We start from the raw sequence: 65,473 nt of genomic DNA on the forward strand, positions 1-65,473 counted from the left end.
GTCATAGGTTGCATGTGAAGAGGAAAATGAAGGAAAATAATGGAAAATGAAGAAAATGGAGGAATATTTGATAAAACGACTTCTAAGGACCAGTATGTAACCTTATGTCCATTTAGGTGGGAATCTCTCTCATTATTCTTTCTCTCTCTCTCTAACTCTTGAAAACATAGAGTTTTCTTGGAGCATTTTGGCATTGGATAAAAAAAGGTAAAGAAGGCAAGAGGAAGGAAGGAGCAAGCAAGGAAGAGCAGGATCAAGCAACTACAACAATATTTTTTGTAGGTATCGATTTGCATGTTTATTTTCCTTGCTATATTTGGCATGCATGGTATTGCATGTGGTTATTTTTTTGTTAGGACATGAGCTTTTCCAAGTGTGACAGTGTTTCCATCCTAGCCTTACCATTTCAGGATAGTCATGGTGTGTTGGGGTTCTCATGTTTTGGTTGAGTTGGATTTCCAGATGGATTCAAAGCTAAGTGAGGTGGATCTATGAATGATATAAAACATGGCATAGTGGTCCTTGAACTGGATTTTGGATCACTATAAAGCCACTAGCCTAGTAAACCCAGAGCTAGACTATGGGTTACAGTAAAGCTAGGATTGTGCTACCTCGGTGGGACTAGGAATCGTTACCGATGAATGGAGAGATATACAGTAAAGCCAAGAGGTGGATTTCTCTCTGTTGGGCCTAGTAATCCCAAATTGGAATATATGGTAAATCCTAGAGAGTGGGTCTCGGTTTAGGACGTAATGATCCAATGTGGATTGTCATAAAGCCTGAGAGACTAGGATATAGGAAAATTCCTCACGGTGTAGGTGGATATATCCTGTGGCATCCATTCCTGTTTGGCCTAGTGATAGGGTGGAGATGATGATAAAGTCTGTTATTACATGTTTATTATGTTGGTGTAGTGATCTGGGTTGGATTACGGTAAAGTTTGGTTTCTATTGATGAGGATCAAGTGGTTTAGCCTCGAGATACCCTGATTGGTTCTTTTGGTTTGAGTGCCACATTCATGCTTGGAATATGGCACAGCGGTGAATGGATGAAGAGAGATTTTGCTCAGCCATTCTATAGTCGGGTGCAATGTGGTAGTCACATCCCGGGTTTGGATTTTTCATCATCAATATGAGGTTATTTATCCTTGTAATTCTATGAGTATTATACTGGTTTCTATGTGGATAATATGATTGTGATTTCCTTGGTATTTATGTTACTATTATGTTGGTTGTGTATATGTTTTATGACACTGGCTATGTATGGCTCTCATCATGTTTTTACTTGTAAATGAATGAACAATGTATCTATGACCTAATAGATGATAATTCAACAAATGATATAAGGGTACAATGCTCCTTAGTGATTCTCAAATAAATATGAGATCCCTATGCTTAAATCTGTTGTTTACACCTATAGATTACATATTCGTGATATCTTTGATGAAATGTATATCATGGCTAGTAGGGGTCTGATTAGGGGCTTGTTCAAGTATTTACATTTGCATCACTATTTCCTTGTTATCTTTCTATTATGAATGTGTCATTCAATTCTTGGAAGTGACCTAGGCTATTTCCCTAAAAAAGTGGCTAAAATTATGGGGACGCTGGCACACCATTGAGAAAAATAGTCCCTCAATGCTAGCATACTTTGTCATGAGAGCATCCAAAACCTCCTAGATTCTGTCAGGCCCATAACATGGGAGCGTCCAAAGGTAAAGTGGTCTAAAACCTCAGTGGGACCTACGGGTTAGCTACCTAAGTGGTTGGATGGTTCATGGGAGTCTTGTAGTTGATGTGGAAGGTTTTTATGTTGTGTTTCTGTCAATTCAACTTCCTGAAGGTCATATAGGAGGTTGAATCCAATCATAGTAGCCCCTCGGTACATGTTTACCCCGGTTGACCTGTTTCTCAAGTAGATGTGGGAGGAGGGTGTTACAGAATTACATACAATCTCAGCATATCCTCAATCACTTGATTCACCCGTTCAGCCTACCCATCAGTTTGAGGGTGGTATGCAGCATCAAATTGTACTTGAGTACCTAGCCCCTCAAATAAGGCCTTCCAAAATGTAGAAGTAAATATATTATCTCTATCAGAAATTACCACCCTTGGTATCACATGCAACCTTAAAATTTCTTTCAAAAATATATTAGTAATCAGAATTGTCTTAAAGGTAGATTTCACCATAATGAAATGAGAAGACTTACTTAGTTTGTCTACTACCACCATCATGGAGTCATTTTTTCTCATGGTATTAGGTAGGCTAGTAATAAAATCCAACGTAATGATCTCCCACTTCTATTTTGGAATGGGTAGTGGGTGGAGCAGTCTTACTGGATGCTAGTGTTCAGTCTTTACTTGTTGACATTCAAAGCACTTGGCTAGATACTTAACCACCTCTTTTTTCATACCCGGTACAAAGTATTCCTTCCTTGAGGTAGTAATCATTTTTTGGTAGCCAGGACAAGCTGCATAAGAACTTCTATGACACTAGTTTAGAATCAGATGCTTAACGTTTACCTGGTTAGGAACATAGATTCTCTTTCGATAAACCAACATGTTATCATTATTTACCTCATACCCTAGTTGTCTTTCGCTACTATCTGGATTTTGGGCTTGTTGCCACAAAAATCGATATTTAGGATCTCTTTGAGCATGCTCTTTAATTTGTTCCTTGAAAGAAATTTCTATTTGAGTGAAGGAGATCTCATAAAAGAAAATTAGCTTTCTATTTAAAGCGTATGCTACTTGATTCTCCTTTCCCTTCGAATTTTTAATTTCAAATTCAAACTCGCTTATGAAGTCAGTCCAACATGCTTGTTGAGCATTTAAAGTTGGTTGTTTGAAATATTGAGTTAAACTGTTGTGATTTGCCATTAGTACGAATCATTTCCCAAGTCAATAATGTCACCACATTCATAAAGCATGGATCACTATCGTTAACTCCAAGTTGTAAGTTGAATACTTCTTTTCATTTTCTTTCAACTTACAAGATTAGTAAGCTACCACCCTTCCTTCCTGTAATAGGACTCCCCCTACACATTCCTTACAAACGTCGGTGTAAACTATAAATTCCTTATCCAGGTCAGTAATTGTTAAAATAGGAGCAATGATAAGTAAATGATTGAGTTGATCAAAACTATTTTGGCACTCCCCTGTCCATTTGAAAGTTCTTCCTTTCTTTTGGAAAGTGGTAATGGGATAAGATACTTCTTCCCTTACTCTTTCTCGACCAAAGCTTTGAACTCAAAAAACTTTGAGAAGGTTTGGTCCTTCCTCTGCATGAAATAGATCCAGCATTTACGAGAAAAATCATCAATGAAAATCACATAATACCTTTGCTTCACCATGTATGCAGTCGAGGATGGTCCACACACATCAGTGTGAACTCGCGCTAAGATAGCCTTTGCTCGACTGTCTCGATAATGAAAGGAAGACTTGGTGTACTTTCCCAAGCTACAACCTTTGCATGTGTCAACTTGCTCAATTTTACCTTTGGGAAGTCTTGTAGATATTTGTTGCATTATCTTCAAAGCCCCATGATGAAAATGGCCCAACCTCCTGTGCCACAACTCGCCACTGTCTTGGATTTGCACCAATTCTGCTTTTGTATTTAATGCTGCACAATAATCTACCACTAGTTTATAAAGATTCTTCACTCGAATCCCTATCCTTTTGGTCTGACCCATGGCTATGTGTCTTAGGAACACCTTTTCTTTACTGAAGACAACATCATAGCCTTTGTCTTCCAACATCGCAACCAATACCAAGTTCTTCTTCAGTCCAGGCACATACTTCACAACTATCAAGGTGATAGGAACTCCATGCTCCCTCTCAAAAGCAACCATGCCCACTCCTGAAACATTATGCTTTCCATCATCACCCATCTCTATGTGTATCTTGAGATCTTTCTCCTCCAGGGTACTGATTAAACTTTTATCACTGGTCATGTGGAATGAGGCTCCACTATCAATATACCAGACACAACCCATCATCAATGACACCATGCATGTGATGAGGGTAAATTCCATTTCGAACTAAGAGGCTAATGCCTCACCTTCCGAGCCTTCCGAGGATCCCTTCTTGGACTTCTTCGATGTGAAATTAGTTGCATAATGTCCCATCTTGATTTTAAGTATGATATGAATTCGATTTGCACCTGCAACCCCAAACTTAAAACTTCAAATTCTCTTCTCCATATACTATTCACAGCTCCGATAAACTAGGCTCTGATACCATGTAAAAATTCTGCAAATTCTCTACAAATCTCGCTCTAATACTATGTAGAAAATATGACTGTGGATTAACCCGATACTGCAATATACCAAAGAAAAATACTATAATCTACTTCTACTATCAAACTTGTTGAAGCTTAAATATTGATCAAGATCGAGTTGAACACATATAACTAGAAGAAGAAGAATCAATGCACAATACACATGAAAATACTCAGGGGAAAGCCTCAGCTAAAAACCTCACTATCTGTATTATCATACAAGGTGGAAATACATCAGAATTATACAAAGCCTTAGCTCTCACAGCTAGCCAACTCTCAGTACAATCCTCCTCGATGCTCATAGGCAATCAAAGCTTCCCACAAGCCTTATCCTCTGCCCTCCAAGCTCCTATTTCCTTGCGTAGTTCCTTTGGGATGATCTCCTTCACCCAGTGGAACACTGCTCTCACACACTGTAAAACTGCGCAATCCTCAAGGAACCTTGCCTTGACTACATGCATGAGTTTCCTTTATAGGAAAACACATGAAACTGATAGTACACTATCCTTAACATTTAGCTCAACTGGGTCTTTCTCATAATAGACATGCATGAGTTTCTAATAAGGGAATATTTAGTTATCTGGAGTACACTGGTTGAGTGCATGCATGCATCAACTGACTGATAACTCACAATTAGTTCCTCAAATAGTTTGGAACTAATTTAACTAGACTTAACTCAGTAAACTGAGCTAACTAATTACAACTCAAATATAACTCAATCTTATCTCCTTAATTAAGGGATAATCTCCTTAATTTAAGGGATAGCTGTTGCATGAATTCAGAAAGACTTCTAAATTTAATTTTTCCAACTAATTAATCCATTATGAATTAATTAATTATTTCCAAGAAGCTGGTGAGATTAAATTCTATTTTAATTCACAATTTTAATTCAAGGACAAATTAAAATTGGAATATTCTTGTTGCCACATTTCAACAGAGGTGAGATCCTTCATGGGATTGGTAGGCTATTATAGGAGGTTCATCTAGAACTTCTCACATATTGTTTATTCTATTACATCATTGCAGAGGAAAGGTAAAAGTTTGAATGGACAGAGGAGTGTGAGGCAAGTTTTGAGCAACTTAAGTAGTTGTTGACACATGCACCATTGTTACAAATTGAAGATCTAGACAAGGAGTTTGTAGTATGTACATATGCTTGTAAAAGAGGACTTGATGGAGTCCTTATGTGGGATGGACAGGTGGTATGTTATGATTCACGAAAACTAAATGAGCATGAATAGAACTGCCCAACAAATGATCTTGAGTTAGTAGCGATAATACATGCATTGAAGATGTGGAGGCACTATCTTCTTGGCAAGAGGTTTGTGCTGGTGAGTAATCACATTGGGCTAAGGTACTTGTTTGGCCAACCAAATCTGAACACCTAGCAAGCTAGATGGTTGGCCATGATCAGTGAGTTTGACTTCGAGATAAGGTACATCAAAGGAAAGGAGAATAGGTGGCAGATGATCTTAGTAGGTTGGTACAAGTAAATCACTTAGCAACTATCATCTCCTATGGGACAGACTTACATGATAGGATCTTGCAAGTAGGTCAATACAATCTCATGTGTATGGAGGTCGTGCATAATTTGCAACAGAGCGTGTGTATGGGTAGTAGTATAGGTAGAGGTAGAGGTGCAGGTGCAGGTGCATAGGATGTGGACTATTGTCCTACAACAAATGGATTGGCTAGATTTAGGTACGTGATATATGTTCAAAAAAATAGTGATATCAAGAACGTTATCTTAAGGGAGTTTCACGTGAAGCCATATTCAGGTCACCTAAGAGAAGACATTGACTACAGTGAAGAAATTCTATTATTGGCTGAATCTGAAGAAGGATGTAGCAAATTTTGTGGCTAGGTGTTTCAAACTTCAACGTTGTAAGGTACAGTGTAAGCATCTAGGTGGACTACTATAGTTGATTGTGATTCCACAATGGAAATAGAAGGTCATTTCCATGGATTTTATCATAAGTTTTCCGAGGACAGTGCGACAGCATGATTCCATCATGATTTTGGTGGACAGGTTGACAAAGGTTCTACACTTCATTCCAGTGAAGTATACATTCTTAGCTATCAATGTAGAACAGGTATTCATCAGATATGTGACCAGATTGCATGGAATTCCAAATAAGATTGTGTGAGACATGGATGAAAATTTCATTTCCAAGTTTTAGAAGCATTTTTTTGTAGGTTTGGGCACTGAGTTGGCCTTCAATATACCTTATCATGTGTAAACAACTAGATAGACTGAGAAGGTCAACAGGATATTGGAGGAAATCTTGCGGATATGCGTGATGCATCGCCAACAAAAGTGGGAAGAGTATCTTCCATTAGAAGAGTTTGCTTACAACAATGGTTATCATGAATCTTTGAGGATGAGTCTGTTTGAGGCATTATATGGGAGGAGTTGCAATACTCCCATCAGTTGGATCTATCGAGTTTATTGGGTGTTGATTGGACTAGACATGTTGGTGCACAAGGAACAAGAAATGAAAGTTATAAGGAAGAATCTAAAGGCAACACAAGATAGGTAGAAGATACATGTAGATTGGAACAAGTTTTTCAAGGAGTTCCATATTGGGAAACATGTGTACTCTTGCATCAAACCAAAGAAGATCTCCTTAGGGATTGGATCATGTAACAAGCTGGCACCATGATTTTGCGTACCCTTTAGTATTATTTAGAGGAATAGGTTAGTAGCTTATCGACTTGCACTGCCTCGGAAAATGAAATCCCATGATGTTTTCCATGTGTTAATACTTAAGAAGTATTTTAAAGATGTTGATCATGTGATTGAATGCCCTGTATTGTAGGTGGAACCAAATGGAGAATTCCATCTGAAGCCTCAGTGTATATTGCAGAAAAAGGTGCTCATGCTCTAGAACGAAGGAATTGAGTAGGTTAAAGTGCAGTGGAAGCACTTTTGGCCCTATGAAGTTATATGGGAGATGGTGTATTAGATGCAGGCTATGTATCCTTTGTTGATTTCCGATTGAAGCAAAGCGGTTTTGGTATGATGTTTGGTATATGCTTTGGCAAATGTTTTGGGGTGACTTTTTTATATATGTACATATGTATATGGATGTAAATACAACCATGAGATATTTTATAAAGCTCCAATAAGCGGTATGGGTGTCATGTTATTTATAGTTCTCATATTTTTATGTTATCATGTTGGTTTGCTTGTCAATAGGGTGATCATTGTAAATACAACATAGAGCTACGTTATAAAGCTCCATGGGCAGTATGTTTATTTTTCAGCAATTTTGCTGAGGTATAAGTGTTGTTGAACACTGAGGACAGTGTCCCCAAAGGGGGAGGGTTCTATAACAGCATTCATGAAAATTCCAAGTAATAAAAATTAAAAAATAATAACCACGGTTAAAGGGACACTTATTCCAAGTTGAATGGTGGGAACTACATCCTAGTGGGTGTTCATTTGGTTTATTATGGCTAAGGAAAATGGCAAAGGCAAAGGATAAGGCTTTGGAAAGGAAAATGGCATTGTTGACACATTTATTTATGAAAGTAATGGAGATTACAATAAAAGGAAGGTGAAAGGTCATAGGTTGCATGTGAGGAGGAAAATGATGGAAAATAATGGAAAATGAAGAAAATGGAGGACTATTTGATAAAACGGCTTCTAAAGATCAGTATGTAACCTTTTATCAATTTAGTTTGAGATCTATCTCATTATTCTTTCTCTCTCTCTCTCACTCTTGGAAACTTAAGTTTTCTTGGCTCATTTTGGCATTGGATAAAGAAAGGTAAAAAAAGCAAGAGGAAGGAAGGAGAAAGCAATGAAGAGAAGGATCAAGCAACTACAACAATATTCTTTACGGGTATTGATTTGCATGTTTATTTTCCTTTCTATATTTGGCATGCATGGTATTGCATGTGGTTCTTTTTCTGTTAGGCTAGGATTTTTTCCAGGTGTGACAATGTTTCCATCCTAGCCTTACCATTTCCTGATAGCCATGGTGTGATGGGGTTCTCCTGTTTTGGTTGAGCTAGATTTCCAGATGGATTTGAAGCTAAGTGAGGTGGATATATGAATGATATAACACATGGCATAATGGTCCCTGAACTGGATTGTGGATCATGGTAAAGCCACTGGCCTAGTAACCCCTGAGCCAGATTATGGGTTATAGTAAAGCCAAGATTGTCTTGCCTCGGTGGGACTAGGAATTGTTGCGGATGAATGGAGAGATATATGGTAAAGCCAAGAGGTGGATTTATCTCTATTGGGCCTAGTAATCCCATATTGGGATATACGGTAAATCCTATAGAGTGAGTCTCGATTTAGGACGTAATGATCGGTGTGGATTGGTAAAGCCTGAGAGACTAGGAGATAGGAAAATTCCTCACAGTGTAGGTGGATAAATCCTGTGGTGTCCATGCTTGTTTGGCCTAGTGATAGGGTGGAGATGATGTTAAAGCCTGTTAGTACATGTTTATTATGTTGGCGTAGTGACCCGAGATGGATTATGGTAAAGCCCGGTTTCTATTAATGAGGGTGAGGTGGTTTAGCCTCGAGATACCCTGGTTGGTTCTTTTGGTTTAGTGGCACATTCATGCTTGGAATTCTATGAGTATTATATTGGTTTATATGTGGATAATATGGTTGCAATTACCTTGGTATTTATGTTACTATTATGTTGGTTGTGTATATGTTTTATGAGACTGGCTATTTACAGCTCTCATCATGTTTTTACTCGTAAATGAATGAACAATGTGTCTATGACGTAATAGATGATAATGCAACAAATGATATAAGGGTACAATGATCCTTAGTGATTCTCACATAAGTATGAGATCCCTATGCTTAAATCTGTTGTTTACACCTATAGATTACATATTTGTGATATCTTTGATGAAATGTCTGTCATGGCTAGTAGGGGTCTGATTAGGGGCTTGTTCAAGTATTTACATTTGCATCATTTTTTCCTTGTTATCTTTCTGTTATGAATGTGTCATTCAATTCTAGGCAATGACCTAGGCTATCGCCCTAAAAAAGTGGCTGAAATTATGGGGACGCTCTCACACCACTGAGAAAAATAGTCCCTCAACACTGGCATGCCTTTTCATGAGAATGTGGTCTAAAACCTTAGTGGGACCCATGGGCTAGCTACCTGAGTGGTTGGGATGGTTCATGGCAGTCTTGTAGTTGATGTGGAAGGTCTGCATGTTGTGTTTCTGTCAATTCCACTTCCTAAAGGTCACATAGGATGTTGAATCCAATCATAGTAACCTCTCATAACATGTTTACCCTAGTTGGCCTGTTTCTCAGGTAGATGTGGGAGGAGGATGTTATAGAATTACATATATTCTCAGCATATCCTCAATCACTTGATTCACCTGTCCAGCTTGCCCACCAGTTTGAGGGTGGTATGCAGCATCAAACTGTAATTGAGTACCTAGCCCCTCAAACAAGGCCTTCCAAAATGTAGAAGTAAATATAACATTTCTATCAAAAATTACCACCTTTGGTATCCCACGCAACCTTAAAATTTCTTTCATAAATATATTAGCAATCTAAATTGTCTTAAAGGTAGATTTCACCATAATGAAATGAGCAGACTTACTTAATTTGTCCACTACCACCATTATGAAGTCATTTTTTTTCATGGTATTAGGTAGGCCAGTAATAAAATCCAACATAATGATCTCCCATTTCTATTCTGGAACGGGTAGTGGGTGGATCAGTCCGACTAGGTGATGGTATTCGGTCTCTACTTATTGACATTCAAAGCACTTGGCTAGATACTCAACCACCTCTTTTTTCATACCTGGTACGAAGTATTCCTTCCTCGAGGTAGTAATCATTTTTTGGTAGCCAGGATGAGCTACATAAGTACTTCTATGACACTGGTTTAGAATCATATGCTTAATGTTTATTTGGTTAGGAACATAGATTCTCTTTCAATAAACCAACATGTTCTCATTATTTACCTCATATCCCAATTGTCTTTCGCTGCTATCCGGCTTTTGGGCTTGTTGCCACAAAAATCGGTATTTACGATCTCTTCGAGCATCCTCTTCAATTTGTTCCTTGAAAGAAATTTCTATTTGACTAAAGGAGATCTCATAAAAAAAATAGCTTTCTATTTAAATCGTCTGCTACTCGATTTTCCTTTCCCTTCAAATGTTTAATTTTAAATTCAAACTCTCTTATGAAGTCGGTCCAACATGCTTGTCGAACATTTAAAGTTGGTTGTTTGAAATATGGAGTTAAACTGTTGTGATCTGCCATTAGTATGAATCGTTTCCCAAGTCAATAATGTCACCACATTTATAAAGCGTGGATCACTGTCGTTAACTCAAAATCGTAAGTTGAATACTTCTTTTCATGTTCTTTCAACTTACAAGATTAGTAAGCTACAACCCTTCCTTCCTGCAGTAAGACTCCCCCTACACCTTCCTTACAGACGTCGGTGTAAAATATAAATTCCTTATCAGGTCAGCAATTGTTAAAATAGGAGAAATGGTAAGTAAATGATTGAGTCGATCAAAACTATTTTGGCACTCCACCGTCCATTTGAAATTTCCTCCTTTTTTTGCAAAGTGGTAATGGGATAAGATACTTTTAAGAAATATTCAATAAATCACCTATAATACCCTACAAGTTCCATAAAAGATCTTATATCAGCGACACTCTTAGGGACATGCCATTCTATTATGGTTTTTATCTTCTCAGGGTCCACAACAATGTCATATTTAGTAATAACATGTCCTAAATATTGAATTTTCTCTTTGTAAAACTCACACTTGCTGTACTTTGCATATAGATGATGCTGCCTTAGGGTCTGAAAAACAATTTACAGATGCCTCTTATGTTCCTCCATGTTTCGCGAATAAATAAGTATGTCATCTATAAATATCAATACAAATTTATCCAAGTATTTATGAAATACATTATTCATGAGACACATAAATGTTGCAGGGGCATTACTTAATCAATAGTGAAAAACTACAAATTCATAATGCCCATAGTGAGTTTTTAACGTTCTTTTATATACATCTTCTTTCTTAATTCTTATCTAATGATATCGAGAATGCAGGTCAATTTTAGAAAATAATGTATCCCCCTTCACTTGGTCAAATAAATAGTCAATACGAGGTAAAGGGTATTTATTTTTTGACTGTTATTTTATTTAATTTCCTGTAGTTGATACACAATCGCAGGATACCATATTTTTTCCTTACAAACAGTGTTGGAGCTCTGCAAGGTAACATGCTTGGGCAGACGTACTTTTTGTCAAGTAACCCTTGTAACTGCATTTTAAGTTCAATCAGCTTAGGAATACTCATATAGTAGTGTGATTTGGATACAGGAGAAGCTTCAAGAACAAGTTCAGTAGTAAAGTCTATGTCCTTTCTAGGAGGCAATCGAGAATATTTTCTAGGAAAACATGAGCAAACTCTAGCACTATAGGCAAGTTCCCTAAGGTGGTAGTCTTTTCCTTAGAGTTTGTATATCCCACTTGTACTGCATAAATTTGACACCCCTTCCTAATGTAATTCGCCAACTAAGAGGTTGTGACCAGTCACAATTTCAGAGGTATTTTCACTCCTTGAACTTCTTGCCTCATTCCCTCATTGTTCAAGTAACTAATTGTTTTGTATTTATAGTTTATTGGGAACCAATGCTTTTCCACCCAGTGCATTTCAATCAACGTACCATATGATCCCGCAGGTAAAACATTCAAGTTTTCTATTATTGGTTGCCCTGCCAATTCCACAGGACAACTATCAACTTTAACCAACACCCTTTTTTAGCCCCTATAGCTAGTTGTACTAGCCACGGATTTTTAAATTTGGTGGTTTTCAAGTGGAAATTTTGTACTATCTTAGGAATTATATAACTTAAGCTATCCCCTGGATCAATTAAAATGGACACATTTTGGCTGAAAATTTTACCTTCAAACTCTACAATGGTCAGTTGGTACTCAGCTTAGTGATCCTCCAGTGCAACATTGATTCTAGGCACGCTCCTTCCAACATCCCCTACTGTGGATTTTCCTTGAACCTGTGTTGTCCGTTTTCGGTAAGGGACATTCTTGCCTTAAATCTATGCTCCACATCCCCAACATTGCAAGGGAGGTCTTGCTACATGTTCCAACTCAGATTTATTAGTTTGGTCGGTGGACTTTAATTCAGTTTGCCACCTAGACTTTTGTTGAATCTTTCCTGTATGTTTTTTCTGTTGATTATTTTTTGGCAGCTAACAATCTCATAGTAAGCAGTAAACATCCAAATTTAGTTCACGTCATTAAAACATGGAGAGGAGAATTTCTTTTAAAGGAAAGGAGATATGAATTTAGCTGGAGTGTGATTTGCTTATTTTTACTATATACACTTCATGATATATGAGAAACGTAGACAAATTTAACATAACACCGTGGGAAATCCAAATTTTTTCTTTACAAAAAAACACCACAAAAGTTTAAAATCTAATATCTAGTTCATTTTCAGTATTAAAAACTACATTTTGTTAGGTAGGAAAGTCAGTGTAATTTCTTGTTATGTAATAAAGCGATTGTATACATTTGTTCAAAAAAGTTTATGTAGTGAAATTGTTACGAAAACATTATTGTTTTCCAGCCAATAAAAAATATTATACATCAATTTGATTTACAACTAAGTTTTAATATTAAAATTAAAGTTTTATTATATTTATGTCATAAGGCGTTTTTCTTTGAAATAAACTCTCCATTGTGCCACCGTGTACTATTTTGGACTTTTGATTTAATATGTTAAACGATTAAAAATATTTCCGCCCTCAAATCACTCAGATCATCGTAAGTGGTTATAATAATAAACGTTGTGCTAGAAGTTACAGTAGTTCGTTATCTTAACGACCCACACCGCGTTCATATCTGTTCATGATCCTTCCTTTCCTTAGGCAAACGTTATTGATCAGTGCTCTGGTCATGAGGCGAATGATAGCAGTCATTTCTTCTGGCGGTAATGTCTAACCCTCCTTCATACCCTCCAATGACTCCAGCTTTATGGTCTTCTGCAACTTCAATTGAGACATACAGTTGTGCTTAGTACACTTTCCTTGAAGCAATTGGAAGATGGAAACGTCATCTGCTCAGTGGTGGCCGAAACTGGTATAAGCTTTTCTCTGTTTGATGGATTCATATTATTACAAGAATATTCATAGTTTCCGAGATTTTTGTTTCAATTCATACAAATATTTCTCCTCCTTATAATTCTCCATTTTCTATTCTTATTATGATTCGTTCCGCTTTCTTTAATTCGTTGTTCTATGGTCTTTTGATTTGTTCCACTCATTTGTTATGATTTGTTCCCCTTGCTTTAATTCGATGTTGTATGGTCTTTTGATTTGTTCCACTCATTTCAATTGTTAGAAAGTGTATATTCATTAGTTTGTTTGGTTCTGATCGCGAGACACATGATGTTGTTTTCATCGCTTGACAAGCCAATAGAGTTGTTTTTATAAAAGATATGACACATTGTCTGGCATATATTTATAACCTTGATGAAAAAACCACCTTTTTCCAACAAATGATTTCCAATGAAGACACAACTAGCAAGAAAGTAGACGTCGGGCCCAAAGAACGTTATACACTTAAGTGGAGCACGAGGGGTGTATTTTCAACCTGGCACAAAGAGGTTCGGATCTCGGCCTCAGATCAGAGAGACGTATGCAACTCTCAAAATTTTGGAGTAGATGTTGCACCAATATCACTTGGGTCCTCGACTTCATAGACTGAATTACAGAACACCTTCCGCTACATAGGGATGATGGCTTTGAATGTCGACAGAATAATCAAGCCCAACAACCCCAATTATTGACTTGAGTACTCTGAAAAATCTAGTTCAGCACTTTCAGCAAATCTTTGCCACCTACGCTGACCAACAAGAGAGATAACGATCTCACTTTGAATGGATTTTCATAACTCAGCCCTCAATGGCTGCACCAAGATCAACGTTTTCTCTGCGCCGGCCAGGTTTGTCAGCCCCCTCTGTTCGATGGATCCAGCGTGTTGTGTCAAATTCTTGAGAAGAAGAGAATGAACTGTGTACTTTCTTGTCGTTCATCTGATCCCATATCAAAAAATTGATTAATCTCTAGATTCTTCTAATCGCTTTCTAGTGATTGAACTAGTTACTTTTCAATAAATGTACACGAATATGGAAACATGAGTAGATTGTTGTTTGTTGTTCGGTTCGGAAAATGCCCTTGATTAATTCCATTCCCCATCCACTCGGATTTGGTTTCTATTTTATGTGATCTCCTCTGTGGAAGCGTACATTGTTGCATCTTCTAAGAAATAAATACAATTTTGAATTGTTCTTCCATTTCATCTTGGGTATTGGTACCAATTTAAGTAATTTTGAATTGTTTTTCTATTTCATCTCAAATATTGGTCTCAATTTAAGTACTCGAGATTTAAGGCATTATTTCCATTTAAGTATAAAATCTAATTTTCAATAACAATAAATCTTAATTTTATTGAAAATTACATAACCAAATTCAAGTAAGAAAAACGAAAATTAAAATGACCCTTCAAATAATTTTTAAATATAATCACCTTCTATATACATATATATATGTAAATATAATCACCTTTTATAATCATTTTAATATATATAAACACATTCTAAAATTTATAAATATAATCACCTTTTATAATCATTTTAATATATATAAACACACTCTAAAATTTATGTTGGAATTAAAATATGTTTTGAATTTGAAATATGATTATTTTCCCTATGCTTCAATTGTAATTCAACTGATAAAAAAAAATAATTTTATCATAATTAATTACATAGACAAAATGAAAGAAGAAACTCTAGATTTAAAAGGAAAAAAATAAAATTCCCATTTAAAAACCACGAAGCTCACACACAATGGGGACGTTTCTGAGATGTTAACCTCATAAATCGGAAAACTTAAAACGCGTGAACCCCATTCCAAACCTAATAATTAGGGACTCTATATATGCATGGTGATCATTCCACTCCAAATATATTGGAGAAACTCCAAATATATTGGAGAAATTATGTCACTTGTGAGATGTATCAAAGCTTTATTATATGTAAACATAATTGATGCGCCTAATCAGATCCACTGGAGAAATTATATCACTTGTGAGATGTATCAAAGTTTTATTATATATAAACATAAGGAGTTGTCTATAATGTGATTTTTTGGAGATTTTGGTGATGGGATTGGGTGGAAGAAATTGAGGTTAAATCTTGATTTGTTGCAGTTAAAATGGTTTTTTAACTGCATATTTGGATTCAGCACCCTGAAAAACCCTGGGACGGTTTGATTGTGCAAAAATTAGCTATCAAACTTGCGATTCCAATAAATTGCTACCGGATTTTGACCAGAAAAACCCACCAGAAAAATTTCTAAAAAATGACATTATAGACAACTGCTTGACCTAATTGATTACGGGAAAAAACATAATTGATGCGCCTAATCAGATCCATATGGGCTTCTGTCTATAGCTAAACTCGGTAGTCCAAAAATAAATAAAAAGAAGCTAAATTCAGTAATCCAAAAATAAATAAAAGGAAGTTGTCTCATAAGTCTTCAAACACCACATCTTCGATCACTGTAACAACTATGTATGATTCAGAACATAAAAAGGTGACGAAGGGTACCATGATAGTTAGGCATGGTTTGATTAACACAGAGTTTGAATCACCACTAATCTACTTGCCAATAGCCGCTAATGCAACTCTATAAGAGGGGCATCCCGTATGAACATAACATATATTAATTTCTTAAATTTAATGATTACTTTTATTTTTTAATAATTGAATTTAATGATTACTTTTCTCTTCCATTAATTAATTTTAATAATTACTTCTAAAGTATCCAGCTAAAAATTAAAAAAACTAAAAGACTCACCTTATTCATATATTCATATAAGATAATATTTCCATGTGTACCAAATGAGTAACATGTAATCTCAAAATAATGTTGTAAGTTATATGGTATAATTATCAGATAATGAATTTAGAATTAAAAAATTTAAATGATACCAGATATAAAATATTTTTACGCTTATAATTTTAAATTATTAAATAAAAATCACAAATTTAAAATTTTACAACGAAACCTTAAAATTTTAGTATCAAATAATATATTTAAACACTAACCATGTATCTATAACTTTGTGTCCTTGAAATAGTGTTTTAGTAATTTAATAAAGGACCACACCAAGTGTTACACAAAGAAGTTTAATAATGTGACTCGAAGAAGTTTAACAATGACAACATTCCCTCTCTCTATGTGAAAATATAGTTATTCACACTGATAATCAAAACTGAAAATATAGTTATTCATAATCAAACCTTTACCGTTTCTGCAATGAAAGAAAGATGTGACTTAATTGCTCTAATATCTTTATGACATAAGCAAGGAAGAGCTGATAGTGGTCCCATAGACTATTGGAATATTTTCTGACATCATAACAAACAATGACGGACAGTGATCCAGCTTAGTATAAAAAAGCAATCATTTTTTACGGTGAAAATTTTCACATTTTTTACTAACTCTTTTTATTACCTCTCTAAAACTCCTTGTTGCCTTTTTTTTCTGTCCCTTTCTTTTTCAGGGAAGAACTCTGCGCTACCTTTCTTTCTCAGATCCATTGTTAGACTATTAAACAATTATCTACTGGTCAGATTTAATAAAGCATTAGTTAAAAAAAATTAAAAAACCATAAAAGACCATTACTTAATTAAAAATTAGTTAATTAAATTTTAGTTAATAAAAAAAACCTACCTTAGGAAGCCCTCCTTGTTCGAATATCCACGTTTACTGTAGGAGGTGGGGTAGGCGCACAAATAGCCTTGTTTGCTGCAGGAGGGTGAGGAGGAGGACTAATGAGTTGCCATCTTTTCCCTCCATCCGAACCTGGCAATGGCGCGCAAATAGCCTTGTTTGCTGCAGGAGGGCGAGGAGGAGGACTAATGAGTTGCATCTTTTCCCTCCATCCAAACTTGGTGGTCTCTGCATCAGAACCAGTTAACCAGTCTCCGAGATTGGCAACCTTCAGGTTTTCTGTGAGGTTTAGATATAGCCTTCCGCCTCTCAAGTTGTCAGGCTCGTTACTCTTCAAGCTAGTGTGGTAGTTTAATGTTGGTTTTCTTTTCTCATTTAGAAAATGTAACCAATGGCAATAAACTCTTGTAATGAAAGTACCGGTTAATGAAAGTTGTGGTTTTGGTCTATCTCTCTGTGACATATTCATGCTGCTATTCCTTTCTAGAAGAACTACGTGACATATAACATATTCATGCTGCTATTCCTTTCTACAAGAACTACGTGACATGCTCATTACAGTGACTTATAATCCATGGCAAAGACAACTCCACCATATTGGGAGTCTAGGGATGTAGTTGTTACGGTTGAGAAAAGTTGTTTCTACACCCAGTGAGTGAGTAATCCATGGAACAAAATAAATATCCTTACTTAATATAGATAGCTCTTCAATGACTGAATATAGCTCCTCGATGGGAAGCATTCTATTAGCACCAGTAGTGCTGAACGAACCTTGAACCCACACCCGTTTGCATTTAAATCTTGGATAATTCTGCGGATCCTAGGATTACAGGGTACCCACTCCACACCTTGTTCGACATTCAATGCCCCCTTCACTAATCTCTAGTTCAAGAAAGGTGCAAGGATTTCCTTTCCATCAAGAGAGAAATGGTAAGGAACACTTCTCCTCATATCAAAAGGAGTTGCCATACCACTCGCATTCTGAATCCAGTCCAACAAATCGTTCCTAGCGTTGTAGGCCTCAAACCACTCATTTTTATGCATGAATTACATATTGTGTACAATATGTATGTTGTGTGAGAAGATACCCTCAATCGAACGCTTGTGAGATGCATTTTTTCCACAGTATTTGACGAGGCTCAGGAGCAGCCATTAAGTCCATCTATCTGTGAACTGTGAATGCACAACCTGAGATGCACCTACTGCAGCGGTCCTACTTTTGAAAATTATAAAGGTTTCTACAACATGTTTCTCTATTATTGCAATCTTTTGTTTTGTTTCCAACTTGGCTAACAAAGTTCATGTCTTGTGTAATGGTCGCATCCCCTCTGGATTCTTCACTTCCTTAGACTTTTCAAATATGACTTCAGTACAAGCTAGACACATTTTCTAGCCTTCTAGTTCCTTCCATGCTTTGTGAACCTGTTCATGAACATTACAAAAGTTCAATATAAGACAAAACCCTAACATTCTATCAGTCTTTGAGTGTTTGATTCAACAATGAACACACAAGACTTCCATTTAAACCACTAATAAGGCAAGTCAATAGAAAAAAAGAAGTTCAAATGGAAGATGGATTGGTGATGAGGCATGCTTTTGAGCAACTCATCAACCAAGGTTTTTGTCACATGGAATACAATACTCCTTATATTTGAATGATTGGCCATATCCATTGACTATGATGAGATGAAAATGGGAGAATGCTAAAACCAAACAATATTGAAAAATGAGTCATTGAGTTATGGTCAGGGATGAAACACACAACTTAAATGCATAATGTGGTTCAAACTTTACCAATAAATGTAGAGCTTACTTGAGCTAGGTTGCTAAGAAATTTTGTGCATATTTTATCGCACCGACATAAGCTAAGTGATCTAGCCTTGTAGGCCTCACACCATTCTTGTTTATGCATGAATTACATATTTTTTACAATATGTATGTGCTTGAATTGAAGCCACCCTCAATCGAACGATTGTGGGATGCATTTATCGAGGAGTGCAAGAAGAGCATGGTTATGTGGACTTGTTCAATTTGTATCCTTCTGTGGAATCTTTGTTTCTAACACCATCACTACTTCAATCAATGTTAGGTCAATTTCCATCACAAGAGATTTGACTATAATAATGTCTGAATTAAACGGAGCACTGACACTATTTTTGCTTTCATTGCTCAATCCATGTTGTGCATAAAATTTCCTATATTGTGGTTCTGTACACTCATTTTGAGGGCTTATGCTACTTTTTAAATTTGGACGTTCTCATCACTTGTCTTGGAATGTTTTAGAGCTATTGGTGCTTATAGTGCTTAGATTGTCTTGGAAGGTTTTAGAGCTATTGGTGCTTATAGTGCTTAGATTTGGACCTGATCAAAGTTATTAGGATAGTTGTCTCTAATTTTGTCCTTTAGTGAATCATTTTTCTTTTATCTTCTATGTTGCCTTGGCTGATGTCTTTTATATTGTCTATTGTCTCTTTGAGATCCCTGGTGCCTTGCAGTAGGTTGCTGAGGTCTTGGTCATATCTGAAATTGTTGTTGAAGCTATGCTTTTCGCTGTGGATATATTTTTTGTAACAATTGTGGTGCAAGTTGTGACTGCTAAGAGGGATGAGAATCAATCCCCATCCCCAGTTTCTTTCTTAAATTTGTCTTGCTTTCTACCCTGTCAGTCTGGATCTTGAGTTGCTCTTTTAAATTGTCGATCATTGTCCTTGGCCATGAGATCAACATGCATATTTTTCAACTTCACATCAGATAACTGTATGATATTGATTCCCACTACTCTAAGTGCTAAAGGATGTGCATCATCAGCATTGAAAATGTATTCTTCAGTCACTTGTATTTAAGACTTCATCTTTGCACCTATTGTTATTTACAAAATATCTATATTCGGAATACTCACAAGTAACTCAAGGATATAGCTGCAATTGTAACTCATTATCCTCCACCCTTACTTTCAACAATCCTCATTCACATGTCTATTCTTCCTCACTTTATGCCTTATGGAGTTTCCTTTGCAACATCTAGTGCAAATGCTAGTTATAAATATTTTAAATAGATATACCAAATTCCATGGCTTTATGAAACATTTTTATATTTTTTATTGTTCCCGTGAGAGGATGGAGTATCTCATAAAGTAAATATTGATGTTGATATCATGAGTTGATAATAAATAAATATTCTCATGGCTGGGTTTTTATTTTACTGTAAACATTCGGGTGCAGGTCCATGCAACCTGGGCTCGGTGTTCTTGCTGTCTGCTGTGCCTTCACATTTCAGGCTAGCTTTTCTTGGTTTTATTCACTGCAAATCCAACCGTTTGTCCATGTATAGCGAGTCTTCCCTCCAAAAGGACCAAAAATTCCCTCCTTCCCTTTATCAAACGTACATTATATTTGTATAAGGAGCAAAAATTCCCTCCCTCCCTCTATCAAACGTTAACATTACATTTATTATTTCTATTGTTCACCACACAGCATCAAACATTTCTACTGTTCTGTTCGCCACACAGAATCTTGGCACATCAAATTACATTTCGCATCTTGGCACATCAGCATTCGTTGGTGGGTACAATTAATAATTGCGTAAAGCATCCCACAAATTGGTGCGCTGTGGACACGTGGCATAGATTCGGAAAAAAGCCCTCTATAACGATGACCTTGGATTCCACTCCTCCACATCACCTCCAGCGCCATCTCGTCTTCGTTTATGTGTAGTATTTGCTTGCCTGCACCTTGTTTGAGAAAAAATCATTTAAAATAACTACACACTAATCTGTTTTCCAAAAAAATCATTTAAAATAGTTACACACTCATCTATCTTCTTACTTACTTACTTAAGTTGTTGTTTGACCAAAAAAAAACATTTAAAACTTTATATTTTTTTGTGTTACTCAAGCCAACATGATTAGTTGATGGGGAATCACCCTAAAACAATGAAAACAAGCAAGTTGACCTTAGCTAGTATGATTATATATTTGTAGAGTTGATGGGGAATCACCCTAAAACAATGAAAACAAGCAAGTTGACCTTAGCTAGTATGATTATATATTTGTAGATTTTTAAAGAAGTAGTACTTTATTAAACTCTCTTGTTTTATCACCAATTTAGCTAAAATCATGTTAAACGGTAAGTCATGCATTATTTTCTTCTAAAATTTAATTAGTGTATAATTAAAAGTGAATATATCAAAAAAAAAATTACATATCTTCATTTTCATTTAGTTTTACTATATTTTTATCGTATATATATATATATATATATATATATATATATATATATATATCTAAACAAACCAACAAGTTTCATTTATCCTTGGAAATAAAATCAGCAACATAAATGTTGTTGGTTGATTATCTTTACCTGAGCCAAAACTAAGACAACATTTGTATTGCTGGTTTCATCTTCTACAATTTAACAATGGATAATTTTTAATTTGCCTTGGATTGGAAAAAAAAATATGGCATCTTTGCGTACAAATACATGGTTGGAAAAAAGCCATTACAACGAATTTGGTTTATTGATAAAATTTTAACAAAAATATTTAAAATTTGATTGCATTAATTTTGCAATTTATTTTAAAAATACTAATATCTTGCATTTATGTGTAGGGCTCATCCAAGTCAATAAATGAGTGCCTAAGTCAAGAGCTAGATTAAGCATCTATTGAATCTAATACAAACCCTTGTTACAAAACTCATATTGTCACTTGATCAAAGACTTAAATACTTGATTAAGCACATGAAAATTACCTTCACCAAGGGTTTGTGCAAATCTTTTTCACCCACCTCCCTTATAAAAAATTGCATCATGGATTGACGGATTCACCAATCTAAATTCATCTACTATAATAAGTATTGCTATTTTTTCCATCCCTATATAGTAACATTTAAGACTAAATTTTCTTGATTCAAATAAGAGATATATGCCCAAAAATCAAGTACTAGATCGAAATAAGAGAGGTGATGGGAGTGATGCAACCGACATGAAGTTTTGGACAAAGGAAATACCATCTATTATTACCCATATCCATATCCACTAAACTAGGCTAATATAGGTTTATCACTCTACATGATTAGAAGATGATTGGATTGAAGGTGAATCATGGTTGAATCCAATCCAATAGATGCTCTGCCATCCATATCTTTGGGCAATTAATTGGAAAGAAAAATAAATTAATCTTCAATAAATATGAAATTTCATCCATGAATATATAGAAAAGGGTTAAAAATGTTGGCCCAATAACATAGATTATCAATACCACATGACCAAAAAACAATAATTCACTTCATATGACACGTGTTCCTATGCCATTTCTTTTAATTATTCAATTTAATTAAAAGAGAAAAAATTTGCATAATTTCCTTCGAGATAAATTCTAACCTTTGATTTTTATATATTAATATCAATGTTCTATACTATTCTAGGTAGGTTAAATCTCCACCATCCTCCTAATAATTATTGATAATTAAAATAAAATCCTAAAAGCCCTATTCCAAAATAGACAAGTCTATCCATGTAATTATTGCATATAAAACAAAATGGGTCCCCATTAACCATTTATGTGTAAGGAAGGAAGTGTCAGTTTTATTGAGTTTACAAAGAGATCACTTACCACAAGATTTTAATGTGATCATTCATGAAAACTCAAAATAAAGTTTCTTTTCAAAATAACATAAAATAAATACAACCTTAAATGGCATATGGTTTTTAATTCCGCCAATGAAATGTAAGACAAGTAATACTTCAAACTATCATACTATGAGATCTTCAAACTATGTTAAAAAAAAAACAAAAAAATTATACTCAAGTCACTCTCACATTTTAACAAATTCTTGCTTGTGAGAGGATCACTCTATAACCTAATGCTAGAAAACCCATCTAAAAATACAATCATTAAAAATCTTGAAGCATTAACTATTCAAATTCCTACTTCACACAATATAAAATCTAGTTGCATATCTATTGCATAATAACATTGCTTCAGTATGGTCTTCCTTATTGGAAGCAACAAAAGGGTAAGCAATACAATTACCTATGGGAACCCAATGATATTAGGAAGGATATAACTATAATGCTCTAATAGTATTCCATAACATTATTGCTTTTGTATGGTATTCCTTATTGAAAGCAACACAAGAGTGAAGTATACAATTTAGTATGGGAAGCCAATGATATCAGGGATGATATAACTACAATGCCTAAATACTTTCCTAAAATATTGCTACAATCCCATGCCCATTTCCCCATTAAATCAATGTAGTTTTGCATAAATTAGATCAAAGCTTCCACCTTTACAACTAGATGGAGTTCTTAAAACATAATTTTCTTTTCTGTTATTTGAACCTGCATTAACTTATGGAGAAATCACCCTAAAGCTATGTAAACAAGAAGATGACCTTAGTTTGTAGGATTATATATGTGTAGATCTTTTAAATAAGTAGTAGTGTATTTAACTCTCTTATGTTATCATCAATTTAGAGAAAATCATAAAAGGCTCTTAAAAGATAAATGATGCATTATTTTCTTTGAACTAAATGAAAACAATCCAAATTCTCATAAGACAAGGGAATTCAATAATTCCTTCCTTTAAATATATATAAAACAAGAGACCTAACTAATTAATAAGTCACTTCCATACATTATCTCTTATTTCACATAAAATATCCTTTCAATTTAAGAAAAGCAATAAAATTACCTATAAGTACGACCAATTTCTTTACGAATTTTAACTTCAAAGTCTTTATAACAACTTCAAAGTCTAGGGGAATCATACCCCTTGAATTTTATTCCATTTCTTTCCATTTCCCCATTTGGATTCGAACACATTGGAGGCCTCGTTTCACTCATTTGGCCTCTTTAAATAAATAAGTTATTCCAAGTATTTTGACTTCTTTCATTCAAATATCAAACTTGAAAAAATTAGATAAGATTCTCCTACTAATTTCAAGGGAGTTTATAGATGATTATGACAAAAGATATGGAATGGTCATGTGTGGAAAACTAGAATTTTCTGACACTGAAGGTTGATATTAGGTTTTTTATCCTTGAAACCATTAAAGACCATTCACCTCACTCTATTGCACTTCGACACACATTGTCTTGAGTTGTTTTCCTCCACTTACTCAATATGAACTATATGAATAATATTCATTAGGTGAAGTTTGGTTAGTGAGGCAAGCCTACGAAAAAATCCCTCATGTTTGATCTCACATTGGATTGAGCTTGTCCCAAACATATCCAATTTAGCTTCGTCGCTGCAATAATTAATTATTAATAGGTATAGTCAACTCCTAGATCCACATAGGACTAGCATGTTGGGAATCTTCGAGGCAGACTAGGCTCATGGGGGCTTGTAAACCTATAACTAATGAAATCCACTTGTTTTTATGCATAAAACGGAAATTTCATTAGTATCAATCATAGAAATATTTTTTAGTCAACCATCGGAGGGGCACATGTTTGTTAGTTTTATGGTAGGGTTTCATTGTTCACCATGGGAGGAGTATGAGAAGGATATGAATGATCCATATTATATATTTATATTATTTTCCATCCATCTTGATGACTTTAGAGTGAACTGTTTTTAGGAAGTAGCTTATAATGCAATTTTTACCATTGTGTCCCAATATGGAGAATTGTGGTCTAAAACCTTCTAATTTAAGATATTAGACAAAGTTTTATGGGATCCAAAAAATATTAATTATTCTGAACCCCTTGGAGCTAGTATAAACTCAAATTCCTTTCCAAAAATTTAAAAAATACTTGAAATTGATTCTATATACATATATTATGACACTAATAAAGTGACTTTCCACCTAATTTGAGATGACACCACTTCAACCTCATTACTAATGGAAAATGGACTAGCCATATGGCGAATATACATAAGACTCCCAAAGGTTCAAATTGGTAGATCTAATTAAGAGTTGGAGTCAAACATAACCCCTAGTTTGTTATGAATTATGTTATAACTAGGCCAATAGGAGAAGAAGGGATTTCGTTCTACTTAAGTACATTTTGTTCTATAATAGAGAAAAGTAACTAGGATTCGATAGAAAGAGAGAAGAAGAGAGGAGGGTTTGTATTATGTAGCATGTCATGGGACATATGTCTCATGTAACTCCATATAGAGTTCCTTCTCCTTTTTATTTTCATTATTTCCATTCTAAACAAAAGAGAGCATAGCAACCCCACCTTCCAGCTAGCTCTTCTCCTAGAAGGGTTTCCCAAAGAACGTATTGGTGTTCAGTTTGATTGGTAGGTGCTTATATTTCACTATTATCTATTTTACGTGTTTTATCTATTACATGCATAAACAACAAAATCATTAATAGAAAATTTATCATCTTAATGAATTAACCCTTCATAGTATAGGGTTTCCTTTATTTTAATAGATTTCTTATGACAAATTGTCTAGTGAAATATCCATGGTAGTTTACATATCATACTGGTATCATATCATGTTTCTTTGGGTATTTATGGCAAGTTGCAGGGGATACAAGAAATGATTGTGCAAGAACCCGTAAAACACCAAACATGGCCAATGAATATGTTTATAATAACCCTATGTTATGCAACCAGCTCACACAAGATAGAAAAGATAGATCAACGACTTCAAAATCAGCCTCTTCGAGGAGGCAACCTCCTTTACATTACACAAACGAACAATTCTTCAATGATACAAATGCCAATACCTCCTTTCTATATATAGGAGTCTTAGTGGTCCCAATATAATCAGAGCCTACATAACAATAATATTGTAGGGGCACAACAATAACAATAGTGGGCTTCTATGGGTTACAATAATAACAACATGGGGACTACATTGGCACAAAAATACCATAAGGGGGTTGCACTAATAACAATAAGGGGATACACTAGTAGTATAGGGACCTAACATGCCCCTCTCCTTCAAAAAGTGTTGTCCTCAACGCTTGAGTAGTTCTGGATGCTTTTGTATAAAATTCTCGTCCTCCCATGTTGAATCTTCAGCGGGTAAGTTCTTCCACTTGATGAGATACTCTGAAATTGATCGATTTGGTAGCTGTCAGTTTCTTGTTTCCGTGACTGCTTCAGGTTTAAATATGATTTTTCCTTCCTCGTCAAGTCCTGACAATATTGTTTGAACTAGGACCTTAACACCTATAACCTTCTTTAAGCATGAAACATGGAAAATTGGGGGCACTCGGGAAGATGCAGGAAGCTCCAATTTGTATGCCATAGTAACAATATTTTGCAAGACTTTATAAGGACCATGGTACTTTGGTGATAATTTGTTATCCTTCTTAGCTTGCTTGAGGGACATTTGTTTGTATGGTTGTAGTCGTAAAAATAACTAGTCGCCTATGTCAAAACTTCTTTTGCTGCGATGTTGATCGTCGTGTTGTTTGATTCGATTCTGCGCGAAAGTGAGGTTATCCTTTTTCTTCTTGATATGTCCTTCTATTTTGACAGTTTGAGGAGTGGTAATTCCTCACAATGAATTACAAGATATCGTCGGATATGCCTTCGACTAACCGTGATGCCAAGCGACCACTAGCATGGCGGTTAGACCAACCCACTAGTCCAGCTGTCATGCCAGTGGTCACTTGGTGACACGGTTGGGTGAGGGCATCAACCTTGTGCACACAAAGCTATCTTTGTGGGCGGGATCATTGCACTTGCATGGTCCCAAGGCCAATGGGCCATGCCACTGCTCCAATCACCATGCAAGTGACCACTTGGCGCCATTGGTAAGCAGGGGCATCAACACCTAGTGTGTGGGCGGAGTCGATGCCACGACTTAGCTACAATGTTAAGGGGCCACCGACATGGTGGCTCGAGCAACCCACCACTCGAGCCATTATGCTAGTGACCCCTTAGCATCATGGCTAGGTCGGGGGTCAATTTTGGAATCGACTCCCACCTCCATTGTGTGGGCGGGCTTGATTTATGAAATCAACCCCCTACCCCAATTTTTATTTTTAGGATTTTTTTCTTTTCAAGTTTTTTTTCTTAAATCTTTTTTTTTAATGTTTTTTAATTTTAATATTAACTTTTTTATTTAATTTTTATTATTATTATTATTTTTAATTTATATTTTAATGTATTTTATAATTATTTTTCTTATTTTAATTTTTAAATATATATTTTGTTTATTTTGTACATGTAATGAATTAAATTTTCTCTCATAAGAAAAGATTGATGGGTTTTCCCCATTTGGGGTTTTGCCCTCGTCATTTGCCAAAAACTTTGGTGTCCCATGTCTAGTTGTTTTATTGCGTTCTCTATTGCTCTATTGAATAAGTTAATGGTTGAAAATTTTCATTTATAAATACTTAATGATTGGAATGCTTTAAATTGTGTCAATAGAAGTAGTTATGAGTTTGAAAAATTGAACTAGTCTTGATTGCACTAGAAAATCAACACTATTGAGTGTGACAACCTTATGAAGGTAGCCTTTAATAGAGGTATAGGATCCATTAAACCATGTTTCTTGGTTGAAGGTACAAAGGGTGGTATGAGGTATTGATGCTTTGAAATGATGCTTTTGAAAATAGTGCATCCTTTGCATTATCTTGATTTTTTAGGGTCATCCATAAAATAATTTATAAAAATTATTGAGATAAATCTCGTGGAATTGTGAGTAAAATATGCATAAAGAAGGTGGGGAACCACTTGTCTTCCTCTTGAAAGTAGGTTTTCATATCCTTGTAAATACCATTATTAACAAACTCTATCAATTGACAAATATACCTCATATCAAAATAAATGAAATCATCCACTGCAAAAATAAATACTTCTGGAACATAAGGAATATCTCCAGATGTGCAATGGAAAAAATGAATTAGAACTAAGACCTGGTGAAAAACCCAAGGAAATATTTATCTAAATAAACGTTTTGAACTCTACAAAATAGATGGCCTAAAACTTTGGCTTCATGGTCACAAAAAGTGTGTGGTTGCACTAGCGAATATTCATAGGTATGTTGATAAATGTAGAGAAAAATTCGGTTTTGTGATGCCACTAGCAAATATTCTTTAAGTATGTTGACAATTCTAGAGAAAATGTCAGGAAAGAAAATGATGAGCCAAAAAATATAGTTGCCAATAAATTCTCTATATGGAATGCTTGAAGTGGGATCTCCAATCGAACCCTAAAAAATGTGAAGAATGTGAAACCCTAGATTTGCAACGATTAGGGAAGTGTATCTAGTCAATAATCCTTAGATCCTTTGTAAATAAAGGAGATAAAAGCCATGGATCCACAATTACAACAATGATGCCATTAACCAAAAGTCTCGTATTTGTTGTTCAGAAAATCACAAAATAATTCAACGGGAAAATAAAATGTAGGGCACTTCAGTATCATATAGAAGAACCCTTTTTTTATTTGTTCTATCATGGCATATTGATTTCTAGTTTCTTTTAATGGACACAAATAATTGTTGAATGTGTGATAGGTAAGAACATTTAAACAAGGAAAAGAGAAAATTGCATTTCTACAACAAACCCTAGGGCAAAATTACCTTAGGTTGGTACTAAAATTACCCTATTACACTACATTATATGAGTAGAGGAATATATTTTTAGGAGGGCTATAATAAATAGATAATATGGAGGCTAATGCACCACCAAAGCATATCACACCATCAAGTAGATGGAGCAATCACTCAGAAAAGTATTCAAACAAAATATTGTTAATTTTAGGCGTTGTTAGTGGTTCGCTTGTCATGGTTTTCTTATGTTTGTTTGCAACTACGATAAGATTGAAATCTTCCATATTTAGAAGGTGATACGGAGGTGTTCAAGAAAAGGAATGTAGACTTACCATTGCATTGGCTTGCGAGCACATTTTGGACCCTGTTATTTCAAACCCTTAAACCCGCATTCCAGTTTCCTTAGGGAGCCATCTACACTCACATAAGAGAATTTGAATCTTTAATAAGAGAATACCTCTAGCTTCACTTCTAGTTATCCCTTTGTTTTCATTTCCCTCGTACGAAGATTCATGTTGAACCCTTACTAATGGATTTGGGTGTAACTTGTGTCACTCCCACTCCTCGACTTTGGGTTTCTCATGGGATTTGGAATGTTATATCAGCTTTGGGGTTCTTGGCTCTGGAATGCTATATCGTCTTTGGGTTGCTCACGAGCTTTGCAATGCTATATCATATTTGGGTTTCTATGCTCTAGAATGTTATACCAGTTCTAGGTTGCTTGCGTGCTCTAGAATGTTATATTGACTTTGGAATTATATATCGGCTCTAGACTTCTCGCATGATCTGGAATGCTATATTGGATTTGGGTTGCTTAACTCTCGAATGTTATATCGGATCTGGGCTGCTCAGCTCTGGAATGTTATATCAGTCCTGGGTTCTTTCATATATATATATATATATATATATATATATATATATATATATATATATATATATATATATATATATATATATATATATATATATATATATATATGGGACCTGTTGATGGTGTTAGAACTCTGCTAACATAAGGGGGTCTCTGTAATGATGTCTCAATTATACCTGACACCATGTCTGATAGGAGCCCCATCCGAGAGATAGGCCTGACTACCATTGTAATGATCTTAAAGAATTTCCTTGGTCGAAATAAATCAACATAAGAGAACATACACATAACTTTCAAGAGAAGCAAGTAAGTTAGCTTTGTGAAACATACAATTGCAATGTGTATGAAGTAATTTCATATACGGGAAGAGAAAGAGTGAGCCTTTAGAATAAAAGTAATAGTACCATCCCAATAAATACACACATACATATAGAAAGAATTGTTAGTTAATCTGCAAAATATCTTGCCAAGTAACAACGATCATAAAAAGAAACAAGACACACGTTTCAATTAAGATATATACCAAATCCAACGAAATAGTTCATTTTCTTTAGTACATATGAACACAGACATACATAAAAAAACATGAAATAATAGTCTCACAATATTCACGTTACATGCATGAAATTACATTAGGCTCTGATAGCTTCAAAATATTATGTGAAAGTGCCAAGATACATAATTACAATGATACATCACTGGCCCCAATAGTGGAACATGAAGCCACCATTTGCTCCTCTAAAGAATGATCTTCTCTCTTATGCCAATATTGAGAAGCCAAGGCTAAAATTCCCTTTTCTTGATTTATGAGGGTTTATTTATATCAAACAAGATGACCTTTGACCTCCCATGTGACCTTTAAGCTCCGTCATGACTCTTGAGCTTCCTATATGACTTTTGAGCTCCTCTACGACCTTTGGACTTCCTAGTGACTATTCATATTCCATGTGTGACCCTTGGGCTTCCACATATTTTACATTTTCTATTTTTTGAAATTAAAATATTACATTCCACCTAAATTGTGGCAAAACACGTGTTTATGTTCATTCTTTAGAAAATCACAATTTGACGATTGCGACAGGAGGTTCCATTGTAATGTATCAACAACAAGCTCCATCCTCTATTGTTATGTCTTCAAATATTTATGATAATTCTAGAATGTACTTCATCTTCACCCTCCAAAAGGTTTTAATATAGTATTGGAACCTTCTATGTCATCATGGTTTGTGATCTATCTTTCGTAGTTCATAATTCCTTTATCTCCTGCACGATGGTATCTTTATGTCTCACCTACACAAGAGTCTTCTTGAAACCTCTTATTGATGAACTCATTGACTATCATCTTCCATGATAAGATGCTATGATAATAGGCTCTAGTTCAATAATACCTGAAAATGGAATTCACTCATGGCAAGACAAACGCAGTCCCAAAATCACCTATTCTATCTTGATCTCTCATGCAAGATGCCCACTTTGATTGGACAATGTGCTAGTATTGGGTGATGATCTTTCTTGGGCACATGGCGTAGGTTCAGGAGACAAGAGGTGAGGGTATGGGAATTTGAATTGCACAGTGTGCTAGGGAAAGAGAGAAGAATAAGCTTGTTGATCCGGATTTAAACAAGAACGCAACAAATTACAGATATAACCATAAATACAAATATGTAGTAGAAATAACAATTCATTTTATTAATATCAAATACTGAAATATGCTTACAAACAAAATGGAAATAACACTAGTTCGGGCGATGGTAGCTTATCTCTAAGAAGAGATGTGGCAGCTACATGCCTCTGAACTGTGTTACAATGAGGCTCCAAGGCCTATTTATCATTGAGAAACAATGGAAAACCCTAAACATCCAAAAACCTAACCCTAGGAGATGAAGCGCCAAACTATGGGCCCCGTTTGGGTAAATTGGTATATCAACTTCCTAGGGTCATAACTTTGGCATACGATCTTCATTTGACATGCACAATACCTCATTAGAAAGATCTATCTAAGGGCTACAACTTTTGAGTGAGAAACATTGGTCCATGACACATGTTGCTCCTGGTTTTCCCAAAAAACGTCATTTAGGGCCTCAAAACGGCTCCAAAAGTTCACGACCTGAAAAACTGTCAAAAATAGTAAATTGTGCTACAAATAAGGAAACTGAAAAATTGAAAGAAACAATGGTGGGGGTCCATGTGGAATAGGCGGGTGGCCATCAATATCAACCTGGATCATTCCTCCCCCCTTAGGAAGCAATGGTCCCCATTGCGTTGAGTTCCTCCATGAGATGAGGAAACTTCTGTTGAACTTGGTCCCTAGTGAGCCACTTGCCCTAGTGAAGGAGTTGGCCTGCTTTGACAACTCGATATAGTTTGATCCTTTGTTGTCAGGTGTTCTTGATTTGTGTGTCCATGATCCGATCAATTGTGGCTTGTTCCATGCAATCTGGATTTAACTTTGTAGGTGTGAGTTGTTCTGCAATGTCTGATGTGTCTAGCAATGGTGGGAAGTATGGTCGAAGGCAATCCACATTGAACACTGGGTGCAGGCCAAGGAATGGGGGAATGCTGAGCTCAAATGCATTGTCTCCCACAGCCTTGGTAATGTTGTAAGGACCATATCGGAGTGGTCTGAGTTTTCATTAGGCTCTGGTAAGGTGTTCCTTTTGCAAATGCAACCAAACATTATCGCCCACCTGAAACGTGTGTGGCACCTGATGTTGATCATGTCGTTGCTTTTACTTGGCATTTGATTTCTCTAGAATGTCGTGGACTTGCTGGCAGATATGTTGGATGTGTTCAATGAAGTTGTTTGCCTTATCAGTTTCGTACTGGACATGAGCCAAATATGTCGGAGTAGATGCAAATGGTATCGCCACATCAATGGGACATAGTGGCTGGAATACCAAGCCCACCTGAAAAGGGTTGTGGCCATTCAAGCTGTGAAGAGCCCGATTATAGTTGTGTTGGACATAGGGGAGGCTCTCATCCCATGTGCGTGGATGCCTTGAGTTGTACATGTGTAGAATGTGTATGATCATTCTGTTGGCGACCTCTGTCTGGGCATCAGTTTTGGGATGGAAAGTTGTGGACCTAGCCTTTCTTAGCTGAGGTTAACAGAGTCTTACATACAACGGAGGGGTGTTACAATAGCAAGGCTTACGAAGTTAAGTTTCCAACACACAATCAATAGTAGTATAATTTTGTAAACTCTCATTAAAGAGTAAAGAAAAAAAATATTTTGGAAATCAAAGTCGCAGATGCCCTTAGCATACAAGTTAAGCTTTGTGTTAGCTAAATGGTATTTGAAATATTTGCGCACATCATATACAACAACATTGAAACTTAATGATAGTTGATTGTATTCAAGAATCTATTCATACACTTTAAAAAAATGATTATTATAGGAGGAAAACAAAAGAGGCAAATATTCGATGCATGGTACTTGATGTGAAATGAAGCATAACTTGTTGAATAGTGTTTCATGCTATTTTAAATATCACTATATTTTTGTTTTATAAATTAAATTTTGGCATTTTTATTATGTTCCATTAAGAAAGAAAGTACAACAACATTAATCTAGCTACGTTCAATTTGTTGTTATGATAGTTTATTTAATAGCTTTATGTTGAAAAAAAAAATAAAAAAAATATCTATATATATATATATATATATATATATATATATATATATATATATATATATATATGTTGTTTATTTAATAGCTTTATGTTGTATTTGAATAGTTAGGAATCTAGAAGGCTATGAGCCATGAGCTAAACTTTAAGTAGAAAATTGTTGCCAAGCTATGGGTTTTCCCTTTGGAATTCTTAATATGTTAACACAGTGGATGTTGTTATCTAGTTCTTTTATACTCTTGCAATGTTGGTTCATTCCTTGGAAGGTCTAATTGGGACCTTTTGCCAATTTGCCAAGTAAGCATCTGAAGATTACAATGGTAATTTTCCCATGTCAACAAGAAATTTTCTTGTATTTTGTGTGATGAAGAAGCTGGATAATCATATGATACTTACCATGCTTTCTAAACTTGGTGAAACATATTTTGTCTTTGTTTTTACTTAACTAAACTAATAAACCTTTTAGAATTGGTTATGGAATTCGTTGTTTTGAATCATTTTGGGAAGAGTTAATGCGGAGTAAGATAAATTGTTGCACATTAATTCCAAATTACATTAAATTAGATATTGATGCTGAAATGATTAGTCGATAATAAAAAAATTATTTTTTTATAAATATTTTAAATAGATATACCAAATTCCGTGGCTTTATGAAACATTTTTATATTTTTTATTGTTCCCGTGAGAGGATGGAGTATCTCATAAAGTAAATATTGATGTTCATATCATGAGTTGATAATAAATAAATATTCTCATGGCTGGGTTTTTATTTTACTGTAAATATTCGGGTGCGGGTCCATGCAACCTGGGCTCGGTGTTCTTGCTGTCTGCCTTCCCTCCAAAAGGACCAAAAATTTCCTCCTTCCCTTTATCAAACGTACATTATATTTGTATAAGGAACAAAAATTCCCTCCCTCCCTCTATCAAACCTTAACATTACATTTATTACACCGTAAGGCGTTCCCTCTGAGAGGAACTCCCCTCCGTGCCGCGGTGTCTCGTTATGGGCCCTTAGATCGATTGTTAGACGATGGAATAAACTCCAACCATTAGATCATCGGCCTTTTTAGAAACCAAGCGTCAGCGAAGAGAGGCCAACCGTCTGTGGATGGATGAGAGAGGACAACAATCTGAGGCGCCTCGATCCCCTTCGATCTGAACATCAGGGAGCTCTATGAAGCGGATCATGTCCCTTGACGAAGATGGCAGGGTGTGGTGAGGAGAGCCGTCCATCCATTCGGCGGTGAAGAAGGTGACAGAAAAGCCATGGTACACAGTCAGCCAAATATTCACACCAGTTCTTCACTTGATCGCTCTACTTTGTGGTCACTCATTTCATGGCTCCTCGACATTCTCGTTCTCTGTTGGCGAAATCTTTCTTATTCTTTTCCCCGTTGCAATTTCCACAGGGCTTTGCATTGCAATCAGCCATGCAATTCAAAGAAAAACCAAATATTCTTGCAGCAGATGTCTTCCCTGTACCTCTGGGCCCATGAAAAAGATAAAAGGGTGCAATCTTATCTTTGTTAATTGCACTGGAAAGAGCTTGAGCAATAATGCTCTGCCCAACCAGTTCCTCGAAAGACTTGGGACTGTACTTTTGACTCAAGCTTCTATTCACTAACATGTTTTCGTTAGTCCTCATCTGTAAGGATTCCTCCTCTGTCTCATATTCACTAATCCCTGACTTTCTGGTCCTGTGATGAGTTTTGATGAGAGGATGGAGATCTAGCTCATTGAAACGTCTGTTGTTTACATGGGGAGAATCACCATAATCGTCCAGAGGCGAGTCCAAGGTTAAAACATTCGTGTGGGGGGGGGATCTGGCCAATGGGGTTTCATCCTTTGAATAGGAGCAATCCGAGGAAGAAAAATCTGTAACATATTCAAATTGAATAGGTTATTGATAGTGCAGAGTACTAGCAGAATCAGAGAGTGATTTTCTCCTAATGGCAACTAGCACACCACATGAAAACCTCTTCCCTCTGATGCCCTTCAATTTTTTACCTCTACCATTTCGCCTTCCAGACCAGGACCAAGGAAGTCTGCATCCATTTCCTGAAATTGTTTGACAACCCCCAAACTCTTCAACATTTCTTTGTATATCGATGTTGTTTTGCAGATATTCCTCCCATAAAGTTTTATGATCATAAGGCCCAATGTAAGGGTCTATAGTATAAGCCCCATTGTCATCTAAAACAAGTTCGAAGCTTTCTTCTTTGCAAGTATTAGCGGGAGAACTAATCAATGAAAAATCATCTTCATCTACAGGCAGTGTAGACTCATGGAAGGAATTCAAAGCTGCAGGATGGTTTTCATCGGTAAATCCCTGGTATATTTTGAATGATCTTGAAGATGTAGATTTGCTCTTTCCAGCAACAAGTTTTCTTTTCTGAAAGTACTTGGGATTTTTTCGGTTGCTTTTCCTTCTATGATATTTGAGTGCACCTTCAGCATCGAGATCCTCTACCAGAGTACTTCCACCAACAAATTCTCTTTTTGAACTCTTAATATTTTGTATGATTTTCTGTACTATATCATGTATGCTGTTTTTATCAGAAGTTGTCAAGTTGGTATCAGACACTTTTCCTTCTTGTAAGGCCATGGAACTCATTTATATTGAAGCAGTTAAAGATAATTTTGCATAGGTTATTCACATTAAGGACTGTAGCCTTTCAATTGTTCATCACAGACCAACATTATCAGAATTCAGTCACAAGTCTGGTGTCGAGATAAATTTGCCACGTCACCTGATTTTTCAAATACAAAAACAGATATCTTAGAATACCCAAAATAGGAAAGCTTATTTCCATTCCAAAATATACTGTGCTTTTTGGCTTCTCTAAGCTCAGGTTTCTACTTTATGCCTGCAAGTTTCCTCATTCACTCAGTTTTATCTGCGTTAAGATACCCATGAGTTCATGGACTCTCATTATGATGTTTTGATCTATTAATTCGTCCCAGAAATCCATCTTGTTTTATCTTACTTAGTGATACAATTCCATCTTTACTTCGTAAAATTCCTGGATGTACCAATTTCAATGATTTTGAATAATTAAGATTGACACATCAAGGAGTTCTGGTTCAAAATCTCTCAAGTTAGACTCAGTTTCAGAATTCCAAGTCATATAATACGCACACCTAAACAGTTTAAAAGCATTAAAGTTTTATCGGAAATTTAAGGTTGAAAAGGCTTTCTGATGAGATTCTAGCTTTAGGAAAATCTGTGCGAAGATAGAATTTCAGTGCCATGGATGGAGAAAGTCAAAGTTATCCTCTACCGCCAGCTTAGACGCCATCAAATATTACAAAAATTGAGGACTTCCTGTGAAAGATCACGCTTTCCCTTCATCATTAATAGAGCAAGCAGCAAGAGCTTATCATTTCCCATGCACATGTACATATTATTCATAATGATCCCTATCCATGATTAATACATAGCAGTTACGATGACTCTACCACTCAATATAACTTCCAATTGCAGGGAACAGCACTAAGAAAAGAAAAGAAAAAAACCCTGCAACACAAAAATTGGATGAAAAATTCTATTATCTATAATAAACTCTTTGTGAGTTCATAACACACAGATTATCCTTGAAATGAGAAAAAACCAATAACTTCCCTTTTTGATTCGGAAAGAGTAGGCAGGTTGCTTACTTGAATTTTGAATTTGAATGATGATATTCTCAAAATCAATGCCCAAGCCAACACCATTGAATTATAATTGCTAATGTGACTAACTATATATATATATATATATATATATATATATATATATATATATATATATATATATATATATATATATATATATCTATATATATATATATATATATATATATCTATATATATATATATATATAGCACGATTTCCATCTCTACGACTTAATATAAGATTTGGAAATGGTGGCCATCAACTACTCCATCACCATTAGCAGGCCTGCATTTAATAATATTCAAATTAAATTTTGTGCAGGCCTAATGGAGTCATGCAGTTTAAATAAACAAGAGAGAACTCTTGTTAAATTAATTAATAGAAAATGTTGGTTGGTGGCAGAATGCAAGGTCATTTTAAGATCAGGAAGGTGACTTTCGTTGTATTGTGGATTTGTGTTGGTTTATTAATCACTTATTCTGATTCATATATGTTGATCTCATTATCTATATGATCCGAATATAAAAAGCAGAGGATTCCTGAGAATAGAGAATATATTCATTAGTTTATAATTTATGTTCTAGCATTATTTGGCTAGCTGACCAAGTCATTTGGACATGGCTTTGCCCTGGTTGCAGGTATTCTTCAAAGTGATCCACTAGTGCAAGTGTTTATCATAGATCTCCACAAAAACAGTGAAGTGTTTATCATAGATCTTTATCATAGATCTCCACAAAAACAGTGAAGTGTTTATCATAGATCTTCACAAAAACTATTAACAGTTAATCCATTTTCATTCTATTCAAACACAATACTGAAGAATTATTTGAAATATCCCTCTACCAGGACTATTACAAACCTTCCAACTCAATGATCTGTCAATTTGACCTGCAACATATGATGCCAGTCCAAAATCTGCTGTCTGCAAGAAAAAACCAACTTAAGGAAGAAGTCTGGACCTTGAATATAGGAAGAACTAAAAACAACATCCTTCTATTTAAAGAACTCATAAAATGGAACACATACCTTCTCCATTTTCCCAAGATCCAAACCTTCGAAATTCTTTAAGGTAAGATATGGAGGCAATGCGAATCTACATTTTTGACAAAGGAAAATCAATAGAAGTCAAAAACAATTATGGATCCAGAATTGAATCTCAACACAGAGGTGTGCCTTACTATCTAGGATGTATGAGTGGATATCACAATGAGACTTTTCAGAACATTAGATACCTCAGTGTCAGACAAGGGTTGAACAAAGAGGAATTATCGGAAATTTAAGGTTGAAAAGGCTTTCTGATGAGATTCTAGCTTTAGGAAAATCTGTGCGAAGATAGAATTTCAGTGCCATGGATGGAGAAAGTCAAAGTTATCCTCTACCGCCAGCTTAGACGCCATCAAATATTCCAAAAATTGAGGACTTCCTGTGAAAGTTCACGCTTTCCCTTCATCATTAATAGAGCAAGCAACAAGAGCTTATCATTTCCCATGCACATGTACATATTATTCATAATGATCCCTATCCATGATTAATACATAGCAGTTACGATGACTCTACCACTCAATATAACTTCCAATTGCAGGGAACAACACTAAGAAAAGAAAAGAAAAAAACTCTGCAACACAGAAATTGGACGAAAAATTCTATTATCTATAATAAACTCTTTGTGAGTTCATAACACACAGATTATCCTTGAAATGAGAAAAAACCAATAACTTCCCTTTTTGATTCGGAAAGAGTAGGCAGGTTGCTTACTTGAATTTTGAATTTGAATGATGATATTTTCAAAATCAATGCCCAAGCCAGCACCATTGAATTATAATTGCTAATGTGGCTAACTATATATATATATATATATATATATATATAGCACGATTTCCATCTCTACGACTTAATATAAGATTTGGAAATGGTGGCCATCAACTACTCCATCACCATTAGCAGGCCTGCATTTAATAATATTCAAATTAAATTTTGTGCAGGCCTAATGGAGTCATGCAGTTTAAATAAACAAGAGAGAACTCTTGTTAAATTAATTAATAGAAAATGCTGGTTGGTGGCAGAATGCAAGGTCATTTTAAGATCAGGAAGGTGACTTTCGTTGTATTGTGGATTTGTGTTGGTTTATTAATCACTTATTCTGATTCATATATGTTGATCTCATTATCTATATGATCTGAATATAAAAAGTAGAGGATTCCTGAGAATAGAGAATATATCCATTAGTTTATAATTTATGTTCTAGCATTATTTGGCTAGCTGACCAAGTCATTTGGACATGGCTTTGCCCTGGTTGCAGGTATTCTTCAAAGTGATCCACTAGTGCAAGTGTTTATCATAGATCTCCACAAAAACAGTGAAGTGTTTATCATAGATCTTCACAAAAACTATTAACAGTTAATCCATATGGATATAATTTCGAAAACAGTTTGGGATACAAAATTCAATTCATTACACCGTAAGGCGTTTCCCTTTGAAATGAATTGCCCCAGCTGATGCCGTGTCTTATTGTTGACCGAGTTTGGGATACAAAATTCAATTCATTACGCCGTAAGGCGTTTCCCTTTGAAATGAATTGCCCCAGCCGATGTCGTGTCTTATTGTTGACCGTAGATTTGTGGTGTTAGACGATTGAAGGAAGTTTGGTCGTTGATCCTCACACTGTCCTTTTGTCTCCCAACCCAATGGCCTCTGTTTCTTCTGAGTTATTGTTCGGGTGGTGGCAGATTAAGCATTTCTTGCTGTCGAGCCTCGCATGGACACTGGAGGCCTTTCCTACGATGCTCATGATTTTCGCCGACTATGAACCCCATTGGCATTGCAATGGAGGGAAAACCCCATAGGATTTCCTTTCCGTGAAGCCAAGGTTCGAATCCTGTAGCCTGATGATATCTATATGCTCCATGGACCAGGCCTCATGGGACTGGGACGGAGGCCCCGGGGTTTCGACGGTCTGCGGATGGGATCTCATCTGCGGCTAGAAATACAAAGTTGGGTTTCTGTAGTCTGCATTCTTTGTCGAGTGTTTGCTCGGTAATTGATATTTTCAGCCCCTGTGCGCTTTTATATCTGATGGCTGATCGCTATTAAGATTTTCTTTCAGTTTCTGATTTATTTTTTGATACAGGTGCAGGGATATCTTGGCATCTATCGGATTCTTCGCTGGGGCATGAGGGTGTCCTGAAGTTGGTCTGCATTTGCAATGCCATTTTTGGTTTCTTGACGGCAATGTCGCCGAATTTATGGGTTTATTTAATTCTCCGTCTATTGACGGGAATTAGAAATGGTGGCATGGGGTTGTCGTCATTCGTCTTGGCGACGGAAGCCGTCGGACCGTCCAAGAGAGCACCGGTTGGCATGTCGACTTTCTACTTCTTTTCTCTCGGTATAGCAGTGCTGCCGGCTCTGTCCTACTTTTCCGGCAACTGGAGATATCTGTACGTCGCAGGTTTGATTCCCTCGGCCGTGTATTGCATCTTCGTTCTGCCATTCGTTTGGGAGTCCCCGCGGTGGTACCTGGTGAAGGGCAGGCTGAAAGAAGCCATGGGCATCATGAGATAATAATCATCATCCCTCCATGATTCACATTATAGAAATAATAATTGACATTATCCACATACACAACTCTTGTGATGCATCTTTCTCATATGCTCAGGTCATTTTTTGAAATAAGTGTACTCATCCAATGATGGAGACTCAACATGCATGAGGTACATTAGTCATTTATTCATAAGAATATTTTTCATTTAGTATATTGGGATGTAAAGATTGTGGGTTGAAGTTGGAAATGAATCATGATGCTTGGAAGTTATACTTGTTGCATTATTTCATTTTTGTGGTTATATCCTCCTTCTAGTGAAGTGTAACCATATAGGGACTTGTCCAACCTCATTAAGAATAATAAGCCTAAATAAATTAAAATAGAGTGGCTATATCATTTCATACTCAACACCTTCCATGCATCCCTTTTTTCCATTCTCCTGTCTTTTAACTTACTTAGTGTCATTAGTTTGGAAGTTTCTTACTTGTCTCATTAAACCGATCGAGTATGATGTGTAAGGGTGTCCCTCCATCATCAAAGTTGAAATTTTGCTCATATCCACCAAAATAAAATAAAAAATAAAACTTTACAAAAACAAAAATAAAAAAATAACCACACAAAACATTAAAATAGTATTTGTTAAATAAATTAAATCCCTCTAAACTCATGTTAGATTTATATTTAAAATAAATCTAAATTAATTCTATTGGAAAAAATGGTGTCCATTTTCCCTGCATTTCATTTCATAAAAAATGAACACCACTCCATTCAAGTACAGCCTTTGACATGTTACAAAAATTGAAAGATCCATATAACCAGCATCCATATGCTCTTAATACGTGCTGCTATGAAGCCTTCACATGGGTCCCCTCGACCTAAAATTATTTAATGAGAAAGTTCAAAGGGGAGGTGCATTTTCGAACGGGATCGCCTTTTAACAACCTGCGGATCCTCACTTGATTGTTCGTGCTGCACTAATTTGTTTATCCTGTCGCACAAAAATTCTGTTTTCAATGACAAATTTTACAAGTAATAATAATTTTTTAAGATACAGTGAGCGTTTACAATGATTTAGTGCATGGTTTAACAACGTTTTAGGAGCTAGCCATGGGAGATTTCAGAAGACTATGCTGCTGCTGATGCCTAGAGAGGTTTGTCTATTTTGTTCATGTGTGAAGTCTCGAGGAGATTGCATTTGTAGTTGGGACACTGTTGCCTGCACCTTAAAGGCCTGCTTAGACCTTCATAAACAAAGTTACATTCAAATGAAGCATGCCAACCGAGCCAACATACTAAATAAGTAGCTTCCACTAGGTATTTAGTCATATATTCTCTGTTTGATATGTGCTTATTTATTTTTTATTTTTCAACTTGAAAGGGTTTACCTAATGTCTGTGCATATCCTTCTTACTTCCAGAACACCTAGAATAGGTTACATCATTTGCATTATCAAAAGTAGAATCACAACACACGCAAACAAATACATACGCCCACCAAGCACAAGAAAATAGTGTGATGGCTATCAACTTTTTTAAATCCAACTTGTAATAATCTCAATAATAAATCTAATGTTCTTTAGAGAAGACTTTCTACTCTAGTTTTTGTTGGGTTTCGTACAGTTTATAGTGTATCATAAGGAAATACATTTCTTGAAGGGATTGCATCAGATGGCTCAACGGACCTTTGAGCATTTTTGTAGGGGTTTATGTTATCCAATCATTAAAATTTTTGATAAAATTAGTCTGGACTATCCACATGCCTATTTTTTTCAATAAATTTGAAGAAGTGCATGTTTTTGCTTTAATAATATGTATACTCCTAAATTTTATGAACTGTAGTTTTGTGGGCCAATTGTTTTCTGTATTGTACGGTATCCACATTTGAATTCAGATTCTATCTTGATAACTATCATTTCTTAGTATGTTTTTATGAATATATTGCATTGTAAGTGTTCTCTCTTCTTACATTGGACAAGAGAATACGGCTGTCTTTGACAATGTGAAGTTGTGGAAGATGCAAAACTTCCCTTGCTTTACATGAGCCAACTTGACCTTCAATAGAAATGTTGCTGAACACAATGAGAAGTTTCATGCTTCTTTAGAGAGCATCCCGAAAGGCTTGTGTAATTCCTGCTTTGTTTTGGTTGATGCCTTGCTGAGGAATCATTGAGACTCATCATGTTTTTGTGGTCCAATCAGAACCTATTCAATACTCACCTTCGTTGACTATATTAGTTGAACACAAACCTTGTCAAAACTCTCAAGCCAGTAGGGCTCGGGCACAATGTTAGTTCCTCAATATGGTGATCAAAGTCTGTCTTCAACATTACAATTGTCTTCACGCATCCTTTTTCTAAATGAATCTATATTACATGCGCTTGAAGAACTAGCTTTGAAGTCTCTATTCTCAGGGAATGTTCAAGTCTAAGTTCATGTAGGAAATTCTATGTTGAAATTATACTTGCATACCAGAATCTTATATTGGCGGAAGACCGTTACTCAAATGTCTGCCAAAAAGAGAACCCATTTTGACACACCACCTATGCAGAGGAAGAAGCTTCACAAGTGTTTGGGCTCCTTTTCTCTATCATGGCTGGGGAAGTAGCCAAGAGTAAATATCTCTACAGGCATGAAGTCCAATAAAAATAATGTATAAGACATATTTGACAACCAACAATTGCATCTAAAATGAAAAATATGTTCCCAGCCTTTCAGAAAATGTGGAGTCTAGCAGAATGTGAGGCCGTCATTATCATCGAAATTCCAACCAGATATGAATCTTTCAGTCTTATGGTATTATGGGACAATAACATCACTGATATATGAACTATATATCAAGCTTTTAATCCTAAAATATAAGTGATGGATGCTTCATTACAAAGCCTAGAAGTCTTCTTTCAAATGTAAAAATTAGATGATGCATAGAAGTTGATGCTAATAGAAGTTTGTATGGAGTGACCAACCCATAACATGGTGGTGGGCTCTTGTACGAGAAGCCTTCTTTCAAATATAACAACTGAATGATGCACAGAAGTTGATGCTAAAAGAAGTCAGTATGGAGCGACCAACCCTTAACATGGCGGTGGGCTCTTCTACGAGACTTAGTCAACTCAAATTCACCTCCTACACAAACTTTGATATGCTTCAAGCAAGAAATGCAAGATAGGTTATACCTGAAGGGGAAAGCAGAGGAAATCATGAAGCAATGGATTCATGTAAGGCAAGTACCTAGTCAAAGGCATCAAACAATATTTTTGATAGCTTCAAGTCCATGGTGATGAATTGGAAGTTCCTCGACTCACTTCTCAGAGGACTCTCAACCAAAATATCCAAAGAAAAATGGACCTGCTTAGTATAAATGCTTTGGAGAATTCTTTACATGTAGCTTTCGAGTTTGAGGCCAAAGCTTCAGAAGAAAATGTACTAAGCCTCCACCAACTAAAGTAAGGTTCTCAAAGCCTTATCTTTTAGAACCGTCTCTATTAGTAACTCAGAGCAGCCTTTAAATCAGGGAAATGATTACACAATAGATAAAATTGGCCAGCGCTTATCAAAAATTCCATCCAGCCAGATATTCGATGCTCAATCCTACTTTATATTTTCTAAGTGCAACCAATAACTCCACGAGGATAACATGATCCCTATTTAGCAAATACACCCCCTGCCTACTCAAATGGTTGGTACCTATAATCATAGCCCTGTATGGATAAAAATGATGACTACGAGTTACATTGGCTCTATACATTGATGGCAGTTTCTTTAGCTTTGCCAACAATCATTGTACTCTAGTATAGACTAAATGGACACTGGAATTTCCGTTATCCAGAAGATCGAATCTTACCCAAGGAATTCACAAAAGTTGTTGCCAACCCACAACTGGTTGAAAATAATCTCCATCATCATAACCAAATTTATGCCCATAATATTCACAAATGGTAACACATGATACATCTCCCAAACCAACGGAGTCCAATTAAAGTCTAATCTGAGATCCTCCATTCTCAACACTTTATACATAAAAAAACTTGTTTGTAATCGACCTCTCTTTGCACTTTTTGGGGCAATTGCTAGTTATATTAAGTTACTTGAAAAATCGGTCTCCTACAATGTATTTTAGGTATTAGAGGAGGGAAATGGTTATTTCCATTAATTGAGGAATCATTTAGGCAATTTCAGTCTTGTAGAAAAGATTTGTGTTGGTTCAACCTGGGCTCGAAACTTTCTTGTTGTCATCTAGTTAATGAATGCATTAGGTTGACCATAACAAAATATCCATTTTCAGAATACACATTATCGTCCACCCTTGCTTTCAACAATGCCCATTCACATGTCGCTATTCTTCCCCACTCTATGCCTTACCACTCTATGCCTTACGGCGTTTCCTTTGCAACATAAGGTGCAAATGCTAGTTATTTCTATTGTTCACCACACAGCATCAAACATTTCTACTGTTCTGTTCGCCACACAGAATCTTGGCACATCAAATTACATTTCGCATCTTGGCACATCAGCATTCGTTGGTGGGTACAAAATAATTGCGTAAAGCATCCCGCAAATTGGTGCGCTGTGGACACGTGGCATAGATTCGGAAAAAGCCCTATATAACGATGACCTTGGCTTCCACTCCTCCACACCACCTACAGCGCCATTTCGTCTTTCGTTTTTGTGTAGTATTTGCTTGCCTTTACCTTCACCTAGTTCAGGCGTGAGAATGGCTTCAGCTGTGCAATGTGCCGCCCTGAGCAGCCGCCGCGAGCTTGAGAACGTGTTCCGCAAGTTCGACACCAACGGCGACGGCAAAATATCCAAGTCGGAACTGAGTGCCCTGATTACGGAGGCGGAGATTGAAGGGGTGATGAAGGAGGTGGACTCCAACAAAGATGGCTTCATCAACTTCGACGAGTTCGTGGAGGCCAACTCCAAGAACCTCAATGCCGCCCGTCTCATGCGAGACTCCGCTTCAGCTGTGCAATGTGCCGCCCTGCCCGGCCGTCTGGAGCTGGAGGACGTGTTCCGCAAGTTCGACACCAACGGCGACGGCAAAATATCGAAATCGGAACTGAGCGCCATCCTCAAGTGCAGCGCAACGGAGGAGGAGATTGATGGGGTGATGAAGGACGTGGACTCTAACAAAGACTGCTTCATCAGCTTCGACGAGTTCGTGGCCGCCAACGCCGCCGACCTCAACGCCGCCCGTCTCATGCGAGGCCTGGCTTCAGCTAATTGACGCCCACGCCGCCCCCTCTAATTAATAAATAAATGATCACCTCACCTCTCAGCGCTTAACTCTATCGTTATATGAGGGCTTAATGCATGTACTCTTTCTTTCTCCTATGCTACTTAGTTTTAAATATTTGAAATAACTACACACTCTTTTTTTTTCTTAGTAAAACTATTCTAATCTATTATATTATGTACATAAAAACATTACAGACAGAAAAGCAGGATGCCCAAGGCCTACTGTGGCACTGTGGGTTGGCGTCTTGCAACTCCATAACAGCCCTTACAGGGGCGACATTTCCATCCGGAGTTGTGACCAGTACAACAAAACACATCATAGTTTTCATTCCAGACCATAATCACCCACGCAGGGGCTTTTAAGCAAAAACTGCCCGCGCAGGGGCGACCAACTAGCTGAACCATAGCATATAAAAAACTGGACATAAACTTTAAAGACCCAGACATAAACGTATAGCTTATCCCATACCCAGACACAGGTGGCAACCGTGACAGAAAACTTAAACAGAACCTGAACCAAAAGACGGTCGACGGAGCCTGCCGCTGAGTGCTACTCTTCCGGCTTCTCCTCAACAATCGGAACCCATCCATAGTACTCAGGGAGGCCATCCCCTTCTTCCCCTGCAGCGTTCTTCGAGGACGACGCCTCCTGCTTCTGAGATTGGGTGGGAGCCAGCTCCGTAGTTCCCTCTGCCTTTTCCTCAGCAATTGTCGGTTGTTCAGCGTATAGCATCGCCCTGCTGCCCTCAACGTCTTCATTTTCCTTGGAATCCTTGATGAATAAGATGGAGAGGTGTGAACTAATGCTTCCAATAGTAAAAACTGTTGTGCCAAATGCTGGAAGGGAGGGTGGTTCTACTGTGGGGCTGCCCGCATCCATGAATTGGGCAACCTGCATGTGGGTAGCCCCGGCTCTTCTGTGACAGTAGCAGCAGCAGCAATGGTGGTGGGCATCCGCTGCTGGATGGCGTGAGGAGCTCCCTCGACCAGAGCCGCGTCTACATGGCATTATTTCCCTTGGCTTGACCATTTCGACAGTGGAGCTGGTGGTGCAGAACAGAGATTCAATTGCTGGTAGCCCCTGCTCGAGTTTCTTCCCAATGAAGCTAAGGACTCTCTCCTCGGCTCTTGGCAGTAGCACAGTGATGCCCGCAATTCTTTCAACAGGGAGAAACAACACGAGATATTTTGTGGCCTCTTGTTCACTGTCTGAACCAGTCACAGCGTCTGCCAGAAGGAAGAAATTGCCCACACCAGCCTGCGCAGCGTGCCTCTCACTCTGAATATGGTTCTTCCCCATACAAACCTCCGCTTTAACCTTCTCAACATTCTCTTGAACCTTGGGTGCCATAAATGCACTCTGAAACTTCCCCAATTCGTCTCAGATCTCATTAAAGGCCCTGAGTTAATGCCTCGGAGTTTAATTCCTCGGCGGCGATCAGAGTGTCCTCCCATATATCCACGCAAGGCGTCACATGTTGGCCATGTGGCCTCACACTCTCTACCGTGCGAACACCCGCATCCGGGGAGTCTGCATCTTTTTGGATGAGGCTTTCACATTCCTGGGCTTGGAGATTGTTTTGAATGATGTCCATGGTTCCTGATAGAAGGACCTGATCATTTTCTACCCCAATATTGGCCAGGAGATCAGCTATCTTATTGCCCTCTCTTCTTATGTGATTAAAGGAGACGGCTTTGTTATTGCGCAGATACTGTTCCATGATGTTTAGCCTCGCTTCTAATCTCCAGCTAGAGGCAATGTTCCTAGCTTGGGAGCCATTCTGAATGTGGGTGGCCATGTTGATGAGAAGCTGGGAATCCCCTTCCACAATCAATGGATGGAGACTGAGATTTTCCGCTAGTAGGAGACCTTGCCAGAGGCCCTCTAGTTCAGCGGAGTTGTTGGTGTCCCACCCCATGTTTCCAAAGTAGATCTGCAGAGGAGTACCAACATGGTTCCTCAGAATTCCTCCAAATCCAGCAGCTCCAGGATTGCCTTTGGAGGCTCCATCAAAGTTGAGTTTGAAGGAGTTAATAGGGGGGGCTTTCCAGCAGCTGTTGTCCTTGATATTGCTATTGGAAGGGCGAGGCTTGTAACCTTCTTGTGGCAGTTGCAGAAGCCAATTATCAAGGATGTTTTTCTCATTGTCTGTTGAAGGGAGATCCTCCTTCGTCCAAGCTCTGAGCAACATAGTTTCTTTGAGATTCCCGTGTATCCTGTTCCATATTTCTTCAATAGGAGAGCTCTTGTTTTTGAAGATGCGTTTATTTCTTTCCTTCCAGATATTCCATAGGACTAATCCTAGGATGATTTTCCACAGGTAGTTGAGGATCTCACAGTTGTAGGGGCTTTTTGACCATTTCCTTATGGTGTTGATGATGTCGTTGTCCCCTCTGCATCTTTTTTGGCATCTGAAGCTCACCTTTTCCCATAGCTGATTGGCTAAGGGACAGGTATCTAAGAGGTGCTGAAGGGTTTCTTCGCTTTGAAAGCAGTTATAGCATACAGAGGGGCCTTGGAAGCTTCTTCTCCTTAGTTTATCCCAAGTGAGGATTTTTTTATGTCCTACAAGCCAGAGGAAGTAGGAAATTTTTGGCCATGATCCGAGTTCCCAAAGTTTGCTCCATAAGGGATCCGTAGGAGAGGGGAAGTTGCAAACCAGCTTGTAGGCCTCAGAAGTGGTAAAGGATCCTTTGGGTTGATAACCCCATCTGAGAATGTCGTGATCTTCATAATGCCTTATGCTTCGTTTTCTTAGCTCCTTCTCTAATTCTTCTATCTCCTGTGCGTTTGTGCTGCTAAGAATTTGATTACTCTGTCTCCATTTTCTATACCCGTGCTCCGTCTCCTGCATCCAAAAATGCTGGATTTTATCCTGTTGCTGCTCCCGCCTATCTGGAATCATGGATGGAGGAAGAACATTAATAAGCCTAGGCATTTGGTTCCAGGCGTCTGTCCAAAATCTTGCCGTGCTGCCCTTTCTGATCTCCCAGAAGCTGTGCTGTTGAATTAAATGATAGTGCTGTTTGGCAGCATTCCAGATTAACGATCCTTTTTCAGTGGGGATGAACCTGATGAGCTCTTCTTGAGGTCTGTTGTTAGCGTATTTGGCTGTCCATATTTTTACCCATGGCTTTTCTGGGTTAGTGATCCAGTGCCACCAAATCTTAGCATTCATTATGGAGTTACTGTGCTCTGGGTCCCTTAGCCCAATGCCTCCCTTGTCCTTGGGCATTCAAACAGAAGTCCATTTAACAAGAGCCCATTTTCAATTTGTAGCCGAGCTGCCCCAAAGAAAGTCATGCTGTATGCTTCTCATTCTTTTTAGGACCCACTTAGGGGCAGCTAGAATGGAGAAGAGGTAAAGAGGCATGGCTTGAAGTACAGATTTGATGAGCACCACCCGACTGGCGAGGTTTAGAGATCTGTAAGTCCAAAGGTTGAGGCGGGACTCAAGCTTCTCTAAGAGAGAGCTCCATGCTGGTTGCTTGATGGCGGAAGCGGTGAGGGGAGCACCAAGATATTTGGAGGGGAGGGTAGCAGAAGGGAAGCCAAGAATGCGGGTGACTGCAACTTTAACCGAAGGAGGAGTATGAAAGAAGAATATCTGCGACTTGGAGGTGTTGACATAGGTGCCAGAAGCCTCTGAGAAGTCATTCAGAAGAGATTTGAAGCGGGAGGCTTCCTGGGCAGAGGTATAGCCAAAAAGCATGGTATCATCAACAAATTGCTAATGAGAGGTGGCAGGGGTATTGTGGACCGTTATGCCTTTAAGCTGCTTGGAATGGAGGGCGTGTTTGATGTGTCTACCAAGACCTTCAGCCATCAGAACAAAAAGGAAGGGGGATAGGGGGTCACCTTGCCTGATACCCCGGGATGGCTTGAAAGGACGAGAGGGGATACCATTCACCAGGATAGAGAAGTGAGTGGAAGTGATTAGGCTCATGATCCAGCGAATCCAAATGGAGCCAAATCCAAAAGCTTTTAACATATGATGAATGTAAGTCCAACTGAGCTTGTCAAAAGCTTTAGAAAGATCCAGTTTGAGAATCATACCTGCTTGTTTAGAGTGCTTGAGGGAATGGATTATCTCGTGCGTGAGGAGGATGCCATCCATTATCTGTCGTCCCTCCACGTACCCCGACTGTTCCGGAGAGATGAGCAGAGGTAATAGGGGCTTTAGCCTGTTTGCAATGACTTTTGATATGACTTTGTAGATGACGTTACAAAGAGCGATGGGCCTGAACTTGTCAGGGGTGATGGAATTCTCCTCTTTGGGAATGAGAGTGATAAAAGTGGAGTTGAGGGAGGGGGGGAGCCAGTGCATGGCCCTGGATTCCTCAACAATCTGCCAAACCTCCATCTTTATCATATCCCAAAAGGCATGGAAGAACGTGGTGGTGAATCCATCTGGGCCTGGGGCCTTCCCATCTTTAAGCTGGGCCATTGCGTTGTCTACTTCCTGTGGAAGAATCAGGCGCATTAGAAGCTCGTTGTGATCCTCCGTGATGAGTTTAGGCACATTTCTGATAATTTTCTCAATAGCCTGTTGCATGTCATCTATTGGTTCTCGGTGGACATTTTGGAAGTGATTAAGGAGAACCTCTTCGACTTCCTCATGCTTCTCGACTTTTTCCCCTGTCTGATTCTGGATGAAGGGGATAGTATTGTGCATTCTTCTCTGCACTGTGGTTCTGTGGAAAAATTTGGTGTTGCGCTCCCCCTTCTTCAGCCACCTGACTCTTGATTTTTGCCTCCAATAGATTTCCTCCTGCTTTCTCCTTTCTTCCAGCTGACTGTGAATGAGCCGCTCCTGGTCCAGAGTAGTTTCCGTATGCCCTTCTGTGATTATCTTTTGTTGGAGATTCACCAGTTCTTGATTCAATTCTTGTTGCGCCTTGAATATATTTCCAAAGGTCTCCCTATTCCATATTTTTAGTTGATTTTTTAGAAATCTTAGCTTCTGTTGAAATTGATACATTTTTGCGCCTTCTGGGGGTACGAAAGATGCCCAAGTGGTCTTGACGAAGTCCTTGAATGCCAGGTGCGAAAGCCAAAATCCCTCAAAGAGGAAGGGTCTTTTTTTCAAATCCCCTAGTCTCCTCCATTGTAAAGCAATCGGCCAGTGATCCGATCCGGTGTGTGCCAATATTTCTGCTGAGATATCTCCTCCTAAGTGCACCGAATTGTCAGAGATGAGAAAGCGGTCTAATTTGGAGGCGATTTGGGATTTGCCAGTTCTACGATTGCTCCAGGTGAAGGTGCCATTGCAGAACGGCATGTCAATTAGAGACGCAGTTTGGATGAAGTCCTTAAAGCGAGCAACTTCCGGCTCCATTCTGATCCTCCCTCCTATCTTTTCCTCGCTGTTGGTGATCATATTAAAGTCCCCTGCCACGATCCATAGTGGGTGTCTTCTGTTATTGTTCAGAGCTTCTATAGTGTCAAGGAGCTTGATCTTGCTACCTGTATCTTGTGGAAAATATACATTTGATAAATTGCCATGAATATTGGTGCCTAGTATATGGAAGGCTGCCTGTATAAGGTGATGAGAGGCATGAAAATCTGTGAGAGTTACAGCTTGAGTGTTCCATGCTATGGCTAGTCCTCCTGAGGCTCCCAAGGCGTCTACAGCAACCGATCGACAGCTTGGCCATGCTTTTGAGAGTATGTTGCCTAGGGTAGAACTATTGCATTTGGTTTCCTGGAGAAAGCACATCTGTGGCTTTTCCATTTTGATCATGTTTTTTAACATCCTGAGTTTTCCGAGGCTGTTAAGCCCTCTTAAGTTCCAGGATACAAGCTTCATGGTTCAACTATTGTTGGAGGGCCTGTAGTACTTTGTCAACTTAGCATATCTACCTGAATCTACCAGGATTTTCCCAAACTCGATGGTTCGCTGGAGGTCTGTTTTCCTTCCCCTCTTTTTGGAATCCTTTGGGCGCAGGCTGCCATCCCAATGACTACCTGGTTGTATCCCGAGTTGGTGTTGATGGAAGGCTCTTGAGATGACCACTTCGAGCTTGTCGAGTTGAAGCTCAGATATGGAATCATATGCTCGTTTTTTACATGCTTGTTCCAGTTCCAGAATGTCCAGACCATTTAGATCTATACTCTCTGGTTCTTCTTCCATTTTCTCCACTTGATTGCTATCTTCTATATTGATCTCTGAGTCCTGGGGTGCTTCTTCCTTTCCGTCCACTTCCATGTTCTTGTGAATCTCCACTGGTTCTTTCTGACTTCTGCTTAGGATAGAAGGGGAGATGATGGGGGAGTGAGATTTGGAGGGGGGATCAAAGGGAGGTGGGTGGGAGGAAGAAGAAGGGCGCGAAGGGATGGGTTCAGAGGTCAGGGGTTGATCTTCAGGGGTATGAGCAAGTATATCAAAGCTGTTCTTGGAAGCTGGATCTTGGGGTCTGTTAGGCTGGGGTTTGGTTCCATTCTGAGGCTTTTTATGCGAGCGCTTCCGGCTTGTGACTTTGGTGAAGCCGTCTTGGGTTGGGTTATCAGAAGGGGCAGGGGTGTTGACTTTGGCATTTAGGGGGCAGTCCCTGAAGAGATGCCCCAGTGCATGGCATTTTCTGCACCTAAAGGGCACGTGTTCATAGTCAAGCAGCTGGATCCATTCTTCGTCTCTGTGGGCAAGAGTTATCGACTCTGGTAGAGCTTCATTCAGGCGTATAAAAACACAGATACGAGCATAGGAGACGTACTTACGCGATTTGGTTTCTTCTGCCGCTCTGATGTATGTTCCCACTCCATTTCCAATACCCTTGAGAATGTCTTCTTCCCAGTATTCATCTGGAAGAGAGTATAATCTGATCCATACCGGGGCCCAAGTGAGGTCTTCTTTATCTGGGTTGAATCTTGGAATCCATTCCCTCAGATATAGTCCTGCTGCATTAAAAAAGTAAGGCCCTCCTTCCAGGACCCTATATTTGTCCTCTAGACAGAAAAAAATTGCGGTGAAGAAGCCTTTCGGCCCCAGCTGAAGAGTAACATCTCCTTTGGGTTTCCATTTCGCCGCAATCCAACCATATAAAGCTCTCTCAGTCGGCCAAAACCCTATGAACTTCCCAATGAGGGCATGATCCGTCATGTACTCTATTCTCCTTTCTATTATGTCACCGGGCAGCTCTATTCGTGGCCGTTCTTTGGCCACTGGTCGACATGTAGATGAGGAGATTTTCGGGCTTTGATCTGGAGTTTCTTGTCTTTCTTGCGAATTGTTGTCCTTGTTTTTCCGATGTCCTGTCTCCTTTTCACTATTTTGCTGCTGTTTCCCTTTGTTCAGGACTTCCTGATCCACTGATCCAAAGATGACAGTTTGCTCAGGCGTGTGCTGTGAAGGGGAGGGCTCTGACGCCCCCCCCTGAGGCTGTTCCATTGCCTCCTGCTAGTACCCTGCAGCCCTGTCATGCTGCAGTGAGGAATCTTGCAGATTTTGTGCGTCTTCCACTTAGAGCTGTCGATGCCGTTTGGGAATTCGCAGAACCCTAGTTCCGCTCTCGCTCCTCGTAGCTCAAGCTCGTCTTCGAAAACTACACACTCTTGTCACTCTCCCTAATCTCTTTTTACTTACTTACCTTCTTGTTGTTATTATTTGAGAAAAAATTATTTAAAATAACTACACACTGATTTATCTTTTTTGTCTTTTTAGTTAAGTTGTTGTTGTTGAGAAAAAATCATTTAAAATAACTACACACTAATCTATTTTCCAAAAAAATCATTTAAAATAGTTACACACTCATCTATCTTCTTACTTACTTACTTAAGTTGTTGTTTGACAAAAAAAATATTTAAAACTTCATATTTTTTTGTGTTACTCGAACCAACATGATTAGCTGATGGGGAATCACCCTAAAACAATGAAAACAAGCAAGTTGACCTTAGCTCGTATGATTATATATTTGTAGATTTTTAAAGAAGTATTACTATATTAAACTCTCTTGTTTTATCACCAATCTACCTAAAATCATGCTAAAAGGTAAGTCATGCATTATTTTCTTCTAAAATTTAATTAGTGTATAATTAAAAGTGAATATATCAAAAGAAAACTACATATCTTCATTTTCATTTAGTTTTACTATATTTTATGGAATATATATATATATATATATATATATATAAACAAACAAACCAACAGGTTTCATTTATTCTTGGAAATAAAATCAGCAACATAAATGTTGTTGGTTGATTATCTTTACCTAAGCCAAAAGTAAGACAACATTTGTATTGTTGGTTTCATCTTCTACCATTTAATAATGGATAATTTTTAATTTGCCTTGGATTGGAAAAGAAAAAAATATAGCATCTTTGCATACAAATACATGGTTGGAAAAAATCCATTACAACAAATTTGGTTTATTGATAAAATTTTAACAAAAATATTTAAAATTTGATTGCATTAATTTTGCAATTTATTTTAAAAATACTAATATCTTGCATTTATGTGTAGGGCTCATCCAAGTCAATAAATGAGTGCCTAAGTCAAGAGCTAGATTAAGCATCTATTGAATCTAATACAAACCCTTGTTACAAAACTCATATTGTCACTTGATCAAAGACTTAAATACTTGATTAAGCACATGAAAATTACCTTCACCAAGGGTTTGTGCAAATCTTTTTCACCCACCTCCCTTATCAAAAAGTGCATCATGGATTGACAGATTCACCAATCTAAATTCATCTACTATAATAAGTATTGCTATTTTTTCCATCCCTATATAGAAACATTTAAGACTAAATTTTCTTGATTCAAATAAGAGATATATGCCCAAAAATCAAGTACTAGATCGAAATAAGAGAGGTGATGGGAGTGATGCAACCGACATGAAGTTTTGGACAAAGGAAATACCATCTATTATTACCCATATCCATATCCACTAAACTAGGCTAATATAGGTTTATCACTCTACATGATTAGAAGATGATTGGATTGAAGGTGAATCATGGTTGAATCCAATCCAATAGAGGCTTTGCCATCCTTATCTTTGGGCAATTGATTGGAAAGAAAAATAAATTACTCTTCAATAAATATGAAATTTCATCCATGAATATATAGAAAAGGGTTAAAAATGTTGGCCCAATAACATAGATTATCAATACCACATGCCCAAAAAACCATAATTCACTTCATATGACACTTGTTCCTATGCCATTTCTTTTAATTATTCAATTTAATTAAAAGGGAAAAAAGTTGCATAACTTCCTTGGAGATAAATTCTAACCTTTGATTTTTGTATATTAATATGAATGTTCTATAATATTCTAGGTAGGTTAAATCTCCACCATCCTCCTAATAATTATTGATAATTAAAATAAAATCCTAAAAACCCTATTCCAAAATAGACAAGTCTGTCCATGTAATTATTGCATATAAAACAAAATGGGTCCCCATTAACCATTTATGTGCAAGGAAGGAAGTGTCAGTTTTATTGAGTTTACAAAGAGATCACTTACCACAAGATTTTAATGTGATCATTCATGACAATTCAAAATAAAGTTTCTTTTCAAAATAACATAAAATAAATACAAGCTTAAATGGCATATGGTGTTTAATTTCGCTAATGAAATGTAAGACAAATAATACTTCAAACTATCATACTATGAGATCTTCAAACTATGTTAAAAAAAACAAAACAAAAAACAAAAAAATTATACTCAAGTCACTCTCACATTTTAACAAATTCTTGCTTGTGAGAGGATCACTCTATAACCTAATGCTAGAAAACCCATCTAAAAATACAATCATTAAAAATCTTGAAGCATTAACTATTCAAATTCCTACTTCACACAATATAAAATCTAGTTGCATATCTATTGCATAATAACATTGCTTCAGTATGGTCTTCCTTATTGGAAGCAACAAAAGGGTAAACAATACAATTACCTATGGGAACCCAATGATATTAGGAAGGATATAACTATAATTTTATAGGAACCTTTGGAATTCATATACCTCCCACCTTTCATACTCTGAACTTTTAAGCCCTTTCTTCTCAAGCCACTATTTACTTCCACCCCCCCCTTCTGCTTCATTTGTTGGTAAAATATTCGTGATTTTCTAATAACTTCGTCCATAGTTTTTGGGTTGTCAAATTCCAATCCTTCCTTCATCTATATAAGTAAACTACTCATAAACCATTGTACTTTTTTTCTTCACGGATGTAAGGAACATACCGTAGCAAGCCTGTAAATTTCGCTATAAATTCATCCATATAAAGCCTCCCCAAACAAATATTGTGAATTTCATTTGCTTTCTCATCATAAAATTCTTCAGTTGAGTATTTATCCTTAAAGGGCTTTTGAAAATTTTCTCAGGTCACCTCATGTTTGTCAATTCCCCATATTGTTTTTACTTCTTACCACCATAAGTTGGCCTTACCTTGCAGTTAATAAATTACTAGGCGAACTTTCAGATTACGATCGTACTCTTAAATTTGAAATTTCTTGTTCATGTTAATGAGACAAGCCTCAACAGCCTCCTCTTATTCTCCATCAAACGTCGTAGGTTTAGTTTTCTTAAACTCTCCCTCTAATTCAATCTTCTACCTCTTAGGACCCTTATGATCTAACGAAATTATCTCATTCTTCTTCTCGGTTCCCTTCGTCTCCTTCTGACTATGAATTATCACCTCCTTACCCATGTATGTTCTCATGCTCTGAGCTCGGAGCAAGGTGTTGATGGTTTTGTCTATCTGAAAGAATTTTCATTGTTTTCTCTTGTTATTTCATCAGCCTCTCACTGTCGGCCCTCAATTTAGCCATTTCATTCTTCAATTCTTGTATTGTTTCCAATATCACAACATTACTATTCCACAATTCTTCCCCCAGTTGAACCCACATCTCAGGGTTGGCTTTTGAAAATTGTTTTGGTTCAGCTCCTATTGTTGGCCTTACTGGTGTAGTTCCAACTCTCCTCATGATGTCTCGTGTCTTTCACTCTATTGACACAACAATTTCTATTATTCTCATATGTACCCAGTTAGGCCACAATGTTGAAAGGTGGCTCTGATACCACTTGTCACATCTCCCCTAACACAAGATTATACTTTAAAACACATGAATGAGTTGGAACCATTTCGGTGGAATGGGAAAATTGGGAGGCATGTTTCATATCGCGGCCAAATCTAACAGTTTGCCAGATTTAGAAATTCACTGCTAAATCCTATAAAAATTATACAATTTAGAAAAATAGTAGTTAAACTCAGCTTCTCACACTGGAACAAGCAAGGAAGAGATTGATACATCACGAACACAAAAATAATACTTAATGGAAGTGGAACATGAGTGAAAAGTAGGAATTCATGCAAGTTAAAGAGTTGAACTTAACTGAAGCTCTAAATCCAAAATTATTATCTCTAACTCTTTATAAGAAAAACTGAACTATCGAGAAGGTTGTTGATGTCGTTGTTGTTTTTGTTGGTGTCTGTGGTGATTTTATTAGTGATAATAGATTGTTGAAGGTGATTTTTTTGGTGATTAGGGTGTCTGGTTGAGGAGAGATTTATTTGTTTCATGAAAGAGAGTGCACTTCATGATTTGAGTTTGAAAATGGAATGAAAGATGAATCAAAGAGGTCAAACAAGTGATAGCTTGCAAATCAAGGTTTATAGCTCCTTCTAGTAGTGGGTGGTAAACAACAAGAGATTGTAGTTTCTTTCAGTGGCAGCTAATAAATCAGGGGTAGTAGCTCTTTTTAGTAATAGCTAATAAATTAGGGAGTAGAATCATCCTTATAGTTGGAGCTAGAAAAATTTGTAAAAGAAAGTTGAAGCTTGCCTTTGTGAGAGTAATTGAAGAATATATCTGTTTGACATGTTCTTCTAGTATTGATCATTGTGATTCGTATATGAATGGTTGTTGAAGTATTTATTGGTGTTTTAGTATTCTTTACTTGTAAAAGAGAGTTTTAGAATCCTCCCAATAATGATTCACCCACCCCCTCAGTATTGCCCTAGTTCCTAACAATAAAGATCCACATAAAGGAAAAGGGTGAATGAACACAGAGAACTTCAAAATGTTGACATGAACTACGAGCTTTAAGGTATGGGATTGCATGTTTCTTCGATGCTTATCGTGATAGCCAAAAACTACACCTGGGAATTGTTGCCATAGTTTATGACCTATTATGGATTCCAATCTCCTTAAGTAAGTTGTGTAGTTTCCTTCCTCCCCCTTCGCATCATTATAGTGTTGTCCCTACCCTTTCGCAACCATAGATTTTTCACTGAACTGGCAAATCTATGATCCGCAACACTGATGTACCTACTTGAGTGTCTGCATCCTCACATAAAGTGTGGATTAAATCTTATCATACATGAGTCGATTCTCATGGCGATAGGGTGGCCATGCAGGCCGCCAGGCGAGGGAAGCCTGCATCCCCTCATTAAACTTGACCTCATTCATTGTGGGCTCATCGTGCATTTGATAGGCACCATCCATGGGGGAGATTTTCACACAATAGATTAATTGGTTTAGCATTCATCCTCTTTCACATAAATAAAAATAAGATGTAAATTATTTTCTATTTACTTATATTGTTAGATGCAAATTATTATGTAATATTTATGTTGATAGATGTTTTTCTATTGAAAATAGGGCACTAGATGAAAAGCTTAAGATAATGAAATTTATTATTTAGAATATATATATATATATATATATATATATATATATATATAAGAGATTAATATTGAATTCTCTATATATATAAAAGAGAGATTACTATTGAATTCTTTAATTTGATATTTAACTTCATAAATGTTCCTTTTTAAAAACCCAATAGTAGATGAAAATTTTCAAAAATAAAATGTTAGACAAAATGTTCAAAATGAATGAGATTCATAATTTGAAAATATATATATTTGTAATTTTTATTAAATTGAAAACTCAAATTTAATTATGTAAGTGCATTGTAGTTGCTAACTTTTATTTTACAATTTAAACTTATTCAGTTGTATTTTCTTGATTCCATCTCATCTAAAATTTCGACCATTCTTTATCACTCTAAACATGATTTTAGATGAATGTATATATGTTGGTATTTTATTATATTTTAGAATTCTATTTATATTTGAATTTTCTTATAAGATGAGAATTTTCCTTAGCAATGAGAATGAGAAAGGGAGAACACAATAATGAGAATAAGAATAAGGAGGAGAAGGAGAATACAATGGGAATGGGAATAAGAATGATAAGCAGAAGGAGAGGAGAAACTCTGAGGATACTTGTATTTACGAAAGCATTCGTAGCAAATATTCGGATGGAACGAATGAGAAAGAACGTCTCATCTACTTGGGAGGGAGCCTGTCTTCCATGGTGATTCAATCAATCACTGCAGCGGCGGCAGTGAAACGCTCTTGAGGACGACGGTTTCGACGGTGAGACCCGGCCCGAATCCAAACAGAACTCCCACATCCAATCCCTCTCCGGTTGTGGAACACCCACTCTGCAGAGAGGACTTCCTTAACTCGTCCAAGATGAAAAGCACGCACGCGCTGGACATGTTTCCGTATTCGCTCAGCACTTGCCTCGTTGCTCTCAGTTTTTTGGGATCCAGATTCAACTTTGCCTCCACCTGATCCAGAATGGCAGGGCCTCCTGGGTGGGCGACCCAGAATAATTGGTTCCAGTCGGAGATTCCGAAGTGCTGGAAGGCATCCACCAGACTCTTTTCTATGTTGTTGGAGATGAGCCCCGGAACGTCTTTGAGAAGGTGGAAGGTAAGGCCCGCCTCTCTCAGGTGACCGTCGATGGCTCTGCCGCTGTCGGGAAGAATGGTCTGTGCAGTCCACAGCAGCTCGAAACAGGGCTTCTCCACTTACGGGATGGGTTCGGCTCCCACAATGAGTGCAGATGCACCGTCGCCGAAGAGAGCTTGGCCGACCATGCTGTCGAGGTGAGTGTCAGAGGGGCCACGGAAGGTAACGGCCGTGATTTCGCTACAGACGACCAGAACTCGAGCTCCCCGGTTGTTCTCTGCCAGATCTTTAGCGACGTGGAGAACCGTGCCTCCAGTGAAGCAGCCCTGTTGGTAAAGCATGACTCTCTTAACGCTGGAGCAGAGACCCAGAAGCTTTGTTAGCTGATAGTCGGCTCCGGGCATATCGACGCCACTGGTAGTGCAGAAAATGACATGAGTGATCTTGGATTTGGGCTGACCCCATTCCTTGATGGCCTTGGCGGCCGCTTCTTTTCCAAGCTTGGGCACCTCCACCACAACCATGTCCTGCCGTGCGTCCAAAGACGGCGCCATGTAGTCGCATAGATTGGTATTCGCCTTCAGAATCTCCTCAGTCAAGTACATATATCTCTTCTTTATTCCCGATTTGTCGCCTGCAAGCAACAGATGATGACAAGATTATAAACATATTAATTCTGATCATCGCATATGATTTAGACGACTGAGTTTGAGATTAGATGGGATTTAGTTCTTACACATTCGCTGGAATTTGTGCTTGAGCTCTGTCATATGCTCGCTGTTGGTGATGCGGAAGTAGTAATCGGGGTAACTGCTCTGGGCGACGGCATTGGGGGGATTGGCAGTGCCGATAGCGAGGATGGTGGCGGGGCCATCTGCCCTCTGAGCCTTCCTGAATGCCTCTAAATCCAAATCCAAACTCCCAGGCATGCTCGCTCGCTCGCTCGCTGTGATCGATGTTCTAATAAGCAGCAAAGAAGTTTATGGGATGCCGCAGGTGCTTACTTGCTTACGTGAATGGATGTTGAAGGAAGTGAGTATGAAGAAGTTATTATATAGCGCGAGGTCGAGCAAGCACGTGGCATGACCCCTGTTAGGATATTCTGACACATAGGATATAGTTAAGTTCAACTTGGTCTAGTATAGAGTTAGGTTAGAGTTAGGTAAAGTGTGTTTCTTTACCGTTGTACATTTTGTAACTTACAATTCGACGGTCACGATATGTAGTGATCCGACGGTTCACTCTCACCTCGGTATTACCGACACTTGATCCGTGGCTTGACACCCGATTGGTCCATGAGTTCTATTTAAAGCGCATGGAGGGTCATTGTTCGGGTAATCCGTGCATGAGAGAAGCTTATGTAAATTTTCATTCTTTGATTAATAAATTGCCTGTAGTACCCACATTGGGACAGGCCGTGGACTGTTTCCCTCCTTGCACTCTGAGGGTTTTAACCACGTCAAAAATACTGGTGTATTGATTTGAGATCTGGTTGTGAGCGGTGTCCTTTTGGTATTCTTTCTGTGGAACTTACCTTGTAAATTCCTACATGGTATCAGAGCTATTTGAGGGCCGCGTCCGTTGGTGATCCAAATCTGAAGCCGGTAGAACTGCATGCGGCTGTCGTTTCCTAGATCTACTGTTTCTGACTACTTTCGGGCCGAGAGGACTGCTCTGTTGCGTTCGGAGCATCTGTTCCAGTGAGGAACCCCTTTCGTTTCACGCGAAAAGGTTTCCGGTAGCCCTAGCTGCGTCATTTTTCAGATCGGGAGGTATACAGTGTTTCTTTTGCAGTTTACTGTTATTTTCTCTCTGCTTATTTCGGTCTCAGTTTATTTAGCCTTTTTTTTTAACCGGATCTATACCTTTCATTTCTGCGTATGTTCTTTGCCCTGCGACTCTGTGCGATCTGGGCAAATCAGAAACAGAAAGGAAGGATTTTTCTCATGCGTATGCTCTTTTCCCTGCACCTTAGTGTGATCTCGGAAAATCAGAAACATTGAGAAAAATATTTAGTTTTTCGGGTAAAGCTAACTTTGAGATTTTTTTTAAAATTTCTAGTTTTTTGGCTAAAGCTAACTTCGAGCCGCAAGGTTCATTTTTCTTTGCATATTCGTGTTGGGTTTTGTGTTTTGTGTTTTGTAGGGAAAAAGAGCTTTCTCAAGGCAAGCACGCAAACCAAGGCCCCCCCCCCCCTCTCTCTCTCTCTCTCTCTCTCTCTCTCAAATTTTTTGTATAGATCAATTGGTTCAAAGCTATTTCAAGAGAGTATAGGTCTTGGGTTCAAGTCTCCATTTTGTGGGGGCGGATTTTTTCATTCCCGCACATTCGCGCACTTTGCCGGCAACGTCAACAATTTTTTTTCAAAAAGCCATAACTTCTTCATCCGGAAGCCTTTTTCAGAGCCGTTTTTTTTAAAACCGCCTATGTTTTCGAGATCTATCCGTTGGAACACTTACTTTCAGCATCTTCAGCTTCATTTTTTTTTTAAAATGGAAATTCCATGCCAAGTCATTCTTGACAGCACTAACTACTTCCAATGGGTAGAATACATGGAAGATTTACTTAGAAGTAAAGGTCTCTTCAGAATAGCCACAAACCAAGAGAAGAAACCAAAAGATGAAGACAAGGCGGCAAAATGGGAAAATAGACAAGATCAAGCACGTGGTTTGATAGGGATGTCTATTTCTCCTGATCTTAGATTCCACATTGCAGGACTTGAGACTCCTCATGAAGCATTAGAAAAACTTGCTAAAGTTTTTGGGATTAAAAATGAAATTAGAGCCCATCAACTTGAAAATGAGCTGCTTACTTTGGATCCTAATAATTTTTCTTGCATTGAAGATTTCTTGTCCAAATTCAAGACCCTTAGATATCTCTTGGAAGGTGTTAAAGTTAAGAAAGAAGATGGTAACCTTATTTATTCCATCCTTACTAAGTTGGGACCAGCCTACTCTGTATTTGTTTCCACTTTCCATTCTACAAGGGAAGCTTTCATTTTTCAAGGACAAGACTACAAGGCCCCTTCCTTTGACTCCTTTTGTGATTCCTTAATAAGAGAACAAGAAAAACTCTTACACCTCGGTCTTCTTAATCTTGGAAACTCTTCCACGAAAGCGTTAGCCGCCCAGCAGCAACCAAATTCAAAGAATCCTAAGAAGTCATATCCTCAAAAGAATGGTCCTAAACCATCTCAACCTCAAAATGATAAGACCAATAAAAACAAATGGAAGAAGACTGATAGACATTGTAACTTTTGTAATCGAGATGGCCACTTAGAATCTAAATGCTTTAAGAAGATGGAAGCCTTGGAAGCCGCAATGAAGAAACATAACATCCATGTGGAGCCTACTTCAACTTCAACTTCCGGAATGGCACTTTTTGCATCTCATTGTCAATCATCTCAGTCTGGTTATGCATTAAATGTATCTTCTTCTTCTTCTCATTCTCATGAGTGGCTCATTGATTCTGGAGCCTCTTGTCACATGGCCAAAAACCAAGCCATGTTTTCTTCTTTAAATGATTGTAACACCAAAAATATATATATTGGTGATGATAGATCTCTTAATGTTGTAGGGACTGGAACTGTTCATCTAGACAATGGTCAGTTTAATGATGTATTATGTGTTCCAACCTTATCCTGCAACCTTCTATCTGTCTATCAGATAACTCATTAGGTGAAGGTAAAATTGTTGAATTTTCACCTCATGATGTTGTAATCAAGGATCTAAAAGATCCTAAACAGATTCTAGCTACTGGTCTTGCTGATGATTCCAAAAGGTTGTATAAGTTTCACAACTTTGGGTCATCCAATCTTCCCTCAGTATTTGTTGCTCATAATGATGAAGTGAGCAAACTTTGGCATGAGCGATTTGGTCACTTAAACTATCGCTCCCTTCAGCATCTATGTAAACAAAATATGGTGACAGGTCTTCCTATGGTATCTTGCAGAGATGGTGTTTGTTCTGGATGTGTACTCGGAAAACATCATCGGGACAGTTTTGACAAACGTGCCTCTTGGCACGCCTCAGCCCCTTTACAGCTTGTGCACAGTGATTTATGTGGTCCTCTTCCTGTTGCTTCATTCTCTGGCTGCAAGTACTTCTTAACTTTCATTGATGATTTCTCCAGACGCACTTGGGTATACTTCTTAAAACTCAAGAGCAAAGTATTTAACACTTTTTTGGCCTTCAAAGCCTTTGTTGAAAAACAATCTAGACATCAAATTCTTAAGCTAAGAACTGATAATGGTGGAGAATATGTTAAAAACACATTCATCAACTTTTGCACCGAAAATGGAATTCAAATGCAACATACTGTTCCATACACTCCACAACAAAATGGTGTAGCTGAAAGGAAAAATCGCACCTTAAAGGAAATGGCTAATTGTATGCTGCAATCTAAAGGACTCAGTCTTAGTTTTTGGGCCGAAGCAATTAATTGTGCAAATTATATAATCAATCACACTCCTACTAAGGTTTTAGAGAATATCACTCCAGAAGAAGCTTGGAGTTCCATTAAACCAGATGTAAGTCACTTTCGTGTGTTTGGAAGTGAAGCATGGGCCCATATTCCAGATGAAAAGCATAAAGCTTTAGAACCTAAGAGTGAGAAATGTACTTTTGTGGGATATTCTGAAGATGTAAAAGGTTATAGACTTATTCCATTTAAGTCCAAAAATGTTATCATTCGAAGAGATGTAAAATTTGATGAAAATAAATCGGCCTGCGAGCCTAGTCCGGCGGATGTGCCACCTCTTCCTATCTCTTCTACTTTTGAAAACCTTTCTTCTTCAGATGATGAAAGCGAGGATGATAATCCTCCCCCACCTTCTCAGGATCCTCAACTTCCAAGATGGGTCCGTGCTACTCGGGATGCAGCAGGTGATCTTGCCGGTGATCCTACAGATCAGCGACGTACACGTTCTCAGTTTGAAAGAGCCTCTTCTTTACTGGCTCAAGCTCCAGTAAATCATGATCCTGACACTTTTGCAGAAGCTTCAGGACATCCACATTGGGAAGAAGCTATGAATGAAGAATATCATTCATTAATGACAAATGATACATGGGATCTTGTTCCTCTACCAAAGGGATGCAAACTTGTTAGATGTAAATGGGTTTACAGAACCAAGTATGGACCAGATGGGAAAGTTGATAAACATAAAGCTCGTCTCGTTGCTAAGGGCTTTTCACAGGTTGAAGGCATTGACTACACTGAAACCTTCTCCCCTGTTGCCAAAATGAACTCTATCCGCCTTGTTCTTTCCCTTGCTGCCTCTTTAAAATGGGAAGTCCATCAGATGGATGTTAAATCTGCCTTCTTGCATGGGGACTTGCAGGAAGAAATCTATATGGAACAACCCATTGGCTTCATACAAACAGACTCCAGCCTTGTTTGTCGACTTAAGAAATCCCTTTATGGCCTCAAGCAAGCTCCTCGGGCTTGGTATGCCAAAATGGATAACTTTCTTTTAGAATCTGGCTTTTCTAGGTGTCATTCTGACAATACTGTCTACACCAAGAAAGTGGGCAACTCTCTTATCATCCTTGTTCTTTATGTTGATGATCTTATTCTTACTGGTAGTGATCCCAACCTTATAAACCATGTGAAGTCCAGCCTTAAAAAGAGATTTGAAATGACAGACTTAGGACATTTACACTATTTTCTCGGTCTTCAAGTCTTGCAACCCCAAGAGGGTATTTTCCTTTCCCAGTCCAAGTATGCTTGTGATATTCTTCGTCATTTTCACATGGAAGACTGTAAGCCAGCCCCTTCTCCCTTTCAGTCCGGAGTCAAACTTTCAGTCTCTTGTACTTCTCCTGAAGTTGATGCTACCTTATACCGTCAACTTGTCGGAAAACTCTTGTATTTAACCCATACTCGTCCTGATCTTTCCTTTGCTGTTGGCCTTGTTGCTCGTTTTATGCAAAACCCCCGTGAAAGTCATTGGAAAGCAGCTAAAAGAATACTTCGTTATGTTCGAGGTACAGTACAGTTTGGGATTCATTACAGTGCCAAAGTAGCTCCTCTGTTAGTTGGTTTCACTAATTCTGATTGGGCTGGTGACCCTGATGATCGGAAGTCTACTGCCGGTTATGTCTTCACTCTTGGTTCAGGACCTATTACATGGGCTTGTAAGAAACAGGCTGCCATTTCTCTTTCGTCAGCAGAAGCAGAGTATCGTGGTGCCGTGGAAGCTAGTAAGGAAGCCTTGTGGCTTCGTCAGATCCTATCAGAGTTTGGCTTTGAGCAGCAGCATCCAACCACACTTTGGTGTGATAATCAAAGTGCCATTC

General features: G+C 37.6%; 1 protein-coding gene and 2 pseudogenes across 1 annotated transcript; 2 read left to right on the top strand and 1 right to left on the bottom strand.

Moving 5' to 3' along the window:
* Positions 1–39,609: 39,609 nt before the first annotated feature.
* LOC149190233 (organic cation/carnitine transporter 4 pseudogene) lies at positions 39,610–40,253 on the top strand (annotated as a pseudogene).
* Positions 40,254–44,919: 4,666 nt separating this feature from the next.
* On the top strand, positions 44,920–45,491 carry LOC149190234 (calmodulin-like protein 12). Its single transcript, XM_089413380.1, has one exon. The coding sequence runs from the start codon at positions 44,944–44,946 to the stop codon at positions 45,457–45,459; it is 516 nt and encodes a 171-aa protein (XP_089269506.1). The 5' UTR covers positions 44,920–44,943; the 3' UTR covers positions 45,460–45,491.
* Positions 45,492–58,807: 13,316 nt separating this feature from the next.
* LOC149190235 (chalcone synthase 7-like) lies at positions 58,808–60,106 on the bottom strand (annotated as a pseudogene).
* Positions 60,107–65,473: the final 5,367 nt, after the last annotated feature.

Source organism: Pinus tabuliformis, chromosome 3_1, assembly GCF_031772625.1.
Source record: "Pinus tabuliformis cultivar Carrire ecotype Pingquan chromosome 3_1, CPIR1, whole genome shotgun sequence".
Lineage (NCBI taxonomy): Eukaryota > Viridiplantae > Streptophyta > Pinopsida > Pinales > Pinaceae > Pinus > Pinus tabuliformis.

What these genes read in the sequence shown, in the direction of transcription:
- LOC149190234 (XM_089413380.1), top strand. Translation starts at nt 44,944, where the DNA reads ATGGCTTCAGCTGTGCAATGTGCCGCCCTGAGCAGCCGCCGCGAGCTT.